Genomic DNA, 72,089 nt, shown 5'->3' with positions numbered 1-72,089 from the left:
TATTATTCATCATTAAAAACCCTGAAGATAAGTCTTCCTATGAACAGTCTAATTTTCTTTAGTGTTCTGCCACAATGTCCTTTAGTTTAGTATTTTGAGTGTACATTACTTCTTTTTTAAAAAACAATTTAAGCAGTTGTATTCCCATACCATACAATCTATCATAAGTATACAGTTAATAAATATTGGCAAAAATCACTTAGTTAAGCTTTCACTGCCCCAGTCAATATGAGAACAATCTCATTTCTTTTGAAAAAAGAAATCACACACCCCTGATAAGCCCCTATTATTAAAATTCCCCTTTGGTATAGAGCCTTTTTTAAAACTACTGAAAGAATAATGCAATGCTGCTGTTAACTGTAGACCTTAGTTTGCATTGTGTTTTTACCCATATACCGTTTTGTATTAACACCTTGTAACAGTAACGTACATTTGTTCTAGTTCATGTAAGAATTTTCTTATATTTGTTCAATTAACTACCATCATCATCCATTCTAGGTTTTGTTAACTTTTGCTGTCCCAGTTTTTACCCTCTACTTTATTTCTGGTGACATACATGACCCTAATCTTCCTCTTTCAAGCATACTCACACTCTGCCTTGTTAATTACACTTACAGTTTTGTGCTACCATCACACAGTATTGTGCTGTCCATTTCTGAACATTTGTAATCAACCTTACTAAACTTTCTGTACTTCTTATGCATCAATTGCCCAATCTCCCCCTTCTTTCTATGTCCTGATAACCTAGTCTCCCACATTTAACTCTCAGAGTTTGCTCATTATAGTTAGTCATATTAGTGAGAGCATACAATATTTGCCCTTTTGTTTCTGGCTTATTTCACTCCATGTAATGTCTTAAAGGTTCACCCATGTTGCTGCATGCATCATGACTTCATTCCATCTTACAAACTGCATAATATTCCATCATATCTGTATGCCAGTTTGTAAATTTACTTATCAGTTGACAGATGTTTGAGTTGTTTCCATGTATTGGCAATCATGAATAATGCTGCTATAAACATCAGTATGCAAATGTCTATTCGTGCCCCTGCTTTTGGTTCTTCCAAGTATTTACCTCTTCCAAGTATTTACCATAGAATGGCAATTCTATACTTAGCTCCCTGAGGAACTGCCAAACTGCATTCCTGAGTGGTTGCACCATTCTACATTCTTACCTACAGAGAATAAGTGTACTTATTTCTCCACATCCTCTCCAGCAATTGCCGGTTTCTCTTTTTTGATAATGGTCATCCTAATAGGTGTGAAATGGTGTCTCATTATGTTTTTTAATGCAATTTTATTAAGATATATTCACATACCATATAATCATCCAAAGTGTACAATCATCCGAAGTGTACAGTCAATGGTTCACAGTATCATTATATAATTGTGCATTCATCACCACAATCAATTTTTGAGCATTTTCATTACTCCAAAAAAAAAAAATAAGAATAAAAGTAAAAATAAAAAAGAATACCCAGTTCATCCCCTACCTTTTATCCCACCTAATATTTATTTATATGTTGTGTTTATTTTCTTACCTATCTGTCCATACACTGGATAAAGGGTATGTATCAGCCTTTTATTTTCTTTGTGGGGGGGGGCATGGTAAATGGCTGGGAACTTGAACCCGGGTCTACGGTATTGGAGACAAGCATTCTACGACTGAAATACCCGCACATCCTTGCATTTGAGTTTTAATTAGAAAGGAGAAGATATGTGATTCGTGGAAAGTGATTGAGTCTTCTGCTAACAAATATCCTCGGACATAATTTTGGTAGTAGGCAGTGACTTGTGCGTTCTTTTCATTACAACCAAATGTCTGAGACAGTGGCCTGTTGCTTCTCTCTCCATTGGTAACTCCTATTATTTTCATCTGAGCATCTCTCTATCACGGTCCTTGTTGGAACCAAATATAACCTTAAAGCTTTGCTTTAAACATTCACTTTACAAATAGAACTACATAGTATTTCTAGGATTTTTTAATGGCATGTTATTGCTGATAAATATAATCAATAGAAGCAAAAGTGCTGCATTTTTATCACCCTCGTATGTTTACTTGTAAGCCATAGTGAATGAAGATATACATTTAAAATCCAATTCAAGTGTTTTTGCACATATGGAGACAAAGTCAAATTATTCTACATTTCAAGAAAAGAGGTAAAATTTTGGTTCTTTGGGAAATGTTATTCCAAGAGTGTAGGTTCAGAAAAGGCAATTCACTTATAGGAGTTGTAGGGTTAATAGCAGGGTGAATAACAGAATATATATATATTTAATTTCTCTATTCTACCTATCTGCATTTTGTTCACTTATATTTAACATTCACTTAAATGTATAAAATATTTTAATATTCAGTCTTTCTTTCCATTATAATTTAAACTCAATGCCAAAGGACCATACAACTGTATCTGCCTTATCCATGGCTGTGCAATCCATTACTTAGCAGAGTGATTCCTGAGAATCTATTATGTACCATGCTGGGAATGCTATGATAAATGAGAGTCTCATCTCTGTCAAGGCTCTCAGAAATATAGAGAATGATAAACCAAAGATTATAATACAGAGTTGAAGTGTACAGAGAACCCTTTATTTTAATGAACCAATAAATTGGCCAGGTTTTTAGTGACTTATCCACTGAATCCTTAGGAAAAACATTAAAATACATAGAAGTTGCAACTGGAGAGCCAGAAGCCTATTTCAGAGAATTATAGTTTATCTTTGCTGACCCTCTACTTCCCTGTTAGGAGAAGATCCTTTGTGTTTTTCTGGAAGGGCAGAAAAATGTTCTAAAGGGCAGGCAAGTAACTGTCTCTGGGCTTACTATTCAGCCTTTGGGACAAAGTGAAAATTGCAATTCTGAGTCATAGGGAGATTTTGCAATTCTGTGGGAGAGAAAACAAAATATAGGCTTCAGTACAGACTTATGTTCTTTTACTTTATATCTGTGGTAGTAATTATATTGAAGACCATGTTAATATTTATATGCAAGTTCTAATATTTCATCATGTGGCAGAAAGGCAGACAGAAATAAGAGCATGAAGAGAAACTAAAGAACTATAAGATATGGGTTCTAGTCCAAATTCTTTCTAAAGCAACTTTAAGGACTTGGGAAAATTCATTACTTCTATGAATCTCTCAGTGTTTTCAGTTATAAACAGAGGATGTTTTCCTACCAAAATCCAAGATACCTTGCATTTTAACATTTCTTTGACTATGTGCTATTCCAAGAAAGAAATTGATGGGATACATTTTTTGCCATATTTCTGGTCACTTTGTTTATTGTTTGCCTGTATTTTAGTAATATTCTTTAAAAGTAATTAGTGGAGGCATCCCTAAACATATGAGACTCTTTAAATATCGTTCTGGTCTCTCTCTCCAGTTTCTTTTCTGCCAACACCACTGTGTTATGTGATCCATTCATGCTGAAATTTTCATGACTGTCTCACATGTGAGAACCTTTTCTCTTCCCTGTAATGGATCTCTGGCCACCTTTACTGCCTGACAAAACTTCCTTCTTTCTTGACCCAACTCAATCTCTCTCTCTTCTATTTATCATCCATGGTCCACCAAAATACAAGGAGCCTTTCTCATCTGTGTATCCACATAGATACATAAAACACTCTATACCAAGTAAGGTTTTGGAGTCATGAAAAAAAGTTACATTTTGCAGTCAGAGAAACCCAATTTCCAAATCTCAGCATTTTCACTTTAACCTATGTCTATACAATCAATTTATTAATCTCTCTAAATCTTAGTTTCTTAACATTTAAAAGAGGATGGAAACTCCTGTTTCAGTTTTGTGGCTATGAAATGATACAGTATATAAAATGGTTCTGACACACAGGAAATGCTCAATAAATGAGAGTTTCCTTCCCCTCATGCCTCTTATTACCATATTCAAAATTCTATAAATGGAAGGGAAAAGTTTATCTTATTCATGACCTGTGATTTAGTTAAAACAAAGCTCTCTTGTGTATCTTCTGTGCCACAGAGGCTACTTTTATGTTTTCATCATTGGAGAATAATTAGGGTTCTAAATGTCATACCCCATTCTGGCAGAAACATTGCAATTGTAATCTCTCAAGAATTTACCATTATCTTATGCAAGTCTCCATCGTGAGCTCAGAGAAAACATCCTTCTATTTCATGTTCTATATAGCAACTCTTGGGCTATGAGAGATCATTTATGCTATTTCTTATCCCACAGTGACATAACAAATGTCATTGGGGCTTCCTTTGTCACTGAAATTGGCTCATTAGGTAAAATTACAATGCATAGTTGAAAAACAAGGAATCTCTACCAATTATCAGGAATAACCTCCAGTTGGTAAGGAATCCGTGATAGTAAATACTTTGCACTGATAAACCACTAACTGAAATATTATGTAGAAGCTTTATTATTGAGTAAAGGAGAAAGGACTTTGATGAGAAGTAAGGGACTAAGATCACAATCCAAACTATTTGAAGAAAAAAAGCCTTTAGATATCAGGCAGTTGCAGTAGAAAATTGTTATTGACAAGATGACTATTTTTAATACCAAGCATGCTGAAATGGCTTTTAAATGGATAAGGGGAAAAATCTGGAGGAGTGTGAGAAGCCTGACAGAGAAGGTCTAGAATGCTTTGAAGAGACTGTTGGTAGAAATGTAGACTCTAAAGATACCTCTGACCAGGCTCCAGAAAGAAACGAGACACGTGCTACTGCAGACTGGAAGGAAGGTGATCCTTGTTCTAAAATAGCAGATAACCTGGCAAAACTGACTAGTGGCTTTGGTTGGAAGATAGAATTCAAAAGCCATGAACTTGGATATTTAGCAGAAGAGATCTCCAAATTAAATGTGGAAAGTGCAGCCTGGTTTCTCCTCACAGCTTATAGTGAAAAGAGACAGGCAAGAGATAAGCTAAGAACTGAACTCTTGGATGCAAAGAAACCAGAAATTGATGTTCTGGAAAATTCTGAGCCTCCAGAAAGGGAGACCCCAGAGAATAGTGCCCTGTGTGAGGATTTAACCAAATATGGAGACTGCCAGCCATTTCAGAGAAAGCCAAGATTGGACATAGAGTTATGCAGGAAGGATTTGTGGAAACTCCTTATGTCCGATGGGCATGATCCAAGGCTACTGCATAGAAAGCCAACAAGAGTGCTGTGGGACTTGTATAAACAGAGCCACTGCCAGTCTGGACTGGGGGGTTCAGAGAAGGGACACATTGGAGGAAAAATAACTTCAGAGGCAAAACCATGGAGGCTGAGGTCTGAAGTCAAGAAGCCTCCGGCCAGGAGATTGGACCCACCCAAGCCCATGGAGAGGGTGAGTTTGCCCCAAAGGCAGAGGATGGGCCTTCCACCTCATTGCAGTGGAAGAGTCATGCCACCTCAGGCCTTGGAGAGGGTGAAGCATATTCCTTGTGGTTTGGGGAGAGTCTGGCTGCCACCACATGGAGGGGTTGAGTGTGTGTCCTGGAGATGGCAGAGAGCCCGGGCGTAGCCCCAATGCTTGGAGAGGGTGGAGTCAAGGAAAAGGTGGTCTCTCCAATGTCCCCCAAGGTTGCATTTGGAGAGAGAGGCAGCCTTTGTGTAGGCCTTTGGAAAGGGTGGAACTGCCACTTTCAGAAGCCCAGAAGGTAAATGACTCTCAGACTTTTAAATCTAATGGACTTTGTCTGGCAGGTTTTCGAAACTGCACCCCTGTGTTCCTTCCTTCTTGTGGAAATGGGTTATCCTATGAATGTTCTTCTTTTTTATGTTCACAGCAAATAATTTGTTTTGAGTTTTTATAGGTCCAGAGCCAGAGGAGAACTTTGCCTTAGAATAGACCGTGACTGTAACTAACTTTAATAGGAGTTTGTACTATTTCTAACTTTGTATTTGTAACATTACTGAAATGATTTAAGGTTCTCTGATATTGTTGTGGAATGAATGCATTTTGTATATGGGGAAAACGTCTTTTTTAGGGTGGAATGTGCTGGTTTGATATAATGTATGTACCCTCGAAAAGCCATGTTTCAATCCTAATCCATTTTGTAAAAGTAGCCATTTCTTCTAATCCCTATTCAGTATTGTATGTTTGAAACTTTAATCAGATCATCTTCCTGGAGATGTGATTTAATCAAGAGTGGTTGTTAAGCTGGATTAGGTAGAGGCATGTCTCCACCCATTTGGGTGGGTCTTGATTAGTTTCTGAAGTACTATAAAAGAGGAAATATTTTGGAGAATGAGAGATTGAAAGAGAGCAGAGAATACTGCAGCACCTCGAAGCATGGAGTTCATCAGCCAGCGCTTTGGAGATGAAGAAGGAAGACACCTTCCGGGGAGCTTCATGAAACAGGAAGCCAGGAGAGAAAGCTAGTCGATGATGCCATGCTCATCATGCACCCTTCCAGATGAGAGAGAAACTGTGACTGTGTTCACCATGTGCCTTCTCACTTGAGAGAGAAACCCTGAACTTCATCAGCCTTCTTGAACCAAGATATCTTTCCCTGGATGCCTTAGATTGGACATTTCTATAGACTTGTTTTCATTGGGACATTTTCTCAGCCTTAGAACTGTAAACTAGCAACTTATTAAATTCCCCTTTTAAAAGCCATTCCATTTCTGGTATATTGCGTTCTGACAGCTAGCAAACTAGAACAAGAAGTTTTATTATTGAATAAAGGAGAAAGGACTTGGATGAGAAGTAAGAGAGACTAAGATCACAAATCCAAACTATTTGAAGGAAAAAAGCCTTTAGATATAGGGCAGTTGCAGGAGAAAATTGTCACTGGCAAGATGACTATTTTCAATCTATGTCTTAAAAGGTTAATGGAAAAATAGAACGCATGTTCTATTAAGTTTTTATTTTGAAGCCAGTAACATTGAATTGACTTCCGATTGTAGGAAAGAATATGAATGTAGAATTAGAAAAGAAGGGTGTCGATTATATAATATGAATTGATCATGCAGTATTGGGAAGCAAACATAGCTTACATTTTATGGACAAAATAGTATAATTCTTTTATCAATACACATTTATTAAATACCTACTCAATTTAATATAACACGTAGTTACTATACGGGCAAGAAACAATGAAAGCAACTGTGATACAGGGCTATTCCTTACACAACATTAAAGTATATATTGCTATAAAAATAAAGGGGTATGCTATTATAACTTTATTGTACATGTATTTTATTAATAGTATTTTTCATAATGAAATCATAGTGCATTCATAAAGCAACAAATGAGGATGCAAAAGTAGATCTTATCGTCAGGGTTGAAATATTCTTGGCTTCTATTGGTAACTCAGATATTTTCAGAGGAACCAATCTAAATTCTTGAAGACAGAATCATATGAACTATAATTTTCTATGTTTTTAATTAGCAATTTTTAATACCTTGTACTGCAGTGATGACTTTTTTATGCTAGAATACCCCCTCCTTTATTTCCTCCTGAGAAGGTACACCACATATCATATGGCTGAGTCTTGGCACTGTGGTTTCACTTTGGCTTTTGAATAGCACCCTGTATGCCTCACAGTTTCTGTTTTGCTATTCCAGCAACAGCTTTTTGTGATATATAGCAGCATCACAATACTGCTTATTTAGATTAGTAACTAATCTAAATATCATGCATTTTAGATTAGAATCCGCTTCGCACGCACTCACACTCTAAATTGTTTAGCTTTGAGGAATTTCATCATTTCTGATAATGGAAAGAAGACATTTAAACATTCGTGCAGTCATTATATTTGTATTCTGATCTATACACTAGCTCTAGTACAAGGGCATTTGGTCATATATACTACAGCACCTTCTTTTCAGTATCCTTTATTATTCATTTAATGAGGGAGAATATTTTTTCATCTAATAGGGTAATAAAATAAAACATTTATATTTGGGGGTTGAATTACCTGGAAGTAGTCACCTCAGAAATAATTTCCATTAGATAGCTATGCTGTTTAGTATCTAGTGATTAACAATGCACTCAGAAAGTACATTTTGCTTTCGAATTGGTCATTTTTTTTACTAGAAATCAACACTAGAAGATTATGAAAGCACCAATTGTCTTGGAAGATATTTCATATTTTGCTAAAAACAGTAGATTCTCACCTATGTAAGTTTTTTTTTTTAACAAAAGGCAATCAAGAAATTCTAATACATTATATTGGTTGTATCAGTAAAAAGTAAGAATTTTTATTATATTTCTAACTCAAAATGATGATAGAGCTCAAAACAATAAATGCTCCTAATAAAATCCTTAACTAAAAATTTCAGTGTAACCATATCCCCTAAGCAATCCCTCTTCTTTCTATTTATTTCTATATATGTATGGATAGATAGAGAGATGTAGATATGCAGAAATATAACAATTAAAAATTACCTTTACCCTTAAGTGGTTGTGGAAGCAGATTTAAAAATACAAGTGTAAAATATTCACTACAGATCTTATCTTTTCATTTGATTAACTGTTGTATTCAATGAAAAGAAAAAAAAAAGCATTTTTCATGGTTTTATTTTTTTTATTTTATTTTTTTGTTAGCGATGTCTAACAAAAATACAACATAGTTTCCAAAAGGATTCACTGCCATCTTCACCTCTTCATGCATTAGCAATATAGATGTTTTTGATGCATTTTATTTTGCAGATTTATTTCATGACAATACAAATTTTTAAAACCCAAAATTTATGACTAGTAGAAATTTTAAATTTGCATAAAATATTATATATATTTTCTTAAACCCAATTGTTTTATTTCCTTACAGGGAATAATGCTAAAACCTGGTATTTATTGGTGATTTAATTGTCTATGAGTTAATATAATCATAAACATGGGGTTGATGGTATGGAACTCATATTTTGGTATACCTTGTACCTGGGGTCAGAGTGGAGGGAGGGGAACAAGAAGAAAAAAGTTGGGGAGGAGAAGCCAGTTTCTTAATCCAAACTGCTGGGATTGGTGTGAATGCATTCAGGTAGGAAAAGACAAGATTGTGGTAAATGTGAAATGATGAGATGGAAAATAGAGGTTCAAATTAGGAACCAAGGCAAAAATAAAGCAACATTTTAAATTTATTTCCAGCAGAGCAGAACCTAGTCTTCAAAGAGTCAGAAGTCAAGTCATTAAATAATATGGTAGTTTTTATTGAGTTGTTATGTAGGATACCCAATATAATTAGATAGTAGGCCCTGGAGGAGTTGCAGGATTTAGGATTTTTGGAAAAGCAAAAAAGCTGAGCAATTCAGCACTACAAGAACTATCCCTAATATGAATAAATCCCACATCTGTAAATTGTTTTGAAATTTTTTTTAACCTTGTGGGCTGTAATCCAACAGTCCTTTCTCTTCCATGGGCTTTATCCGTGCTTTAGCCTTGTACTAGTTAATCTTGTGTTTCTTTACCTTCTTTTTCTGCATTGTATCTCTCAAACTGTTTTTTCTTTTTTTCTTTTTTTGTCATTATTTTCCTTTAGATGGATGTTCTTCTCCAGATAGATCATTTAAGTCAAGAGCTAAAAGGGTTTCAATATCCAACATTTATTTTCAAACTTTTAAGTGATGCATTATAGAGGAATTTTTCATTGTTTTTTTTATTTTGGATTGTTTAAAATGCAAATATATCCTTTAACAAAATTGCACTCAACATAGGTGTAATTTTCTAAAGTATTCACAATAAACTCTTAATTTAGAGAGGGGAAAAAAATAAACCAATGTGACTCAACATGTGATAGGGAATATTAAAAACAGAAAATTCAATAGCTGAGCAAAATATGTTTTGTACTCTGATAGGCAGTCCTAGGCATTGTTTAGTTTTATTATATTTCACTCCATTTCAATCTCGTCTTGTAGCTTTTCTTGTCTCCCATGGGCCCATTTCTCTTGGTTTGCTTTGTCTTCCGTGTCTAAATCTGGAAATCTCCTTTCTTCACTTTTCCCCATTCTTTCCTTATAAAAGGGTTCTGGATGTAAGCACTTTCCAGTCATTTTAATTTAACAAAAAATAAAAGAGAGCTGCACGCATGTATTAATCCATTTCTAATAGCCGCTACTGACAGACAGGGCATTTTCTTGGTATTGTTTTGAATTGCTATTATCTTAAAAGAGTTTTATTTTTATCAGTACCTATTGTGACATCCAGTTAAAATGACAAAGACTCCCATGCTGGGCAAATTGAAGAAATCCTTTAGTTCATCGAATAAAGGACTGAGACTGGCTGCAGAAGATTTTTTTTTTTTTCATTTTCGTTCATATTCTATTGATGCTATAGTTTCTCTTAAATAATTTCCTTGTATATTAAGAGAACATGATATTTAGTATACAGATAACTTTTTCAGGGTCTGTTATAAAGTTACACAAGATCTGGTATGTTGCTGCCATCTATGGATGAATAATGATTTTAACTGTAAACTGCATGTGACTTTTTTTCATGTATAAGTTCTTTACCTTTATAAACCTCTACGGGGGTTCATTTGATTTTTCCTGGATGGCTTTTATGGTTGTTCTAGGGAACAATCATTTTCTTATTTTTGCAACTAAAAAGAATCTATGTATTAACATCTACTAAAACTCTGAAAAGAATTTATCTCAAAGACATGGATCAGTTAAAAATATCTTAGCACTGTATGGTTACAGCTGAGAGTCTCTTACAGTTGACAGGTATTTTCACATGCCCATCTTTTGAGATTATTGGTAGTGGGAGATAAAACTATATTATCAGCCCCGTCTTACAAATGAAGACTCTTTAAGAAATTTGCCAAAGGCAGTGAGCTGGTGAGCAGGAGACTTGCAGTCTGAATACACAACCCCTTATTCCATGCTCTGGGGTGCGTACCCCGTGCTTTGTAGGGTTTGGGTTTTCAGAGTGCTTGTTCATCGGCCTTTGCTCAAGTTGACCATTATGCATCAGAAACTCTTACTTAATCTGAATATTCTTTTTCAGTAAACATTTGAGGGCATACTCTCTGAAATACTCTTCTAGGAATTAGGGAACCTGCTAGGCTCAAGAAGGTCCCTCCACTTCCTGAACGCATACTCTCGTATGGGGAGATAACAAAAAAGCAAGTAAATAAATGGATGGATATGATCAGTTCAGAGCATGGCAAGAGCGATGAAGGAAAGATAATTGAGCAAAGTGATAGTGAAGACTGGACACTGCTAATCATTCTGAAAATGTAAAAGTAAAATATGCAATCAGTGCTTCGATTATTTAGAAATAGTTAAGAAGATAGAACAAATGATGCTAAAAATAATTATACAACATAATGATGCAAATAACAGGGAATAGTTATTAAAAAAAAACACACACCTCACTGTGTTTATAGATCACACTCCATATGATTCAGGAGTACAGAGTTAGTAAAGCTCAGTGCTGGGTCAGTGGGAAAGAATGGCTACATGAAGGAGACCATATTCAATAATGAAGGATTGAATCTTGTGGAATTAAGGTACAAGAGAACCATACGTTTTCTTCTAACCCAAACACCACCTTAGGCTTGATTAGATATTCCACTTCCAAACCCTTGCTTGCTGTTTTGTATTTTGCTTTTGGCCTTGGCTGCACCCAGAACCACATTCTTTAAATAATATTACTTTGATTGCATAAGGCTAATCTCTTATGTAATATTTGCCAATGTCTGTGGTATTATCTGTACAAAGTGAGAATTTTTTTGTTGAAACATTTTCTTCCTTAGAAAAGTACTTCTAATTGAATGAAACCTTTTATGATGTATCCTAAAATGCCATTTTTATTTAACAAATTCAACTTAAATTCTAATAAGAATAATTGCTTACTTAGAAAAATGTGTATATTCATCTAGTATTCTAGGAAGCAGTAAGGTAATGTCAGAAATCAGATGTGTTTTGTAGATAAAGGATACAATTTCCGTTCCTCATTGTTAAGGGCTCCCCATTCAAGTTTAATGTGCACCATCAAGCAATATGACACCTGTCTAAATTCTAGTATCTCAGATTAATACTCATAAGCAAAAATATATTGTAACTTTCTTTCTTTTTGTTATGTTAGTTTTGCAGGTAGGAACCAAGAAGTTTGAGACAGAGCAAGTGTTTTGAAATGGTCTGTAGGTACACAGTTATTTCCAAATTATGTCAACAGAGTAGAGATTTACCTCTGAACTAGTTAATTTGCTCACTGTAAATAATCTGTCCTCAGTCTGAAACTCAGAGTGATTCTTTGGATATGTAATTGAGCCAGTCAATTGTCAAATCATCAGTTCACCTCTCTGTGCTATTTGGTCGCTCTTGACTCTTTATATAAAGGCAATGAGACTAATTGAAAACACAAATACATTTTAGCTATTATTCAGACAAGCCCCCCCCGTAATAAACTGAATTTTCTACTTTTATTCATCTATCGTGAATAATGCGATTATTAATAAATGCATTATGCAAGCTATATTTTATTTTCTTCACAGATTATCTGAAATGAAATCTGAACTGCATAGTTTTACAGCCTATGCTACAATGAACATTTTTGTTTCAAGTTCTTTGAACGTTTTTGCTCTGCTCTTGAAACCTCCTTTTCTTGTGTGTCATTACAAACTTAAAATGATTGACATTGTTAAGAAAAGGACTATAATAAACTACATCTAACCGTTTTATTATATAAATGTTACTGTAAATAATATTGGGTATGCCGCTGAAGAATGGATAAAACCTCCCTCAATCTGTTTCTAATTTATGGACCAAATACCTGGAGACGCTTTGCATTTGTTCCTTCACCTTAACTTTGTATCGATGATTTTTAATATTTATAGATTTCTAATCCTCTTGTCCTTCGGAGTATATATATAGTGCAGAAAGATAGTATTTATGTGCAAATCTACTGTAACATTTGGATATTTTGTGGGTATATATGTCTATTGAAACCCATAGATAGATCCCCTAAGTCAGCTTAAGAGTAGAATATGGCCAGAGCAAGAGTATTTCTGCTCAGTCTTTAGGGATTATTTAGCCTAATGTATTGAGGATAAAGGTGTTAGATGTGGGGTAGGTCAGAGGAAGGGAAAGCATTCCAGGAAGAGCAATGTTAAAATAAATAAAAAGTAATATTAAGGCACATGCACACCTGAAGCATCTGGAGCTTAAGATACATGAAGTAAAGTGAAAAAAATATGGGTCTAAAGAGTGAAGTCAGAGCTGGGTGATGCTGTGGTAAGGTTTGTTGAGTGTGTCATTCTGGAATGGAATGGAGGAGAGAGAGGCTAGTAGAGTGCCTTGAAATACTTTAAACCAAAGAATGATGACACGATCAGATTCTATTTTTAAAAGATCGCTTGACTTTGGAGTGTGGAGGATGAATGGGCTCAGAATTTAGGGAAGTTGGGGAGATTACTTAATAGTCTGGGTTGTTGATAACATAAAGCAATGGTTTAGGTATATAAAAGAGGAGACTTTTTTTTTTTAAATGTGAACCTCACCAATAGCACAATCATCAGGGCCTGTTAGACAAATTAATGAGGAAACAGAATAAGAGAGAAATGTTTAGGCTGACTTCATATTTTATAGCTTAAACAAGTAGATGAATTATGATGCCTTTCATTATAATATAATGAGAAGAACAGAGTTTTAGGAAAAAGGGTGAAATTACTTTTAAGTGTGTTGACTGTCCTGAACAGAGTAGTTAGTTAAATACAGTTTATCACCTAGAAAAAGGATCATTTATATATGTGCAAAAATTCCATTTTGAAATGTTAAATATATAAGTACAAGGAAAGAGAAAGAAAAAAAAATAGTGACATTCAGAGCAAGATTTATACAGAGTCTGGCACATTTTAGGTGTCCATGGATGTCTGTTGAATGAATGAACAAGTTATGTGCCAGGGACTGATGTAATGCTAAGAACACAATGGTGACACACTTACGACCTGCTTGCAGGGAGCTTACCATCAAGTGGTAGAAACAGAAATGCAAACAGAGATTTACAAAACAGGGTGACAAAAAAAGAGACAAAAATAAAATAAAAAGACGGTGACATATGATGTGAATGCCGTTCGTACAGGATGCTCTCAAACGAACGTGGTAAGAGGTGGATCTAGGAAAGATTCTAAGAGATGTGTGGTCTATGGCCTAAAGCAGGTAGAGGAAACTTGATGCAGGGATAGAAATGTAATGGAAGGATTTTTTTTTTATTTTGTTTTTTTAAATGACTTTAGATTTACATTTAATCATAAGAAATAATATACAATTATGTACTCTTTTTTTCCCTTAGTGATGACATCATTCAAAACTATAAAGAAAATATAACCAGGATATTGACATTGATGCAAAACACCAATTGTGTTCAGATTTCCTATTTTACTTGTACTGATTGCATGTGTGTATGTGTATTTAGTTCTGTGAGGTTTTATCACATGCATAGAGTCGTTCATTTGCCACCCACAGTTCCAGCTCTAAAAGGACCCTTAGTGTTGGCCTTTTCTAACCTCACCAATTTCCTGTCCTGCATCTTTCCTCCCCCCCACAAGGTCCTTAATGTTTGGGAATCACAGATCTATTCTCAGTTTACAGGGTGTCATCATTTCAGAAATGTTACATATATGGATTCATACATTATGTAAACTTTTGGAATTGGTATTTCTCCCTCAGCATAATTCTCTGGAGATACATTCTGGCTGCTACTATATCAGTAGGTCATTCTTATTTGTTGGTGAACGGTATTCCACGGTATGGATTTACCATATTTGCTTAACCATTCAAACATTGAAGGACATCTGGATTGGTTCCAGTTTTGCCTATAATGATTAAAGCTGCTATAAACATTCATTCATGTACAGGTATGTTTGTGAATATGTCTTAATTTATCAAGACTAAATATCCAGAAAGTGCAATTGTTGGACTGCGTTGTAGACTCATGTTTAAAATTTTAGTAAACTGACAGATCATTTTTCTGGAGTGTCTGTACCATTTTACATTCCCACCAGCATGCTAGTGATTAAATGATTAAATTTGTTCATTTGGTTGGGTTAAATGTCCATTTTAGCTTGTTAGTAAACTCTAATAGCCTAGATATTTGTTGAACTATGCTGGAAAGCTTATTTGAGGTAGAAAAATAAATGACTGTAAATAAAACATAAAAACAGATAATCTATATAGGAACATTTGAAAATATATTGCACAATGCATTTTCTGCCATCCTTATGGTCAAGGAATAGAGCTTGCCAGCTAATCTTTTGATCAATAGAGACTTTCCATGTTTATTACCTGCATCACTGCATAATCCTTCAAACGCACACACACACACACACACACTCAGAAAAGTTGAACCATATTCTCATGTGGAAAATTGTATAGAAATAGAAAGTATTTCTTTAAATTTTATTTGTGTATTTCAAATAAGAATCGACTTCGGGGCTACGTTGCTAAGGAAATTGCAACCATTCTATGAAACAACTGGAGAAATTAGTGTCTTCTGTACAAGAAAGTAGAAAGCTACAAAAATTTTGCAGTTTGCTGGGTAAAGGATATAGTTTGGGATTGTTGAACAAAAGGAAAGTGTGGTAGTTAATTTCCTGTGTCAATTTGGCTGGGTTATGGAATGCACTCGTTTGATTAATTAAACACTGCCCTGATTGTTACTGTAGGGATAGTTCATGGATTTAAATCATTAGCCATGTGATTGCATCTATTGCTGATTACATCTACAATCAACAAAGAATATTGACTTCAGCAATGAAAGGAGTCTCCTCATCCAATACGTTAGAGGGCTGAAAAGGAAAATTGAGTATTTCATCAGTCAGAAAGAATTCTTACCTCTACTTCAGCCATCCAGCAACTCCTGGGGAATTCAGTATCACTATTGAGTCTCCTGTTTGCTAATTCCTACTTTTGCACCAACCAATTCCTATAATAATGATGGGTTTGCTAAAACAGTGCAAATTTATTGGCTCATGGTTTTGAAACTACAGGTCCAAATTGAGATATTAGCAAGATGATGCTTTCTCCCTGAAGACTGTGACATTCTGGGACTGGCTGCTTATGATCCTGGGGTCCTTGGCTTTTTAATCACATGGCAGTATCCATATTGGAGTTTCTCCTTTCTGTTCTGGGTTCTGGTGACCTCCAGCTTCTGCTCTTCCATGTGAATTTCTTTTTAAAAAATCTTCTAGTAATAGGAATTACACCAAACCTCATTCATTTGAACCGCACCTTAACTAAAAACAGCACTTTCAAAATATTTATTTATGATGTTCGCGCCTACAGGAATGGATTAAGGACATGCTTCTCTGCAGTAAATAATTCAACCTATCACAGAATTAAGTTTTGCAAGTGCAAAGATGATTAGACCGCTAAAGACAAATAAACATTTTCATAGGTGAATATTTCCACCAAACATGCATGATGATAATGGTCAGTTCATATTTACTTGCTGACACTGAGTAAATAATTTGGCTCAGGAGTAGCTAGGTAAGATTTAAACATCAATGGCTGCTTGCAAAAATATATGCACTGTATCCACATAGGCATCAATTTCCTTTATAAAGAATTGTCCCAGAAAGAATAGCAATGCCACCCTCTAAGCCTGGTCCTAGGCTAAGAAAGAGGGTAGTGCTTGGTAAAAAAGATGATCACAACAGATGATTTTTATTGATGTTGCTGAATTTTTATTTTTGGCCTAACATACATTTAACATGAAAAAACTTATAGTACTTTAAAAAATTTGGAAGATTTTTGATCCCCAAACTACCGGTTGAAACTTAGGACAGGATGTGACTAAAAGAAGATACTACAAAGAAAGACAGCTAAGCTTTAAGAACAAATGTATTATCTATAGTAAAGGATAATTTAAATCTGTTTATCATTGTTTAAAATAGTGGCCCCTATTTCTGTGCAAATAATGTGCAAGATTATTGCAATATTTTAAGCAACACAAAAATGTACAAAACAGAAATTGGGAAAGAAAGGAAAGAAAAAGAAAAATCCAAATACTACCATCCGTTAATGATAAACATTGTTAATATTTGTTGAACATTTAATTTTTAAAATGTGCTATGTAAATACTATTCCCATTGACGTACAATTTTCTTGTACATATGTTAAAAGTAAAAAGTCTTGGAAGATTTTACAATTCATAAAACAATTCACAGGAGAGAAATATTTCTACAATTTATGCTGATAGCTATTTTAAGTTTATTTCTATTTCTTTTCAATTGTAGCTCCTTTGATCTGTGGATTTTGGGGGCAATATCCAGCTCATCAGCAGTCCTGTTCTTAGTTTTACAAGCCCACCCTCAACCAAAAGTTCAGCTAATGACTTCAGAAAGGCTATCCTTATTTGCATGAAGATATTGATATGCCAACTATTTCTTGAACGCTGATCTGTCAGTTAAACCCTTTATCTTGAATATAATATCTAACTTCCACAGTGTAGAAAGCTGTCCATTTATCTAAGACCGTCTCAGGCAGGCAGGAATATGCTGTCTTGGACTACATTCTTCCCTTAATATATAACCCATGTCTCTTGAATTGTCAGGTAATTTGAAAGGAAAAGTATCACTGTACATCTTTCTCATTCAAATTACATTGTCCATCTTCCTTCTTCTAGCCTCCAACCTGTCTATATCTTTGGGTACTCTCTTTGCATATAAAATTAACATGGCAAAAATGTGGAAGTTACCTATACCACTTGTGAAATATGGAGCTAAATTCTCAGACCAATTCCTTTTCATAGCCTGGTGTATTATAAAAGTACATACAAATTTAATTATCCATTATTGTACATTTGGGGCATTGGGGATTTATAAGAGAAATGCTCAGATTCCTATCTCTCTGAGGCAAAGGGAAAAGCAGAAGGACAGCTTTTACTTTATTAAACAAAATCTCAATTATGTGGTGGGGAGAAGGGAAAGCTAGTGGGGGGGTAAGTGAGAGAAAGTGTGCTTAAAGCCTAAGGCTTGTGTCTGTGGTTAGGTGGGAGCAGACACTTGTTTACTAATAATTGGGAGAACCAGGTCGTAGCATTCTGATCTATTCTGAAATGGACAACATAAATGCATTGTTAGCAAAGTTCAAAAGAGCATGTGTGTGCACACATGTTTTAAAAATTTTGCTTTAATTGGAAGCAGTTATTGAGAAAATGAAGGAGGGGATGGATGAGTTGGAAATTCATCTTGCAGTTAGCTGTGGAGGTTTTAGATCAGAGGTCTTAGCTTGCTTTGGGTTATGGGGTGGTCTTGGAAGATTCTCAGTAGGGGTTTTCCTTGGGAAGAAAGAGACTCTATAGCTTGATCAGATATTTGGAGGTTTGTGTGACTCATCATAACTGAGAATCACTGAATTAGTGTAAAGAGGAACAAACTTACATTATTTTGGATGCTTTTCATGGGTCTTTTGTCCATGAAAAATGCGTTCTAGACAGTTTCAGAGTGAACAGGAAAGCAACAAGAGTAATGCTGATTTGGCATGTGTGGGGAAGCGAGGATAAAATAGAAAGTGGAAGGTATTTATGATTATTTCTTTGTAAATTGTTTTCTCATGAAGTGCTGAATGTATGTTTCAAAATGCACCGTGAATGTGACAAAGTTTTAATTATAGGTGAAAGTAACTTCTGTTTTTTTCTCATGTAAAATGAGAAGTTAAAAATCTCTTTCAGGGCCCTGGGTTCTAGAAAATGGTTAGATAAAATTAAGATATTCAAATTATATTGACTATTACTGAAAAGATGAGTTAATTAGAAATTACAATAGAAACAAGTTTCAAATCATTCAAACTATGAGTTAGAGAATCCTTTTGTATTTTTCCTTAAACTGATCACACATAGTGATTATTTGCAAATGATCAGTTTAGCATTGTTGATACACATTGTGTACATATTTGATGAAAAGACATTTGTTTTACTAGGCTGATATTGTGAAACTTATTCAATAGGATACTGAATTATCACACAGTCTAAATAGTGTATCATGCTTTTTAAAAAAGATTCTAGGTCTTGGAATATCCTTAAACTTAAGTATCACCTTATTTTTAGAAAGTGATATTTTTCAGAGAAAAGTACAGCCAGCTAGCAGATTGATAAAGAAAGAAGAGAAAAAGAAAAGAAATCGAACCTCGTAATCTTTATGAAAGAGCGACAATGAACTCTAGTGGCAAGATGTTATAATGTCAGGCAGGGGTGAGATTCAGCAATGACAATCTTCCCTTCCTACATTTGTAAAGATTTCTCAGTGCTCACAATGAAGATTAATTCGTGGAAATAAGCATTCCTCTAAATCAGAATCTCATTACCTTCTACAGACTATTAACTACCTGGGTAGGATAGCCATAATTTATATATTGCATACAATTTATCTGTCATTGTTTTTGCAAAACAAACATCAAAAAATATTCTAATAACCATATTTTATGTTTGAAGTGACATAACTTATACTACATCTGATAAAGTCATCTTAAGTTAAACTTGGATTTAAAAAAAAACATTGATTTGTATGCCATGCACTGGGTAATATATGTGTGCCATCTTGTCCCTCTGCTTCACCATCTGCTTCCTTCACAAATGCAGGCATAATTTTAAAACAGGAAGAATGATTCTTTTCTCTAACTCTGACAAAACTATATTTTAATGCTTCAGTTCAGCACAGTGGCAAGTACAAATGTAATTTAATAAACGTGTTCCAGACCTCAGGTCAAAGAAAGCTTTAGGTTTTTCCTGTTCTCACAACTTTGGGCAGAAGGGAGGCTTTATTTTTTTCAGTGCTGTACTTTCGTCTTGAAATTATTTTAATCCCAGGGTTTTAATCTTAATAGCAGCTTAATATTTATACTATAATGCAGAATTTTCAAAATTCTTTATTCACTAAACATTTAATAAGAACCCAAAATATGGCAGGAACTGTGCTATTGTGGGATGAAGTATATTTAAATGTTTTACTGAATTTTCCCTGAACAACCATCATTATATTAACATTGTTATAGCCACTTGGTAAAGAAAATACTAGAGCTTAGAGAGTTTAAGTGAAACACAGAGCTATTGCATTTCACATCTAAGACTGAACTAAGAAACGTGCCTTCAAATCCTATGCGCTTTCTAAGACACCTCACTGCCACAGTCTCATTCTTTTTTTTTTTTTTATTAATTAACGGAAAAAAAGAAATTAACCCAACATTTAGAAATCATACCATTCTACATATGCAATCAGTAATTCTTAACATCATCACATAGATGCATGATCATCGTTTCTTAGTACATTTACATCGGTTTAGAAGAACTAGCATTCCTTTTTTAAAGCAATTAAATACAGTCGATATAAGTACTATTACTACTGCAACTATTAAATACATTTTTTATTGTATCCAACTTTACAGTTTATAAACTACTCTCACATATGTTATTATATTTAACCCTCTCAGAAGAACCCCTGGAGGTAAGGCAGGAATTTTTATTCCACTCATAAACTTTTCATTTTGAAATGCCCACTATTATTAAAGGATTTTAAAACAAAGAATGTTTCATCTCATCTCAAATACTACATAAAGGAAAACCATCACAGCCTTATTCCTAAACTAGAGCCGGGCTGCACATGCTTATCTGAGCTGCAGAAAGGTACTGGGGGGAAAACATACTCAGGTATGATATTTTGTTCCTCTTTCTTTATGACACTCCCAAGCATAAATTAGTCAGGGGTTTTGATCAGATACAAATGGAAGGAATTTTGAGTGTGGGCAGTTATGCCATATGGGATAACAGCATGGGGCGTATGACAACCACTTCCCACTGGACAAGAGTGTAGAGAGCTGTTTAATACCTGCTAAATACATCAATTAAAAAGCCTGACTACTTGTAAAATATGCCATTTAAGAACCACGTTATTTAGCAGCTGCTACATTACTTTCCCTGCAGAATTGTAGAATTATGAATCCCACTTCATTCAATTCTAGAGAGATTACCTGTCATGTATTACACAACAGGCATACTGTAACTCAAAGAACCTTCTGTGCCAAATTTTTACATTGGCCTCAAGTTAGCTTCTAAATCAACATACTTATTAACTTTGCATAATCTAAGTTTTGTACAAAATAAAATAAACACTTACAGAGGGATACTAGTTGAACCTAGAGCTCAGTTAGCCTGGTGGAGTTTGAAACTTTTAATTCTTACAAAAACCCCCTGAAGTTTTCTTTGTAAGCTCTCATTTGAAAGTAAGTGTGCCACTGTATTGACAAAATGCAACTGTGACAAGGTAAAGTTCAGCCAGGGAGGATGATCTATGTAGAATTGATTTCTAGCTATAAGATTTCATTTCCTTGTTCGCTATCAGATGGTTTTGAACAATTAACATGTACCAGGGACTGCACTGAGTGACAGAATCTGCCCAGCGTCCTTTCCCTTCGCCGTACTAGTACCTTCCCAAGAGAAACAGTCTGATTGGGAGAATGGCTAAGGGGAGACATTGGAGTCTTGAATATATAATAATTTTTCCAGTTAAATATTCTAAATAAACTTAGATGAGTTATTCATTTCTTAAAAATTTTAGACATCCATGATTTGCTTAGAGGTACTTTAATTTATTTATGCATTTTCAATCTGAAAATCAGGTAGCTATTATTGCAGTTTATTACCAACACTTTCTTAACCTGACGGTTTTTTAAACTCTAAAATATCACTTGCCTTAATCAATATAAATATTATTAGATTTCAGATCAAGGAAATAATTTGGATGTTGTGCCAGTTTTGGAAGTATTATGTATCCCAGAAAAGCCATTTTTTAATCCAGATTCAATCTTGTGGGGGCAGTTGTGTCTTCTAATCTGAAATCAACTGTAGATTAGAAATTTTTGATTAGATAATCTCCATCGAGATGTGACACACCCAATTGTGAGTGTGACCTTTTGATTAGATGGAGATGTGACTCCACCCATTCCAGGTGGTCTTGCTTAGTTTACAAGAGTCTTTAAAAGGGGAAACATTTTGGAGAGAGTCAGAAATGACACAGCCAACAGAAATTTCGAGCAGCGTTGACACAAATGCTGGCACTTAAGGAGAGTCATGAATGTTTGGAGATGCTTGGAGCCCAGCAGACATTGCCATGAGATGTTAAGCAAGCCAGAACCTGGAGAGAGTCAAGGGAAGCCCAGAGATGAAAGCCATCCCTGGAGAAGTAAAGTGAGGAGCCTCCACAGAAATAGAGCATGAAGGCAACAGATCCAGAAGCAAGGGACAAGCAGATGCCAGCCATGTGACTACCCACCTGACATAGGTGTTCCTGACCCATGACTTTCCTTAAGTTAAGGCATCTTTTTCTGGATATCTTAGCTTGTACATTTTTATAGGCTTGGAACTATAAACTTGTAACTTATTAAATTCCTTTCATAAAAGTCATTCCAATTTTGTTATATTGCATTCTGGTAACTTACAAACTAATACAGTTTTTATTTATTTTTTTTGTAACTTGACAATTTTGAATGACATCTCATTGTGCAAATCTCTTTCTTGTCTGTCTCATTAATTAAATCTTTTTATGTCATATTATCTCTCTCTTATTAGGATATTGGGATATCTATATACTTGCTTATAGTTCATTGTTTTAATGTATCAAATTCAAATTTAAATATTTTTACATTTTAATTATTTCAAAGACAATATTATTAGTCATGGTTGAGAATGACATCCACACTGTGTGACCCTGCAATCTCTATTAGCTTCTACAGTGTTATTTCACCATTTTTATTTTAAACTACTACTGTTGCAGGAGACAGGCAGTAAGCCTCTACAGCTTGTCAAATATCTTTATTCCTGAATTTTTAACCACCAGACTGTTATGCTTATCATGAATACCTCTCAAAAATGCTTCAGCCTGGGTGGGGCACGGTGGCTCAGCAGGTAAGAATGCTTGCCTGCCATGCCGGAGAACCCGGGTTCGCTTCCCGGTACCTGCCCATGTAAAAGAAAAAAAAAAAAAAATGCTTCAGCCTGTCAAATACAGAAACATACTGACACTTTAAGAAGCAAAAATTTATGTAATGCAATTGAATATTTTTAATACATTTAAAATGTGGTACTAAGAATATTTTAAAATGTACATTAGAATACTACTTTTTTGCAGCAGAACTGTTAAAATCATATAAAATGCAATACAATAAATGATTACAAAAAGAAAAAAGAAGAAATGACACACACTTCTATTCAGACAGTAATAGAGTGAAGTAACTAGATATTCAACACACTTTCCTCACTTGGGCTAGTCCTACCATAAATTTCCTACTATAAATTTATTCACCTACTATAGAATCAATGGAAACAAACCACACTTACTCTATGCTGACCACAGGGCTCTTCTTTTCTTGGCTAACACAATGTTTCAATCCATAACCACATAAATCCAATCACTTTGGTACACTGATTTGTTTTGGAATTTCAGAATACATTTCTCCAGCTTTTTTCTGCAGCAAGAAATAAACTGCTACTGTAATTCTGATGAATCCTTCAAGTGTGTGTGGTCACATACCAGATGATTTTAGAACGGGTGCTTCTGGAATTTTTATTCTGATCTGTCCACTCTGGGAGAGATGCTGCTCAGCTGATCACACAGACACACTATAGCGGCTCACTGCCCACTATCTCTAATGCTAAATAAAGAATCAACAGAGGTCTTGTCTAATTCCTAGTCAAAAAGCAGGATATAGCAATAGACACTCAAAATTCTAGCTGCAGGGAAAAATCTTAAGATATTTTCTTTTTTCAATCTGGAAGAAAATAATTGCGGCAAGTCCTAGGGCACTATACTATTAATAATTCAGTAATAATGACTGTTCAAGTAGTGACATATTGAGCAATAAAAATCTAGCAATTCATATTAATTAATATCCTCTAACAAGCTGCTCCAGGGCATCTTCAGTAGTTTGTATGACCTTTCAGCCAGACCACTTGCTTGAAGGCATTAAGATTTAACAGTAAAAATTTGTTTTTTAATCACAAAGAAAATCAATGAAGACTCAGTCTCAGAAAACAATAGATACCATCAGTTTATTTAATACTCATACAAGATGCAGAGTTATAATTGGTTGAAGTTAAATTTTATGTTGGACCAGGAATACATTTTTTTTTAAGAGGTTGTTTCCTAAAATTGAAAGGTCTTTCTTTGGAATTTTTCTACAAACAACATGAATTTCAATGGCAAAGAGGATGCTTTATTGTCAGATTACCCTGAGTAAGGATAATTCTATACAGACATTGCATGATTAATTTAAGACCAAGAGAGAAAGCTTCTTCCCAAAGAGATAATGTGAACAATTCTTGGATATGCATTGAGTATATCAAGATAACAGGAGGCCGCTCACTTCCCTCACCTCTGTCTTTGCAAGAGTACCTGCGTGTCCTCTTACATGTATATTTAGTAAATTTTGTGCCTGTTTACTCTCTGCTGTGTATTCTTGAATTCTTTCTCACAGCACAGCCAAGAAGCTGGAAGCCAAATCTGGCAACATATTTTGGTGAGCCAGCCGGAAGACATTTCTCTCTGACTTTCTGGACTGGTGAGTACTTGGAGGCTTGGCCATGTGCACTTTTCTTCTCACTTGGTTCATTGCTATCCTCTCCTATGCTCTCATTTTTATTGCTCTCTCTAGGAATCTAGGGGCTCAAATACAGCTCTCCAAGGACATAAACTCGGTTAACCCTGAGCCTTATTGGAATGGCAGAGGCCCTGCTCCAACCCATGTAGATCCAAGGAGACTCAGGGTGGCGGGAGATCCCACACATCGGGTTTCTCCCCATGATGAGCAGAAGTCCAAAGGGAACCAAATCAGTCTGTCTCTGTCTCTTTCTCTCTCTCTGTCTCTGTCTGCTGTCTTTCTGTCTGTCTCTGTCTCTGTCTCTGTCTCTCTCTCCCTCTGCTCTCCAAGACTCCCCCACAGGCTCTGTTTTCCTCCCCTCTGACTCTGAGGACTCAGACCCTCCTCTTGATGAATCAGTTCCTCTTTCTACCTCCTCCACAGAGGTCTTCTCCCTGCCTCCATGAGAATCTCCTTTCTCCTCTGGATTTCTATGCCTTTTGAAACATCCCATTTGTTATAACAAATAATTCTGGGCTAAAGACGGCTGTAACAAATAAGATGTCTTTAACAGTCTAGGGAGTCACCTCTCGTTTAGGCCTATAGGAATGGGTACTGTCCAATGAGAGTATCTTCCCCTGAAAGCTAGAACTGAGGTTTGCAGGTAAGTGAAATCTCTGGCTATCTTTCTTTCCAGGTCTTTCCATCTCTTTCTCTGCTACTATGTCTAGAGTGCCAGTTCTGCTTTCAGCTCTCTTGAAGGTGATACCCAGCACAGGAAAAACATTGGTTGGGGTGTACGTTCACTTTCACTTTCTAAGCTCTGTGCTGGAAGGGATAAATGAAGCCTCACTCCTAGCTCTGTTTTATGATATATTCATACCTAGACCTCTCTAATTTCCTAAAGAGCATACTAAGACACATTTTATTGTGTGACTGGCCTTTCCCAGAACATTTCCCTCTAAGGGGAGCCTGGTTTCCTTGCTGCAATGCTTTCCCCCCAGCTTGGCCATGGCAACACCCAGGACTGACACCCAGGAAATCTCCTCCCTAGAGTTTCTTTGTGGCAAATATTCTCTTAGGCAGTACTCCAGATAGTAAGTTAAGAGCATGAAACCTAAAAAAATGAGTGGGTCAGCTCAGCAGCTTCAGGATGGAACCAGGCCATCTACCTCCTGAGTCTTCAAGGGGACTCAGGAGGATAGGCAGTTTAATGCCTATCTGGGGATAGGCAGTTTAATGCCATGGTCCCAAGGGATCAGGGCTCAGAATAGCAGGTTGACAAGCTGGGACACCAGGCATTGGTACATAAATCTTCCTTCTTATCTCTCTTCCTTAAAAATGTGTGGTGCCTCCAGTATTTTCTACAGCATGCTACCTAGCCACAATATTGCCTGGAAGACATGAATATTGGCCCACAAATAGGACAGTCAGCCATAACCCTATCTTATAATTGAACCTCATATACAACTTTTGTGGCCTAATATCTAATATCAGGACAAACTGATAAAGAGCTCTTGCAAATTAAGTTATGTCCAGGAAAACCATTAAAAACTTCTTCCTGATGACTTCTTCATTAGAAGAAGACAGATATGTTAAATAGTCTCTTTTAGATAGCACCCTCCTCCCCAGAATTCTCATTTAGTCTCTATTAAAACCCACTGTGGCTGAATATAAAACTTCTCCTCTAAATTATGCTCTATTTTTAGCCCTCCGGAATCAAGAAACTTATAGGACAAAAGATTTCCTCTTTTCCTTACAGAGAAAAAGGAAAATGCCAACAGTCAATATAAACTAAAAAAGATGGGGAAGTATAGCCTTCCAAAAAGACTCAGAATTACAATACCATCCTTTACTCTGTAAAGGACAGGGAAAGTAGTAAGAAATTCCCTTTGCCTAGATATTTATAGCTTTCTATGATGACAAGATCCTAAAAAAGTCTTGTCATTTGGGTTATGTCCATGTCTCAATTTCCTTTAGAGGAGTGTTTTAGTTGTAAGCTGCAGGAATGCAATATACTAGAAATGGAACTGCTTTTAAAAGGGAATTTATTAAGTTGCAAATTTACAGTTCTAAGGCTGTGGAAAATGTACAAATTAGGGTATCCAGAGAAAGGTACCTTAGCTCCAAAGAAAGGGCCCATGAAGTTTACAGTTTCTTTCTCAGCTGGGAGGGCACACGATGAAATTTGCTAGCTTACTCTTCTCATTTCTTAAGGCTTCCCTGGGGGAACTCTCGTTCTGCATCTCCATTGATCTCTGCTTGTGTGAGATCTGTTGGCACCCTCCAAAATGGTTCCTTTTTAAAGGTTTCCAGTAAGCAACCCCACCTTGAATGGGTGGAGACACATCTCCATGGAAACAATAAAAAAAAGATCCCACCGGGCAATACCGATGAGGGTTAAAGAACATGGCTTTTCTGGGGTACATGACAGTTTCAAATCAGCACAAGGAGAAAATACTTATTTGTTAGAAAGCATGAAAAAATGTACCACCAACCTGGCTAATTGTAATGACCTGAGGGAAATCACTCAGGAGAAAAAGGAAAACCCAACCCAGCCCTGTCCACCACACATGGGGCAGCCCCAGTGTAAGGAAATGAGATGACATGATTAAGGGGACCAAGGGAGACCTGGCCAGTATCCATTGAGGCCCAACCAAAGAACAGTCATAGGCACTCTTCCCATGTTCCAGGGAGATTAGTAGAAGTCCCAAAAATAGTATACTAATGCAAGCCCAGATGCCTGAGAAAGTCCTATTTTTCTGGGCACCCATTTCATCAGCCAGTCTTCCCCTGAAAGTCAAAGATAGCTCTAAAAAAGTGTCCATGGGCCCGAAAACTACCACTGATAATTTATTAGTGACTATCTTTTCTGTCTTTAACAATCAAAACAAGGCTAAGGAGAAGGCAAAGAGAAGTATGCTTAAGAGCAGAGAACAAGCCCAGCTTATTGCAGTCACTATTAACAGTGCCCTGTCCTCTTGAGATCACCTAAGTCATGGCTTCAAGCCTCAAGAGCCTTGCTTCAACTGTGAGTCAGAGGGCCATTGGCATGGAGGATGTCAGAAACCTCAAGGCAGCCCTCAGTCTTGGGATCCACGAGGGCCTTGTCTTGGATGCCACCAACATGGGCTTTAGGCCCAGGGACTGCACTATCTCCTGAAGAGGGGAAGGACAGCCCCTTGAGCTCTGCTCACAGCAAGTGGAGAAGACTGAGGGTGCCTGAGGCTGCATATGGCTCTGGTGACTTCACATCTGACCAATTTAGAAAAGCCCTGGGTGATATTTGATGGGACAGATAAGATTATTAATTTCTAAATTAACAGTGGGCCTAACTCCACTCAGCCTAGTTAAGGAACTGATAGTAAAACCCAAACTAAAATCTTAATTACCCCTTTACTTTGTAGGCCTGAGGACATTCTAGTGTCCTATGAATTTCTCATTGACCCAGAATACCCACCCCTTCTAGGGAGATCTTTTTCACTCCCTGGGTGCCACCTAAAGACTAGTAAACCAAGTTAATGTTTATCTCTTGTTTGCCCCATGGCTCCCACTAGATTGAGACCTCTTAGCATCCCAAAGGCGACCTTTAGGTGAATAAGCTTTGACTGCATGCAAGTTTTCCATCCTAAATCTTAAAAACACTTTTTTGTATCCTTCTTGACGATAACTACCAATACCTATTTGCTGTTAAATGGCAGGTGTTTAAAAATAAGATTCCCACCCTACTCACTTAGTATTGCCCCAAGAGTTTCAAAATAATTCCTATATCTTTAAAGACACTTGGCAGCAATATTTACTGGTCTCCAACTGCTCAAAATACAGGCTATCGATACATTAAAAATTTACATTAACATATTTCTAATATCATTGCTAACTAAATAGATATGGAAAGTCAAAGAAAGGTTTAGGAAACTGTAGTGATGATTGGCCACAAATGCTCAATGGATATAGAAAGTTGCAGAAGGTTTAAGAAAGTGAATTGGCAGTCATTACTGAATACAAGTGATGAATCAATGTGAGAAATCATGGAGAATTTAAGAAAGCAAGTTTTGTTTGTAGTCATTGCTGATTACATGACATTATAGGGGGTTTATAAAAATAATTTCTGTCTATTCTAATCATTGCTGCTCTCTGTTAAGCTGTTCTTGATGAAAAGTTATAAAATTTTTACTTAACCATCTGAGTACTCTCTCTAAAAGATAAAAAATTTACATTAGATCAGAAAAATATCTTTATCAATATTTAACTCTAGCATCCTTTATTTCAGAAGAAAATTCCCCTCCATCCTAAAGGAAAACCATTACAAAAGATTTGTTCTTTCACACTGTGAAAGTAAAGTGCTGCAACAGTTTAATATATAAGCTAAAAAGCATTTAAGAAGTATTACAATAATTAAAAGAAATTTTCTTTCCTTCTGTTAGCTACATTTGCATGGTTGAAAAATTATCCATACATTTAAAAATTATTTAAAATTTCTAAAAACTTAACAATATTCTCACTATCCATGTTCTAACCTAGTACTGATGTTAAACAATCAAATTTACTTGTCAATTACACTGCTTTACTCTAGGTCTTCTCTAAAAGCACAGGTTGTCAGCTATAAGTCAATACTTCATCTTCAACAACAAAAAACTTTAAAGGAGAAACAAGACAAGTATATAAACTATAGTCTACCTGTTAATTAACCTAACCCTAGTAAGTGTGCAAAGATAAAACAAAACTTCTGTTCTAGTTTGTCAAATATTTTTATTTTTAAAAGCAGTTCCACTAAACAAAAAGCATAATAGCAAGGTATATGATATATAACCAAACTGAAGTGAAGCCAAAGCCCTGACTCCAGGGACTTTAGCTCAGAAAGCAAAACTAATTGCCCTCACCTGAGCCCTAAAACAAGACAAGACAAAACAAAACAAAACAGAAAAAAAGGAAAAAAAGTCTAAGTCTCTACACTGATACCATATATTCATTCTTAGTCCTCCATGGTCACACAGCAGTATAAAAAGAGCAAGACTTTTTCACAAAAGGCAGAATCTCAATTAAACACTGACAAAAAATACTCAATGTCTTAAATGCCATGCTCTTATCAACAGAAAAAATAGTGTTAATTCATTACCCTGGGCATTAAAAAATAATACTAACACCTTTTGAGGAAATAACTGGGCCAACACAGCAGCCAGAGGCACATCTTAATCAATCAGCCCCCTTCTAAGCTTTATTTCTGCACCCCTTAACTTGACACATGCAACCTCTTACTACCCAGTTGAGTAAAGTGCCCTTCCCAAATAAAATTTACTCTTGGATGTAAAAACCAGCCATCTCCCTCCCTCCACCCATCTCACTTAGCTAATGCTTCTTCTAGACCCATTCACTTTTATCCTCCTCTTGCTATTAATTGGCTCTTGAATTTTTAAGCTTCTCAACAAGTTTGTTTCTTCCAGATTAGAAATATTTCACCAATGAAGTTCTCTTTACCAGAGGCTACACTGCTGTTCCCCGTGTTCAACCAGCCACCATCAATAGCATAGCCAAGACTTCTATACTCTCATAAGTAAGGCCTATGACCCACCAACAGCTTGAAACAATTACAGAAGATGGACCATTGGCCCAAATTCCCTTAAGAGTAAGGGAAGTTAGAAACCTCTGAGGGGGAAATGATTCAGGGTTAGAATAAGGACAGTGCATGGCTGAGCACAGGGAAAACTCCAAAGAGATTTCAGTCCTCAGAGAAAGATATGTCTGAGAAAAACAGCAACAAACAACACCTGGGGGTCAAATAACCCTCCCTTGAGTGAGTCATCTGAAGAGGAGGGTAGAGCCAACTGACCCACCCAAATGTGCTATCTCCGAACAGGCATTTCCCTAGACAGAAAGGGGGTGTTCCAGTTTGCTAGATGCTGCAATGTGATATATCAGAAATGGAATGGCATTTCAAAAAGGGGAATTTAAAAAATTGGAAGTTTGCAGTTCTAGGGCCATGAAAATGTCCCAGTTAAAGTAAGTCTAGGGTGGACCATGGTGGCTCAGCAGGTAGAGTTCTTGCCTGCCATGCCTGAGACCTGGGTTTGATTCCCGGTGCCTGCCCATGCAAAAAATAAAGTAAAAAATAAAAAGTAAGTCCATAAAAATGTCCAAAATAAGGCACCAACAAGTGGTTACCTTCACTCAAGAAATGCCAGTGATGTTCAGGGTTTCTCTCTCAAATGGAAAGGTACATGGCAATATCCGCTAGCTTTCCTTCTAGGCTTCTTACTTCATGAAGCTACCCCAGGAACGTTTCCTTCTTCATCTTCAAAGATCTCTAGGCTGCATGGGCTCTGTCAGTTCTTGTGGCTCTCATAGTTCTCTCCAAAATGTTTCCTCTTTTAAAGGATTCCAGTAAATTAATCAAAACCCACCTGGAATGGGTGGAGTCACATCTCCATCTGATCAAGGTTAATACCCACAATTGGGTGAGTCACATCTCTGTGGAGATGATCTAATCAAGTTTCCGACCTATAGTGCTGATACACAAAAAATGGCTTTTCTAGGGTACATAATCCTTTCAAACCAGCACAGAAGGAGAAGAGCACGAACCCTGAACAAGGAAGGGGCAGGAAAGCAAGTAAAGCCAATCTATAAAAGCAAATGGCTCCATATTGCCTATTGCCTTTGCCTCCCTCACCTCTGTCTTTGTGTGACTGCCTACATGTCCTCTTACATGTGTTCTCAATAAATTTCTACCTGCTTACTTAAAAATATATAAATACAGCATGAGCTTGTCATCTGAAGGAACAAATATATTTTCACCAGAGCACATAAACTCTATGAGTAGTTTTCTCCTTCAATATTTAAAATAATTCTTACTTCCTCTAGTTTGTTGTATGCCAATGAACAAGTTCACATTCAATTTGACATTTTCTCTTTAGGAAATGGGCAAATATGAAATCACAGTTATCCGTGTTATTGTTATCTGATTGGCCTGAAGTGATGGGTAATAGAAGTCCTCTAACATAACTTCCAGGAAAGCTGACCCAGCTTAGTCTGCGAATGTTAGTAGCAGATGGCGCAGGGAGTCTGCCTGAGATATAGTTCCCCTAGGCTTTGGAACAGGTGTCCAGTCATGGGTGCAGAAAAAAATATAATTTTACATTGCATACATAGCAGAAAAATTAAGGATTTAAGCCTATTCTTAGAAAAGGTTCTCAAACAGAATTATGATCAGTTTCTGCTAAAGGTCTCTATAAGTATTGGCTGCTTTTAATGAAAAAACAAAGATAAGTAGCTCTAGATATTGTTACTATTGATAATATTAAGATTGTCATCATTCAAGCATAACCTTTTCTCCTATTGCTGTCATTGGGCTTTAGTAGAATGCAGTAAATTGATATCTCAGTGTAGCTAGAGAGAACAGTTGAGTAAGACTAAACTTGGACTCAGCAGTGAGGAAATTAATGATCAGCTTTTTATCACTCATTGTCTAAGAGCCATTTACTTAGCCTGTTTATTCTTTCTTAGCTTTATAGTAAAATAACCAAACAACATGCCTCTCTGACAGGTGATGTGAGATATTAAGAAGAAGATATGCAGAAACATTGCAAAGAGTACTTATCACATAACAGGTAATTAGTAAATGTCAGTTAGATTAGCTTCAAAATTAATATTATTATTATTTTATAACTCTAAAAATTTTTTAAATGGCCCTTCAGTGTTAGGAAAAAAGTGTTAAGCTTTTTTTTATTCCATGTAAGATTTAAGGCCATTAAATATATATATATATATAATATTTATAAATATTGTCAGGAAAGTTGGGGTAAATGATAATCAGATGGGGATAATTTAAGACAAATAAGATCAGTATATAGATGCATGTCAGTCAGAAAGAGAGATACCTATTACCACCTCCAAGGGATGGGTCTCCCACATGGGGAGCAGCAAGTGGCATAACAATGCCTGCTACCAGGAACAACAGAGCAAGGGTCCTGACCAACTCCATGGTTTACAGGGGTTAGAGCCACACATGAAAGCGCGGCTCACACAAGCCCCGGATGGAATGGTAACTAGCATTACAGAAGAGACAGAGCAAGATTAGCTTCACCAATGGATGTTGGGCCCCAGGGCCAGCAGGTCTCCCTCAAAGCCAAGACATGATCTATACACACATTTTGTGTCATAGTAGAAGGACACTTATCCCTCTACACCAGGAATAGATATATAAAAAGCTGAGAGTTGGGAGCCCTAAAATGTACATGCTTTTTTGGCCACATTATTTCCAAGGAATGTATATAGATGCTCAGGGCGAGATAGGAAGAAATGTCCTGGCAGAGAGACATCATCAGTTAGGAGATATGTTTACTTCAAGGCACTCCTGAGAAGGGAGTCAGTCCACATTTATCATTCCATCCTAAGAGCTAGGCCAACACGGTTCCAAACAGTGAGCTTATTGTGGGTCCCAGAGTAAGGTGGTAGATTGTAGTGAGACCACACCCCACCAAAATATACGTATACTTCATGATGCAGCACGCCACTGGAGTAATGTCAGATTTTTTTACTTTAAGTCTTCAGCAACCAAAGAAAAGGGAACAATATATTCATAAAAATTATAATGTTCAAAAGCAAACACACACACACACACACCAAACTGTATGTTTCAAAGAAGTGCTAGTTTTCTTGATGCAGAAACATTTTCATAAGGATAAAGCACTAATTAATGAAAACTCCTTTGAAACTTTTCTGTAATAAAAACAATAAATAGTTGTGCATGGCTAGTCCTATAGCATCTTTAATACAAGCACATATCATAGAAAGGAAATCTTTCAGGATAAAAAAGTTGCAATATTTTATAGTCTCTTTCATTCAAAACCTGATTTATTGAAAATCTGTTGTATGACAGACACTGTTCTAATATCTGTGATAATCTTGGTGAATGAAAAACCATTTTTTCAATTCTTATGAGATTTAAAATTTTTGTGGCATGTAAAGGAAAATAAAGCACAAGTAAGTAATAATGCATTTACAGTTTATGACAGTGTATAAAATTTTAAAAGAGCCAGGGGATATAGCAGAACTGGACTTATCTGGTAATAGAAAGAATTTTGTGTTTCCTTTAGCTAGAATGGTTAAAAAGGATATTTGCAATTAAGTGAAATTTAACCTGAGACTGTGTTAGGGTTCTCTAGATAAACAGAACCAACAGGAGAAACCTGTAAATCTGAGATATATAAAGGTGTTTCATGCAATTACGGGAATGGAAGAGTCCAAGATCCATTGGGTAGGTTGTGATGCTGGTAGCTCCTATGAAGGGTCTGGAAGAACTGCACGGGAGAAGCTTGCTGGCTGAAGAAGCAGTGAAAGAGTCTTTTTTCTTCTTTAAAAGCCTTTAGCTGATTGGATTATCTCACTTTTGGGAGTCATGCCTTACCTTAGTTGATCACAGATGTACTCAACTGACTGATGACTTGATACACTAGCCACAAAATATCCTTGCAGCAAAGGTCAGGTTAGTGCTTGCATGAGCAGACAAGTAGGCATAATCACTTGGCCAAGTTGACACTGGAACCTAACCATCACAGACTCAAATGATGAATATAAGTAATCATAGAAAGCCAAAAAAGAGTAGCCTTAGGAATAAAGAATGGCATGTTCAAAAACAAAAAGATATTCTGGTCAACCAAGATGTCCCAAGGTTCTAGCTGGATACAAATTTAGGAACAGACAATTTAAGGAATAAATATTAAATTTAAAATATTAAAATGTACAGTGTGCAACAAAAGATTTTTATAATTTAGAGAAAAATGAAATAATGGCCCATCAAAAGAAGCAAGACGAAATTTCAAAAAAAATCAAAAGAGAGAACCTGACTTTGGACATATAGGACAAAGACTTGTAAAAATGACCATTGATATGCCTAAAGAAATAAAAGAAAACCCAAAGAAAGAATGCAAGGATATAAAGAATGCTATGAATGAACAATAGGATAATCTTAATAAAGAAATTTTTAAAAGAACCAAACAGAAATATTGGAATTGATGAAAATATCTGTCATGGTTAGGGACAGGTGTCAACTTGGCCAAGTTATGGTACCTGTTCATCTGATTGGGCAAGCACTGGCATGTCTGTTGCAATGAGGACATTTCATAGGATTAGGTCATGATCACGTCAGCTACATCCACAGCTGATTCCATTTGTAATCAGCCAAAGGGGAGTGTCTTCTGCAATTAGTGATGCTAAATGCAATCATGGGAAGCCTTTTAAGGAGGACTCAGAGGAGACAGGTTCCATTCCTGCTTTGGCTGGTGAGCCTCTCCTGTGGAGTTCATCCAGGCCATCCATTGGAGTCGTCGGCTTCGCAGCCTGCCCTGTGGATTTTGGACTCTGCGTTCCTACGGTCACATGAGACACTTTCATAAATTTTATATTTGCAAGTGTTCCCTGCTGACTCTGTTTCTCTAGAGAACCCTAACTAATACATCTTGGTACCAGGAGTGGTTCTTAAGGAACAGAATCTTAAAAATGGGTTTTTATGAATGGTTTTCTACTTTGACTGGGTTCAGAGACACTAAGGACTCTGATTCCCATAATGAGAATGACACTCCCAATCCATGGACTGAGTTGGCAAAGGAGATAGTCAAAATATCATCATTCGATTCTCCTAATGCTTCGCTTGTACGAAGCCAGACTCTGGGGGATAATGTTTTTGACACCTTTACAGAGTTTTGTAGAAATAAGAGTTATAGAGATGTTGGTTGGTTGTTGTTAGATACACTGTCTACATTAACGGGTGAAAGGGATGGGCTTAAGGCTTCAAACAAGAAGCTTAAGTGCCGCCTGAAAGATGTAGAGGTTTCTATGAGTATCCTGAAGGAAAATTTTATTTCCTGTAGCTGTAGACTTGAGATCTCTGAAAATCAGACTCAGAATTTTATTGTTAGAGTAGCAACTTTACAACGTAAACTGAAATCTCAGTCTTGCATGGTGTCTGCCGTTAAATTGAGGGCACTGATTGGAAAGGAGTGGGACCCTGAAAAACGGGATGGTGACATATGGATTGATAATGATGTTGGGGGTGAGATTGAAACCCTAGACCATGCTGAGCCTTCTTTAGATAACCCTGTAATAGTCTGCCCTGAGGACATAGCCGCCCCACCTCCAGCCTGCCTTGAGGAATTGGCCACCCAACCTCCTCCTGAAGGGATTAGCCCTAGAGTTGTTAATCCTGTTTCACCAGATGAAACTGCAAATGAAAGCTCTGAAGCAAATGGCTTGGAAGATATTTCTAATTCTTTTCATGACACACGCCCACCACCCCTCATTTCTTCTAGACCTATAACTAGACTAAAGTCCCAACAGGCCCCTAAAGGTGAGGTACAAAGTATCACACATGAGGAGGTACGTTATACTCCAAAAGAACTGTGTGAGTTTTCCAATTTATATAGACAGAAATCAGGGGAATATGTGTGGCAATGGATTTTAAGAGTGTGGGATAATGGTGGGGGGAATATAAGGCTGGATCAGGCTGAATTTATTGATATGGGCCCACTAAGCAGAGATTCTGCATTCAATGTTATAGCTAGAGCAGTTAGAAAAGGTGTTAACAGCTTGTTTGGGTGGTTGGTTGAAACATGGATCAAAAGATGGCCAACATTACCTGAGGTTGAAATGCCCGAACTGCCCTGGTATAATGTAGATGAGGGGATCCAGAGGCTTAGAGAGATTGGGATGTTAGAGTGGATTTATCATGCAAAGCCTGCTCTTACACCCCAGGAATGTCCAGAGGATGCACCTTTTACCAGAATAGTGAGAAATAAGTTTGTGAGACTAGCGCCATCATCCCTCAAGAGCTCTGTGGTTGAACTTCTCTGTAGGTCAGATATTACTGTAGGAACTGCTGTCACTGAGCTGGAATCCTTAAACACAATGGGGATGACAGGATCCCAAGTTGGCAGAAGCCAGGTGGCAGCACTTAATCACCAAAGACAGGGTAGACGCGGGTATTATAATAGACAACAAACTCAAAGGAGGCATCAAAATTATATGACATGCAGAGATTTGTGGCATTGGCTAGTAAATCATGGGGTGCCTAGAAATACAATAGAAGGGCAGTCTACTAAATTTTTGTTGGAGCTGTATAGACAAAAGAGTTCTAGATCAAGGGAACAGAAGTCTAACCTGAATTACAAAAACACAGAGTCACGGCCCCTTAATCAATTTTCAGACTTGAAACAGTTTACAGACCCTGAGCCCCTTGAATGAAGGGGAGGCCAGGTCCCTATGGGGGAGAAACCTGTTACACTGCCACAAATTTATACTGTTAACCTTCCTCTAAGTCTTCTCCAAGGAGACCGACGTCCTTTTACCAGGGTAACTGTGCATTGGGGAAAAGGAAATGATCAGATATTTCGGGGATTATTAGACACTGGTTCAGAAGTGACATTAATTCCAGGGGACCCAAATCGTCACTCTGGACCACCAGTCAGAGTGGGGGCTTATGGAGGCCAGGTGATCAATGGAGTTTTAGCTCAGGTCCATATCACAGTGGGTCCAGTGGGCCCCCGAACCCATCCTGTAGTCATTTTCCCAGTTCCGGAATGTATAATTGGCATAGACATACTGAGCAACTGGCAGAATCCACACGTTGGTTCTCTAACTCGTGCAGTGAGGGCTATTATGTTGGGAAAGGCCAAGTGGAAGCCACTAGAACTGCCCCTACCAAGCAAAATAGTACATCAGAAGCAATACCGTATTCCTGGAGGGATTGCAGAGATTACTGCCACTCTTAAGGACTTGAAAGATGCAGGGGTGGTGACTCCCACCACATCCCCGTTCAACTCTCGTATCTGGCCTGTGCAGAAAACAGATGGGTCTTGGAGAATGACAGTGGATTATCGTAAACTCAACCGGGTGGTAACTCCAATTGCAGCTGCTATTCCAGATGTAGTATCATTGCTTGAGCAAATCAATACATCCCCTGGTACCTGGTATGCAGCTATTGATCTGGCAAATGCTTTTTTCTCAATAGCTATTAGTAAGGACCACCAGAAACAGTTTGCTTTCAGCTGGCAAGGTCAGCAATATACTTTCACTGTCCTACCTCAGGGGTATATCAACTCTCCAGCCCTATGTCATAATCTTGTTCGCAGAGACCTTGATCGTTTCTCCCTCCCACAAGACATCACACTGGTCCATTATATTGATGATATCATGTTGATTGGACCTAGTGGGCAAGAAGTAGCAACTACTCTAGATCTACTGGTAAGGCATTTGCGTGTCAGAAGATGGCAGAAAAATCCAACAAAAATACAGGGGCCTTCCACCTCAGTAAAATTTCTAGGGGTCCAGTAGGGTGGGGCATGTCGAGATATCCCTTCTAAGGTGAAGGATAAATTGCTGCATCTGGCCCCTCCCACAACCAAAAAAGAGGCACAATGCCTAGTTGGTCTTTTTGGATTTTGGTGACAACATATTCCTCATTTGGGTGTACTACTCCGGCCCATTTATCAAGTGACCAGAAAAGCTGCTAATTTTGAGTGGGGACCTGAACAAGAGGAGGCTCTGCAACAGGTCCAGGCTGCTGTGCATGCTGCTCTGCCACTTGGGCCATATGATCCAGCAGATCCAATGGTGCTGGAAGTGTCAGTGGCAAATAGAGATGCTGCCTGGAGCCTTTGGCAGGCCCCTATAGGAGAATCACAACACAGACCCTTAGGATTTTGGAGCAAAGCCTTACCATCTGCTGCAGATAACTACTCTCCATTTGAGAAACAGCTTTTGGCCTGCTACTGGGCCTTAGTAGAGATTGAACGCTTAACCATGGGCCACCAAATTACCATGAGACTTGAGTTGCCTATCATGAGTTGGGTGTTGTCTGACCCACCAAGCCATAAAGTTGGGCGTGCACAGCAGCACTCTATTGTAAAGTGGAAATGGTATATACGAGATAGAGCCAGAGCAGGTCCTGAAGGCACAAGTAAGTTACATGAAGAAGTGGCACAAATGCCCATGGTTTCCACTCCTGCTGCCACATTACCTTCTCTTTCCCAGACCAGAGCTATGGCCTCTTGGGGAGTTCCTTACAGTGAATTTACTGAGGAGGAGAAAACTCGAGCCTGGTTTACAGATGGTTCAGCACGATATGCAGATACCACCCGAAAGTGGACAGCTGCAGCATTACAACCCCTTTCTAGGGTGTCCTTGAAGGACAGTGGTGAGGGGAAATCCTTCCAGTGGGCAGAACTTCGAGCAGTGCACCTGGTTGTTCATTTTGCTTGGAAGGAAAACTGCCCAGAGGTGTGTTTGTATACTGACTCATGGGCTGTTGCTAATGGTTTGGCTGGATGGTCAGGGACTTGGAAAGACCATAATTGGAAAATTGGTGACAAAGAGGTCTGGGGAAGAAGTATGTGGATAGACTTTTCTGAGTGGGCTAAAAACATGAAGATATTTGTGTCCCATGTGAATGCACACCAGAGGGTGACTTCAGCAGAGGAAAATTTTAATAATCAAGTGGATAAGATGCCTCATTCTATGGATACCAGTCAGCCTCTTTCCCAAGCAACTCCTGTTATTGCCCAATGGGCTCGTGAACAAAGTGGTCATGGTGGTAGGGGTGAAGGTTATGCATGGGCTCAGCAACATGGACTTCCACTCACCAAGGCTGACCTGGCTACAGCCACTGCTGAGTGCCCAATCTGCCAGCAGCAGAGACCCACACTCAGCCCCCGATATGGCACCATTCCCCGAGGTGACCAGCCAGCTACATGGTGGCAGGTTGATTACATTGGACCACTCCCTTCATGGAAGGGGCAGCGATTTGTTCTAACTGGAATAGACACAAACTCTGGATATTGGTTTGCTTTCCCTGCACGCAATGCTTCTGCCAAAACTACTATCCGTGGGCTTACAGAATGCCTTATCCATCGTCATGGTATTCCACATAGCATTGCTTCGGATCAAGGAACACACTTCACAGCAAATGAAGTGCGGGAATGGGCACATGCTCATGGAATTCTCTGGTCTTACCATGTTCTCCATCATCCAGAGGCAGCTGGACTGATAGAACGGTGGAATGGCCTTTTGAAAACTCAATTACGGTGCCAACTAGGTGGCAAAAACTTGAAAGGCTGGGGTAATGTTCTCCAGGAAGCTGTGTATGCTCTGAATCAGCGTCCGCTGTATGGTGCTGTTTCTCCCATAGCCAGGATCCATGGGTCCAGGAACCAAGGGGTGGAAATGGGTGTGGTGCCACTCACTATTACTCCTAGTGATCCACTAGGAAAATTTTTGCTTCCTGTCCCTGCTACCCTGAGTTCTGCTGGTCTACAGGTTTTAGTTCCAAAACGGGGTATGCTTTCTCCAGGAGAAACAACAGTGATACCACTGAACTGGAAGTTCAGATTGCCACCTGGCCACTTTGGGCTACTTATGCCTCTGGATCAGCACACCAAGAAGGGGATTACATTATTGTCTGGGGTAATTGACCCTGACTATCAGAAGGAAGTAGAACTGTAACTACATAATGGAGGTAAAGAAGAGTTTCTTGGAATATAGGAGATGCCCTGGGGCGTCTATTTGTACTACCATGCCCTGTGATTAAAATCAATGGAAAACTGCAACAACACAATCCATGCAGGACCACTAATGGCTCTGAAACTTCAGGAATGAAGGTTTGGGTCACCCCACCAGGCAAAGAACCACAGCCAGCTGAAGTGCTTGCTGAGGGGAAAGGGAACATGGAATGGGTAGTGGAAGAAGGTAGTGATAAATGTGAACTTCGACCACGTGATCAGTTACAGAAATGAGGACTGTAATGCTGTTTTGTTCATTTTATACTATTTAAGTTGTAAGATATCAAGTTTAAGAATGAATGTTGCCCAATGATTTGTACCCTATTCTGGAGAGATTTAATGTGTTTCCAGTTATATGCAGGACAGTTGAGTATTGTCAGGTAAAAGAAAAAATGTGTGCGTATTTTGTTTTCATTTGGAAATTAAGTATGGTCTAAGGTATAGGTGCCAAGTTGACAAGGGGTGGACTGTCATGGTTAGGGACAGGTGTCAACTTGGCCAAGTTATGGTACCTGTTCATCTGATTGGGCAAGTGCTGGTCTGTCTGTTGCAATGAGGACATTTCATAGGATTAGGTCATGATCACGTCAGCTACATCCACAGCTGATTCCATTTGTAATCAGCCAAAGGGGAGTGTCGTCTGCAATTAGTGATGCTAAATGCAATCATGGGAAGCCTTTTAAGGAGGACTCAGAAGAGGCAGCTTCCATTCCTGCTTTGGCTGGTGAGCCTCTCCTGTGGAGTTCATCCAGGCCATCCATTGGAGTCGTCGGCTTCGCAGCCTGCCCTGTGGATTTTGGACTCTGCGTTCCTACGGTCACGTGAGACACTTTCATAAATTTTATATTTGCAAGTGTTCCCTGCTGACTCTGTTTCTTTAGAGAACCCTAACTAATACAATATCTATAATGAGAAATTCCCTAGAGTCTGCTGTTTCACCAACCAAATAAAGATGGCAGATAAAAGAATCCATTAACTAATTCAAAGATAAAACTATTGAAATAATTTAGGCTGAGGACCAGAAAGAAAAAAAGAATTTAAAAAAGTGAATAGAGCTGAAGAGACCAATAATACACCATCAAGTATGCCAATATATACATTATAGGAGTCCCAGAAAGAGAAGAAAGAGAGAAAGGAGCAGAAGGAATATTCAAAGAAATGACAGAAAGCTTCCCAAATTTACTGAGAGACATGAAATATATATATATATATATACATATATATTTAAGAAACCCAGTGAATCCCAGACAGGATAAAGTTGAAGAGAACCAAGTCCAGGCAAATTGTAATCAAACTATCACATGCCGAGGACAGGGACAGAGCTCTGAAAGGTGCATGAGAAAAGCAACATGTTATGAATAAGGGAGTTCCAATACAATCAGAAACCATGGCAGAAAGAAGGCCGTGGGACAAAATTCTCAAAATGCTCAAACAAAACAATCGCCAACCAAGAATTTTATATCTGGTGAAACTCATTCTTGAAAATGATGGGAAGATTAATACATTTTCAGATAAATGAAAGCAGAAGGAGTTTATTAACACAAGGCCTTCCCTATAAGCAATGCTAAGAGAAATATTCTAGAATGAAAGGAAAGAGCATTAAACAGTGGCTCAAAGGGGCATAAAAAATAAAGATCACTGGCCATGGTAACCATGGGGGCAATTATAAATGGAAATACTGCTGTATATGTAGGTGCAGTTTAACCATACTTCGTGTTTTTTGGAGGTTCTAAAATAAAATGCACAAAAGTAATGATAAACCTATAGCTTTATACATGCAATATCTAAATATGTAATTTGTACTATGTAAAACCAAAAGGTGCAGGAAGGAAGGGATATAAAAACAGTTGTTTGGATACTTTATTGAAGTTAAGTTGGTATCAAATAAAAAATGATCATTATAGACTTAGGATTCTAACTTTAAGCTCTATGGTAACAGCAAAGAAGATATTTGAAAATACATATACAGAAGAGAATGACAAGGGGCCCCAAATAGTACACTACAAAATCAAATAAACATGGAAGTAAGCACTAATGGAAAAATTGAGGGTTGAAAAGTGTATGAGTTACAGAGACCAAACAGAAAAACGGCAGGGGAAAAAAGTCCTGTATTGACAGCAGTTGCTTTGACTATGCAGGAATAAAACTCTCTAGTCAAAAGTCAGAGATTGGCATAAGGGATAACAAAGCACGACCCCACTATATACTGTTTACAAGAGATTTACCATACATTGAAAGACACTGTAGATTCAATGTGAAACAATTGGGAAAAGATTTTCATGCAAAGAGTTGCCAAAAGAGATCTGGAGTAGCTATACTAACATCAGATAAAGTAGAATTTAAGTTAAAACTGTTTCAAGGGACAAGAAATTACATTACATATTGATTAAGGGATCAATTCAAAAAACAAGACATGCAATTATAAATATATATGCACCTAACAGGAGAGCCCCAACTTATATGAAATGAATATTGATGGATTTGAAGGAAGAAATAGACATTTAAATGTTAATAGCAGGAGTCTGTAATACCTGACTTTCAATAGTGGACAGCACATGTACACAGAATGTCAATAAGTAGATAGAGACTTAAATAATATATACCAATAGGACCGAACAGATATGTGTAGAACAATTCATCCAACAGCAGCAGAAAACCTATTCTTCTCTAGGGAACATGAATCATTCTCTAGGAAAGATCATATGCCACAAAATAAGTCTCAATAAATTTTAAAAAAATACTGGAATCATGCAATGTTTCTTTTCTGACCACAGTGGAATAAACCTAGATATCAGTAACAGAGGGAGACACAGAAAATTCACAAATAACACACTCATAAACAACCAATGGATCAAAAAAGAAATCACAAAAGAAATTAAGAAGTATTTGAGGAAAATGAAAATGAAATTAAAGCACACCAAAACTTATGGGAAGTAGCAAAGGCAATAATGAGAAGGAATTTTATAGCTCCAAATGCTTACTTGATAAAAAAAGAAAGATCTCCAATTAGACCTAACATCACAGCTGATGACCTAGGAAAAGAAGAACAAAATAAAGCCAATCGGAGAGGAAGGAAGAAAATAACAAAGATTAGAGGGGAGATAAAAGACGTATAAAATTTAAAAATAATAGAAAGCAACAGTGAAACCAAGAGTTTCTTCTTAGAAAAGATCAATAAAATCTTAAAAAAACCTCTAGTTGAATGACAAAAAAAAAAAAGAAAGAAGATACAAATAGTAAAATCAGAAATGAAGGGGAAACATTACCACTGACCCCATAGATATAAAAAGTAATAAGAGGATATTCCGGGCAATCACAGCCCAACAATTTAGATAATTTAGCTGAAGTGAACAAATTTCCAGAACCACACAAAAAACCTACACTGGCTCAAGAAGAAATAGAGGATCTTAAACAGGCCAATGGTAAGGTAAGAGTTTAAATCAGTAATCAGAAACCTCCCCACAAGGGAAAGATGAGGACCAGATGGCTTCCCTCGTGAATTTTACCAAACGTTACAAGAATTTTACCAAACATTACGATCCTTCTCAGTATCTTCCAACAACTGAAAATATATAGGCACTTCTTAACTCATTCTATAAGGTCAGAATCACCCTAATTCCAAAGCCAGAAAAAGATATAATAAGAAAAGAAAATTGCAGACCAATATCCTGTATGAATATTGATACAAAAATCCTCAAAAAAATACTAGCAAAACAAATACAACAGCACATTGAAAATTACACAAAATTCAGTCCTCATTCCTCATAAAATCACTCAGAAATTTAGCAAGAAAAAGAAACCTTCTGAGTGTGATGGAAGGCATATATAGAAAACCCACAATTAGCATTATATTCAACGGTGAGTTATACATTAACATTATACTTTAAATGGTAAAAGACTAAAAGCTTTCCCTCTAAGATCAGGAATAAGACAAGGATGTACACTGACACCATTTTTTTCTACAATGTATGGCAATTCCTAGCTAGAACAATTAGGAAGAAAAAAGAAATAAAATGCATCTACATTGGAAAGGATGTAGTAAACTTTCTTGATTTGTACATGATATGATCCTATACATAGACAATCCTGAAATATCTACAACAAAGCTATTAGAGCTTATAAACTAATTTAGCAAAGGGGCAGGGTATAACATAAACCTGGTAAAATCAGTGGTGTTTCTCCACCCTAGTAATGAACACTCTTCAAGAGGAAATCAAGAAGAATATTGCATTAAAATAGCAACTAAAGGAATGAAATATCTAGGAATACATTTAACCAAGGATGTAAAAAGCTTCTATATGGGAAATTACAAGACATTGCTGAAAGAAATCAGAGAAGACCTAAATAAATGGAAGAACTTTCTGAGTTCATACATTAGAAGACTAAATATTGGTAAAATGTCTTTTCTATCCAAAGCAATTTACAGATTCTACACAGTACCAACCAAAACTCCAACAACCTTCTTGGCAGAAAAGGAAAAAACACATCAAATTTATCTCAACAGGTAATGTGCCTCAAAGGCAAAAGCCATTGTAAAAAGAAGAACCAAGTAAGAAAATGCATTTCCCAATTTTAAAATTTATTACAAAGCTACAGTAATCAAAACAGCATGGTACTGGAACAAAACATGTAGTGCAATGGACATATAGAACAGACATATAGAGCTCTCGATTCAACTGAAATTCAACTCAATTGAATTTGAAACCCTCATACCTATGGTCAAGTGATTTTTAATAATGGAATTGAGACGTTCAATGGGAAAAGAATAAGTCTCCAGTAAATGATGCAGGAAAAACTGGATATCCATAAGCAAACTAAGAAAGGAGGAACCATGCCACATACCATATACAAAAATTTAATCAAAATGGATCAAATGCCTTAATATAACAACCACACCTAGACAACTCCCAGAAGAAAACATAGAGAAGCAATGTCAGGACTTTTATTAAGCAATGGTTTCTTAGACTTTACTACGAAGACACAAACAACAAAAGAAAAAAAAATCAGATGGAATGAGTGCATAAAAATTATAAACTTTCATGCATCAAAGTACTTTATATGAAAGTAAAATGACATTGTACAGAATGGGAGAAAAATATTTGGAAACAAAATGCATGGCATGAGGGTTTCAGATTCAGATAGATAAATAAATCCTTTAATTCAATAACAAAAAGACAAGTCAATTTAAAAATGTGCAAAAGACTCTGATAGGCATTTCTCCAAAGCTATATATTAATAAGGGCATGAAAATTTGACCAACATCATTAGCCGTCAGGAAAATACAAATCAAAAGCACATTGAGATGCCATTCCACACCCACAAGAATGGCTACTATTTTTTTAAATTGAAAATAACAGGTGCTGAAGAGGATTTTTAGAAACAGGGACACTCATTCATATTCTACAAGAGTATAAAACAGTTCAGCCTCTGAAGAAAACAGTTTGTCTGCTCCTTAGAAAGTTCATTAGAAATGTACCATATAATTTGGAAATCTCACTTCTAGGCATATATCTATAGAATAGAAAGCAGGGACTTCAGCAGATAATTGCATACCAATGCCCAGAGGCACTATCCACAATTGCCAAAAGACGAATCAACTTTTGGGGTTGTAGAGGGGTGAGTTGCTCTCTGGTGCATCATGAAAACACAGGCTTGGACACAACAGAAATTCTCAACAAATGGCCATTTTATTTCATACAGAGTACAAATGGTCCAAAAGAGTAGAGGAAGAGGCCCCATACTGTTTGGTTCTCTGGGGAGGCCAATTGCTCAGGTCAGGTTTGATGGATGGAGGCTCTGCATGCCTTGCTCAGCTTTAGAGATTAAGTACTGCTTTGGTTGGCTAAAGCTGTCAAAATGCAATATACCAGAAATGGATTGACATATATATATATATATATATATATATTTTTATCATGAGCAGGCATCAGGAATTAAACCCAGATCTCTGGCATGGCAGGCAAGAACTCTGCCTGCTTAGTCACCTGAGCTCACCCTGGATTGGCTTTTACAAAGGGGATTTATTAAGTTATAAATTACAATTCTAAGGCTGTGAAAATGTTCAAATTAAGCACAATGAGAGGATGCCTTCTTGGAGGAAAGGCAGCTGGCATGTGAGATTCCTTTCCTATGTTATGTGGAAAGGCACATGGCCACATCTGCTGTCCTTCTCTCCTGGCTTCTGGTTTCAAAATGGCTCTCTTAGCTCCTGTGGGTACTTCTTGTTTCTACCTGGGGTGCTTTCTTTCTTAACTTTTCCAAACACTCTCAGTTCTTTAAAAGGACTCCAAAAACAGATTAAGACCCACCTTGAATTGGCAAGGTCACATCTCCATGGGAACACCTTATAAAATGTTCCCTCCCAATTATAAGTCTGCCCCCAAAGATTGGATCAAAAGAACATTGGCTTTTCTGGGGTGCATAACAAATTCAAACCTGCACAGGTACTATGTACTCTCCAAGAGCTGGGTTTTTATATACTCTCAGGAAGAGGGGGCCCTGCCACTGAGCAAAAAATAATGCATCAAGCAATCTTTGTGTAGAGTTAGCAACTTTGTAAACAGCTGGGGATGCTTATCCAGGGTTTTGGTCTCAAGACATGGTAAGGCTTTTCTATTATTCTTGTCTCCCCCTGGTTGTGAAATGCAAACATATTGAGTTGAAACATCCACACACAAGCAAGCAAGAGAGGGAAAGCAGGGATATGGTGAGGGCTGGGAGATTGCTTAGACACACTCAAATCTGTGAGTTCCCAGTAGTCCAACAATAGATGGGTGGATAAACAAAATGTAGCATATACATACATAGGAATATTGTTCAGCTGTTAAAGCAGTGTAATGTTCTGATAAGTGCTATAATATGGATTCAGGAGCTGGAATGTAGTCTACCAGGGGCAAGAAAAGTGGTAGGGTGCTACTGTTGGTGAAAATTTTTTGCTAAAAGATAGTGGTGAATGTAATTAACATTGTGTATGTAATTAACACCACTGAATTGTATATTGGAATGTTGTTAAAATGGGAAATTTTAGGTTGTAGATATGTTACTAGAATAGTTTAAAAAAAGCATAGAACTCTAAAATGCAAAGAGTGAATTCTAATATAAACTATGAGACTGCAGTTAATAGTACAATTATAATATTTCTTCATCAATTGTAACAAGGTACTATACTAATGCTAAGCGTTAATAGGGAAAGATAGTCATTTGAGTAGTATATGGGAACTCTAGACTTTCTGCATAACTTCTATGTAAGCCTACATCTCCTCTCATTTAAAAAAATGAGGAGAATAAAAGAAACTGCAAAAAACATATGCACAAAAGAACACATGAGTAGTATTTCTGTTTTCAAGGAGTAAGAAGACCAGTGTAATGGCAAAACTGTAGTAGATGAGGGAGGTGGAGAGATGCAGTGTGAGGTGAGTTAAAAGAAGTGGATGAAATCAGGCTATGCAATGTCAATAAAATTGACAAACCTTTAGCTGGATTGATGAATAAAAAGAGAGGAAAGACACAAGTATCTAAAATCAGAAATGAAAGGGAGACACTACTATTGACCCAACTGAAATAAAAAGGACTATAAAAGGATACTGTGAACATCACCCTTATACCAAAGCCAGATAAAGACATTAGAAGAAAAGAAAATTACAAAGCAATATCTTTTATGAATATAGGTGCAAAAATCCTCAACAGAATACTAGCAAACTGAATCCAACAGCACATTGAATAATTATGCACTGAGATCAAGTGGGATTTATTCATACTGTGCAAAGGTGGTGCAACATAAGAAAAATCAATTAATGCAATGCACCACATTAACAAAATGAAGGAAAATACGAGCACATGACCATCTCAACTGATGCAAAAAAGGCATCTGACAAAATCTATCACCTTGTTGATAAAAATACTTCCAAAACCAAGAATAGAAGGAATCTTCTTCAAACTGATAAAGGAATATGAATATCCACAGCTAATATCCTACTTAGTGGTCAAAAACTGAAAGCTTTCCCTCTAAGATCAAGAATAAGACAAGGACACCCACTGTCCTCACTGTCATTCAGCACTGTACAAAGACCTGTTTTTCTGAGATCATTATAGAAGTTATGCTTGTTGGTAATCAGAAATCATATGTCTACTTGCGTTCATTTGACATGATATTCAACTGTCCCTTTTTTTAGATTGACTAAACAAAATGCATTCTGGATTCATTAATTTTTCCTGTTGACTATAATTTATTAATTACAACTTAAACATCACTGTCACAGAGTCGGGTGCACTTGGACAGAAATACATGAATTTAAGGCATCTGTGAGCTCCCTTGAGGTCACAGAGAAATTCCATCTTTTTGTTTTTATATCATTTATGTGAGAAAAGTGCACCAGATTATTATGTTCTCTCAATTTTTAAAAACAAAAATATGTAAAAAGAACAAATGAACTATGTTTTATTAAGATATTTTATACTATTCATCACTTATATAAGGAGTCAACTTTACAAACATTTGATCATTGCAGTTTTAGGTATTCTTGCATTTTCATGCACTGGAATACTTTTCTCAGCTGTTTGTTTATCTTTTATTTTTTGTGATTCTTTATTATTTATTTACTTATTTTAAATATGTATGTAAATAGAGTTAAATTAAATGTGTTTCTTAAATTATATAAAATGCAGTCTAGGAATGAATTTCTGACACATGCAATGACATGGATGAACCTGAAGGCACCATGTTGACTGAAATAAGCTGGACACAAAAGGATGAAGATTGCATTATCTCAATGATATGAAATAATTAGAATAAGCAAACTCATAGAGTCAGGATATAAAATATAGGTTACCAGAGGACTGGGTGGGGATAGGGAAAAGGTAGTTAAGACTTAATATATTCAAGCTTTCTAATAGAATGAGAGAAATGTCTTGGTAATGGATAATGGAGTGGTGATGACAGCATGACATTGTGAACATAATATACAGCACCAAAATGTTTATCTGACCTCGGTGAAAAGAGGAAATGTTAGGTTGTATATAGGAAAATAGAATAAAAATTAAAAAGTAAATCCATGGAACTGTACTACACAAACAGTGAACCCTAATTTGAACCATAGACTACAATTAATAGTACAATTATAAATGTGTGCTTTCATCAAGTATAACAAACATACCACATCCATGCAAGATGGTATATTGGAATCCTGTATTTTATGCAGGATTGTTTTTTAAATCCACAACTTCTCTAATTAAAAACAAACAAACAAACAAAAAACCTTTGCTGACAACATCCTTCTTGTCCTTTTACTGTGTATCACAGCATCTTGCCTTACTTACTATATAATGCCACTCAATCTTATTCATATATTGTTTTTTGAATCTATTGTTTGTCTCCTTCTCCCCTCCCCACACTCATCTGCAAATATACAAGCACATGAGATCACAGAAGAGCCTGTACCACTAAGTCCTGGGACTGTGTCTGGCTCTTGGTAGACACTCAATAAATTCTGCTGGATGAAAGATACCGTACATAGAAACAGGCTTTCAATAATCCATATTCATTATTCTTCAAATGTTCTTCTCTTAGATAATGCAAAATCCCTGAATGAATTTACCAAAGTATATTTTATGGCCTATAGACTAATGGAAGTTTAGTAATTTAATGCAGAATGAAAATTGTTTGACTTCTGAAGTCACCAAGCAAAATGGTAAATGTCCAGATCGCTAACAGATTCCAATGTGGCCATTTCAAACCCTGTTTGCTCAATTAGTAGATTAGCAATCATACCATTTGATTCTGCTCAAAACTATATTGAAGAAGGTTATTCATCTTGTTCATCATTGAATGAATAGAATTACACTGCTTACATTCTTTTTTTAACACCTCTACACCCTTCTTGACAGCAGATATTCCTTCACTCTTTCGGAAAGAGTGAAGGAATACAGGATGATTGTGCCTTCATCAAACAGCCTTTGATAAACACAATCTTTCACAATATTTAATGCAGCATGGTTTAATTACATGAGTATATTTCAGGATCATCTTGATTGTTGCAAGCAATTTCATTCACAAATCAAACTTCATGGAAAGGCATGTGTGTGAATCAGTACTTGGATATGAATCCTAGTTTTGATATTTACTAGTCCATAATGACGGACAAAGCATTTAAACTCCCTAAGCCACATATTCTCATTTGTGAACTGAGTGTAATGTCATTTTTGCCCAAAGGTCATTGCGAGGATTAACAAAGATTATGAATGCAATCTGCCTGGTACATTGTTTGACACATAATATGTGCTCAAGAAGCAGTAGCTACTTTTTGTCATTTTCATCAACATCCTGTTCATGATCATAGTCCTATATTATAGGACTGCTGACAATTCTGACAATTTAGCTTTGAAGATGAATCACTCTGATAGAACATAGAAAAAATAGAGATAGAAACATTCATTGTAATAAGTAATACCTTATTCTCTAGGGATAAATTACCCTCAGAAGCAAGAAATCCCATTTCTATTATTGTAAGAATAGGGGACTAAATTGAAGAACAGTACTTTAGAATAATTCCGCACTTCTGCATATGCCATTGGCATCAAAGGTCTTGCTATTGTATGAAAATCTTAAGCAAAACAAAATTCATCTCTAATGATAAACTGGTCACCAAATATCGCCTCATAATCCCTACTATAAACACAACTTGAATGCTTTTATATTGATATTTATTGATTTAATAACATATCACAGGATGAACACTTTCAACATAATTTTTGGAGATAAGAATATGACAAAGAATATAAAATTTAATATTTAAAAAAGTATATTTAAAAAGTAATATCCATTAGGATATCTATTCTAGTTTGCAAGCTGCTAGGGAATGTGATATACCAGAAACAGAATGGCTTTTAAAAAGGGGGAATTTATTAAGCTGCAAGTTTATAGTTCTAAGGCCATGAGAGTGTCCAAATTAAAGTAAAGCTATAGAAATGTCCAATCGAAGGCATCCAGGGAATGATACCTTGGTTCAAGAAGGTTGATGACATTCAGAATTCTCTCTCAACTGGAAAGGCACATGGTGTACATGGTGACAACTGCTAGCTTTCTCTCCAGACTTCTTGTTTTATGAAGCTACCCTGGGGGCATTTTTCTTCTTCATCTCCAAAATTCTCTGGCTGTCAGCACTCTCCTGGCTCTAGTGGCTCTGAAGCTTTATCCAAAATGTTTCTGCTTTTAAAGGATCCCATAAACTAATCAAGACTCACCTGGAATGGGTAGGAGTCACATCTCCCTCTAATCAAAGGTTAATACCCACAATTGGGAATACCACATCTCTATGGAGATAATGCAATCAAGTTTCCTACCTACAATACCGAAGAGGGATTAAAAGAAATGGATGCCTCCCAAGGTGGATCAGGATTAAAACATGGCTTTTCTAGGGCTCCTAATCCTTTCAAATTGGCACTATGTCTAAAATAGTTCTAGTCAGTCATTTTATTTTCATAAGAAAAATGGAGAAATAACCTACAGTCCAAAATCTTTGAATTTTAGCACCTAGTTAATTATATTTTAATTTTTTCATTTTCCCTAAGTATCTTTTTAACATAGGAAATATACAGCATACAAGTGAGTACAAACACTAAAGAAGTAAAAATTTAATGATTAACATTTTTCTCTCTCCATATATATGCATATAATAATGCAGTCAATAAAAGTTAATACCATTCCATTGTAGTGCAGTCAATTCGGTATTTTCTCTTTAATGCTGTTTTTTACATTTCAAAGGTCATCATGTTTTCATTGCTTTTTAAGAAATGCAATGATTCTATTAAAATATTGCAACTCAAGTATTTGGATATTCAGGCATAGCTACGTTTTCACCTTTAGTTTGAATCCCTAATACTTGAATGAGCAGGTGGGAACCTGAAAATATTACTGCTTAAATCTTGCATAAATGGTAACAAAACTGACATTGCATTTGGAATACCCTTCCTTGTGATGTTAAAAATCTTCACACTGATCCTTACAATTAACTTAATTGACAAAGTCTCTGGAAGCAAACATGTGATGCCACTTTATTATGGTGGGTAAATATAATTGTAGACTGGGCAGTAGCTTATTTGTGCATGCTTTTGACTCACAGAAGCAGTACACTGCCTTTTCTTTTGCTCAGCTGATTAATTTTAAACTAAGTGAGTCTTCAGGGCTTTCATCTCTGTACATAACAGTAAGTATTAAACAATTGGCTCTGCTGTTGACTCCATCAAAACAGAGAACAGCATCATCTAGTTTCAGGAACTACTCTTAAACTCCAGCTACCAACACTTTGTCATTTTTATACTGATCATCTTAGCAGAAAAATAAAATATAGCTCTCTAGGCAGAAATCCTCTTACAAAGTGCATAGACCTTATGTACCCAGTGACAACATAGATGATAAATATAGTACAGTCCCAGGAGAAAACTCCCCCAGCTTCCTCACTCCAGTGTATCCATTATGCTGGCATATAAAAAAGGCCATGTGCTCTTGGAAATGAAATCTAAATGATCCATTCTTCATCTCATACTCCATCCTTCATAGTTCATATGAATATTATTCTACCAAGCAAATGGAAATTTCTAAATGTACATTTTAAAACTTCAGTTTGACAGGCATTTATTGAGCATACACTATATGAAAGGGGCTATACAAGGCACTCAAGAGCTGCAGAGATAGACTATATAGACTTTAGAGACCTGTATTTAAAAAAAATTCTCAAAGTATCAATATGATGAAAGTTAATCAGAAAAGATACGACAGCTAAGGCTTAATTAGGGGCCAAAATTCTTGAAATTTGAAGACCACTAGCATTGCTAGTTTGCAATCCTTTCATAGTAAAGATGAATAAGTATATATATACACACACACATATATAATTACATTTCCAATGTAAATATTTCCATTTCAAATAATATTTCCATTATCAAAACTTTTAATATTTCAATGCATTTGATCAATTTATTGAAGGATATATGGAAAGAATTTTGGGAAATAAAATCAATCCTTTACTTGTTAATTGGTGTGCTAGCAATGACACTGCAGAATTTGAAATACAATTTCTTGATAACTCACTCATTCTATTGTCAATTTTTACTTTAAATAAAACTAGATATTTTTTATTTAGAAAAATATTATCTTATATTATTTTCCTCTCATATTTTCAGCTGGTCCAAATAGAGGAAGGCACTGTGTTTTTACAGAAAGCTGTAATTGATTGATAATATGCAATAGTTTGGGCAAAAATAAACTTTTTTTTTTTTGCAGCATGACCTATTCTGCTATACCACAAACATGTGGCTTAGAAATGCATTGTACATATGGTGTGACATTCTATTGAGAAGAAATTATGCAGTGTTTTCAACTTTGAGTTGTATCATATTTTCTTCAGGTTGTTACCTCAAATCTGTTATGAATTTGTGATTCTTGAAAATTTCAAGACTAGATAATTTAAGATTTCAATCAAAGATTTGCTTGAGAGAAGTTGGAAAATTTTTAGAAAGAATCAATGTTTTAGCAAATTTTATTTTACAAGATTGAATTAGGAAGGAAATATTATAAGAGGGAGAATTCTGGGCTTACTTAGAGTACATGAATTTTAGTTTTATCTTTAATCTTGTCTATGTACTTAGGCAAACCTTTAATCTTTGATATATTCAGTTTTCTTATTTTAATTTGAATGTTACTAGATGCATATAAAAGTTCTGAAATACAGTTTTTAAAATTAAATATATTAGGGACGAGTCAATCTATTTAAATCTTGTACTAAGGAAACAATATACCAAGAGTGCATGAAAAAACTCAAGGGTTCCCATGACACTTTCAGGGTACACTTGTTTTAAAAAAATCTTTTTATGATAATACTGAAACATTATTGGCCTTTTCTACTTGGTTGACATTTGCACTGATGGCGAAAGAGCAGTGAGGGGTAAAACTGTTATTGTCTTAGCAGAAATCAAGGTAATGATATCAAACTTAACTAGCAGTCATTGTACTCTTCAATAACATACACTAACAATAACTTTTTAAAAGAAAGCAAATTTCACTTAAAATGACCTGACAAACCCATAAAAAATAATTCTTTTGTTAGAAATCTCAACCTTAGAATACAAGACTTTTAAGTATTCCATATGATGAATTGGGAAGTGCAAATAAAATACTTCTGCTACATAACCAACTACAAATTATTGTCCCCATGGGAAAAAAAAAAAGCATTTGTGTGACTGCTTAAGTTTAGAACTGAACTAGCCATTTTCTTCATTAAAAGTCATTTTACCTGAAAGAATAACTGATAAGCAATAGTCACTCATAACTGGGCATTTGGCAGATATTTTCTCAAAGAATTAATGAAGTGATTCTGCCACTTCAAGGAAATAAAGGTACAGCAATTTTCCAATTTTAAAATGCAAACTTGCAAATGAAAATTAGAAGTTTAGAAAATTAGCATTCTCCTATGTAAACTTGACATCTTCCTAACCCTTAAGATTTCTCTCATAAGATCAATGATGCTATTAACAAATGTAATTTTAAAAAATATTGTATATTGAAATGTGTCAATACTGGTAGATATATATAACTCAGTCAACCACAATTTTTCAAAAGCAGTGCATAATACTATAAAACCATGCACTAGTAAATTACACATCCAAAGGGCAATGAAGAAAATTGGATTAATGTAGCAAAATACTAAAAGTTTGTGGATGTGGCTTCAGATTGAGTATTGCAGCTACCACTTCTCAAGTTTGGTGCTATTTCAAAAAAAAATTCATAATTATCTGAAAAGGCTTTTACAATTTTACTCTCATTTTCAAAAGCTATTTGCATGAGGCAAGATTTTCATTGCATCATTTAAACAAAACCGATATCACAACAAATTTAATCCAGAAGCATATATAAAAATTCAGCTGCTTTTTAATAAGACAACTAGTAAGGAAATTTCAAAAAATGGAAAAATGATGCTTCTCCTCTTGATAATTTTTTGTTACAAAATGCAGCTATTTTTCATAAAATATTATTTATGTAACATGCAATAGCCTTATTAATTTTGTTTATAAATGAATGAATAAATATATACGTAAATTTATACTTTACTCTCTAATCCAGTAAATACTAATAGAGAAAAAAGTTTTTTAGGGTCCTCAATGATGTATTTCTAAGAGTGTAAAAAATTTCTACAACCAAAATTTTGAGATCTGCTTCTTCTAAGGAATAAAAATTTCCCCTTAAACTTGATTTTTTTCTCAAGTGATAACCATTGTCTTACTGTTATTATTATTATTATGGTAATGTCTCTGGCAAAAAGACTATATAGTCTACTTTACTGGGAAAAAAATAGGGTTGATGGGCTGGGATAGCTAGAGACTTGTTTGTTGTTTACGTAGTAAATTACAGTGGAGAGCTATCCAGATTTTGAAAATTAGGTTATACTTTGGAAAGTAAAGGCATCAAATTAAAATTTAATCAATGAGATTTTGACTGGCATAGGTCATCTATCAAAGAGTAAAGAAAAGAATCTGAAAATTTAACCAAAGTATATCTGAATGAAAGAAGTTGAGTAGCTTATGCTATTAACACACTTGCAAACAAAGAAGATAAAGAATTCATTAAAAAGAAAATAAGTTATTGTCTTAAGTCCATAAAGCCATTTTTTAAACATGCTATTACTATTATGAACAATAATATCAATAATAATAATAGCTATTATTATTTTATCCTAGGTGATGTAATAAGTATCTTGCATAGGTTATGTCAACCAATCCTCCCTCCAAAACATGGGGTGGGAATTATAATTTCTCTCTTTACAAAGCAAATTGAAGCACAGAGAGATTAAGCAGTTTTCCCTGGGTCATACTACAAGTAAATGAGGAAGTCAGGACTTATTTCTCATCTGTTTGCCTCTAGAGACCGTGCTATTATGCACCATATTCTAAACACAATAGAATACTTTGTCTTAGGACTTCATAATGATCCAGTTAGAATTGCTTCTACAATAAACTATGCCTCTTTCTTTAGATAATCAATTAATAATATTTTTTTAATTTTTAATTTTCTATGGATGAACTTAATATATACATCTTGAAGATCTTTTCAGTTAAGTTGTGGTTCAACTTAATGGAGTTGGGTCTTAATTGGGGTTACTAGAAGACTTATAAAGAGAAAGAAACTGAAAAGACAGAGTTGAGAGTAAGGCATGGGGAAGGGCAAGAAGCTAAAAGGCAATGGAGCCTGGAAGAGAAATGTACTAGGTGACACAATGCAGGGATACAAGCCAAGGAACACCAGAGATTGTCAACAGCCAACACCAGAATATTACAGACTTCAGGAGCAGGATAAACCTTGCTGATATCTCAATTTTGGGCTTTTCCTATCTTCAAAGCCATAAGCCAATACATTCCCATTGTTTAAATAAAGCCATTGTGTAGGACTCATAGTATCACATTGGAAATTAAAATACTGATAGAGAGTTATCTTCATGATGTTGATGCTTCAGGCTCTTCCTAGTGTAGTACTCTGTGCTGATTTAAAGCTGCTATTAACCCCAGAAAAGCCATGCTCTTTATCCTAATCCAGTCTTGTGGCAGAAGACCTATTATATGGGAGGCATCTTTTTGATTATGTTGTTTCCATAAAGATGTGACCCGCCTAGTTGTGGATGGGAACTTTCAATTAAGTGGTTTCCATGGAAATGGATCTCCACCCATTCAAGGTGGGTTTTAATCCTCTTACTGGAGTCCTTTAAACAGGAACCATTTTTGGAAAAGCTCAGAGCTGACCAAGTCAGAGATGTTTGGAGATGCTTAATGAAAAGGCCCCAGGGGAAGCTGTTGGAAACCAGAAGCCATGCACCTTCCCAGATTGGCCTTTACTTGAGTCAAGGTATCTCTCTCTGGATGCCTTAGTTTGGACTTTTTTATGGCCTTAGAACTGTAAACTTGTAACTTAATAAATTCCTTTTATAAAAGCCAACCCATTTATGGTATATTTCATTTCTAGCAGCATTAACAAAATAAAACATACTCCTTATACTTTTAGGAAATTTTGAAGTCAGCTATTTGTATCTTCGTCAATTAAGAGCAACACACTAGAGACTTCTGGGAACATGGTGGAGCAGAGTGGATTGAATTCATTCCTGCTCCATGGAACAAGTTAGGGTATGGGGAGAAAACAATCATTGTTTGGCTGGAAAATACTGACAAACCAAGTGCGAAAGTGAACCTTCAAATACAAAACTTTAGAAGAGTGAAGGAAAACCAATTTGCAAAACAACATTATTAAGATAATCAAATGCCCCAAGCACAACAGAAAATCACAAAGCACATGGAAATCCAAGAAGAAATGGCCCAGCCAAACAAAGCAAATCTAAATTCCTGAGAGGGCACAGAATACGGAATATTCGAGGATATTTATAAAGAAATAAAGGATAACAGGAAGACACTAGAAGAACAGAAAGAAGAATTCAGAAGATTAAATAGAAAAATGGCAGCTCACAGAAATGAAAGATACAGCAGACTAAATCAGAAATATACTAGAGACACATGATAGCAGATTCAAAGAAGCAGAAGGAAGAATAAGTGAGCTAGAAAACAGAACAAATGAACTAAAGTGCACAAAAGAACAAATGGCAAGGCAGATGGAAAAAAATGCAACTTTACCTTAAGGAAATGACAGACAATAAGAGACACACAAATATAAGAATCAATGGTGTCCTAGAAGGATAAGAGAAGAGTAAGGGCTGGGAAAGTTAGTTGAAGATATAAGCAGAGAAAAATTTCCAAATTGCCCAGTGAACTGCAAATAAGATAAATCCAAATAGGCCTTCTCCAAGATGCATACTAACTAAACAGTCAAATGTTGAAGAGAAACAAAGTCCTGAAAGCAGCCTGAGAAAAGCAATCTACTATATACAAGGGAAAACACATAAGACTGACTTCAGACTATACAAGAGGCACCATGGAAAGTAAGAAGTCAGTGGTATGATATATTTAAGATCCTGAATGAGAAAGGCTTTTAGTCAAGAATTCTTTATCCAACTAAGTTATCCTTCAAAATTGAAGGAGAGGTTAAAATTCAAAAATGGAGAAACTACTCAACAAGAGACCTGCCTTACAAGAAATACTAAAGAGAGTCCTATAAGCTCACAAACAAGTACAGCAGAGGGAGATCTGGAGGAGAACATAGAATTTAAGCATGCGAGTGACAGTAATTTAAAGGATAGAAAAGAAAGAAGGAAAAGAAAATATAGATCTGATAAATAAAAAGTAAAGGATAAGATGGTAGAGTCAAGAATTGCTTTTACAGTAACTACTTTGAAGGTTAATGGACCAAACTATATACTGTTTACGAGACATATTTTAGATTCAAGAACACAATTAGATTGAAAGTGAAAGAATGGAAAAAGAACTATGCAGGTTGTAAACAAAAGAAAACAAATAAACTAATATCAGACAAAATAGACTTTAAATGTCAAGACGTCATAAGAGACAAAGAAGGACACTACATATTAATGAAATGGACAATTCACCAGGAGAAAATAACAATAATAAATGTATATGCTCCCAACCAAGGAGCACCAAATTACATGAGGCAAACACTAGTAAAACTAAAGGGAGTTAAAGACATTTCAACCGTAATCATGAACGACTTCAATACACTACCCTCCATTATAGATAGAACAACCAGACAGAGGATCAATGAGAAAATAGAGTACCTAAACAATGGGATAAATGAATTAGACCTGGTAGATATATACAGATCATTACACCCCAAAACGGCAGGATATAATTTCTTCTCTAGTGCACATGAAACATTCTCCAGGACAAATCATATGCTGGGACACAAACTGAATCTCTATGAATTTAATAAGATTTAAATGATCCAAAACACTTTCTCTGATCACAACAGAATTAAGCTGGAAATTAATAATCACCAAAGAACCAGAGCTTTCATAAATATATGGAGATAAAACAACACACTTTTAAATAAGTGGGTCAAGGAAGACATTATTAGAAAAGTCGGCAAATGTCTGGAGACAAATGATAATGAGAACACAATATATCAAAACTTATGGGATGTGGCAAAGGCAGTGCTGAGAGGGAATTTTATTGCACTAAATGCCAATATTTAAAAAAAAGAATGAACAAAATTTGAAGATTTAGCTGCTTAAGGGGGCAATTTAGAGAAAGAACAAAGCAAATAAAAGAAGAGAAATGATAAAGATTAAACCAGAAATAAACAACTGGCGAACAGTAAAACAATACGAAAAATTAACGAAACCGAAAGTTGGCTTGCAGAAAATTAGTAAAATTGATGGACCCTTGGCTAGACTAATAAAGAGAAAAAGAGAGAGGACACAAATGAACAAAATCAGAAATGAGAGGGGGATCGTTACCACAGATCATGAAGAAATTTTAAAAGTTATAAGGAAATATAATGACAACCATATACCAACAAACTAGACAACTGAGCTGAAATGGACAAATTCCTAGAAGCACGTGAATTACCTGTACTGACTCAAGAAGGAAGAGAAGATCTCAGCAAACCAATTACAAATAGATTCAATCAGTCAACAAAAATCTTCTCAAAAAGAAAAGCCCAGGCCCATATGGCTTCACAAGAGAGTTTTATTAAACATTCAAAAAAGAACTAACACCAATCCTGCTCAAACTCTTCCAAAAAATTGAGGGAAAATGGCTGCTATCTTATTCATTTTATAAAGCTAACATCACTCTAATATCAAAACTGGATAAAGATGCTGGAAAAAGGAAAACTACAGACCAATCTCCCTAATGAACACCGATGCAAAAATTCTTAACAAAATACTAGCAGATTGAATGCAACAACACATTAAAAGAATTATACATCATGACAAAGTGGAATTTATACCAGGAATGCGGGGGTGCGTCAACATAAGAACATCAATCAGCATAGTACAGCACATTAAAAAATCAAAAGGGAAAAATCACATGATCATATTGATTGATGCTGAAAATCATTTGACAAAATACAGCATCCTTTCCCAGTAAAGACACTTCAAAATTAGGATCAAAAGAGGCTTTCTCAATATCATATGAAAAACCCATAGCCAGCATCCTATTTAATGGTGAGAAACTGAAAGCATTCTCCCTAAGATCAGGAATGATACATGGATGCCCACTGTCACCACTATTATTCAACATTGCATTAGAAGTCCTAGCTGGAGCAATTAAATGGGAGAAGGAAATAAAAGGCATCCAAATAGGAAAGGAAGAAGTAAAACTTTCATTACTTGTAGATGACATGATTCTAAACTTAGAAACTCTGAGAAGTTCATGGCAACATTACTTGAGATAATAGAGAGATTCAGCAAAGGAGTGGGATACAATATTAATGTACAAAAATCAGTAATGTTTCTATACACAAGCAATGACCTATCTGAGGTGATAGATAATAAAAAATGCTGGTCATCTGGTAGTCAGCGTCGCTGTGGCAGACTTGCTGAAGAAGACCACTGGCCTTGTTGGATTGGATTAAGGGATAGTCTGCACAAGAGGTTAAGAATATTGATGTTGAACAAGTCCCTAAAAATACAGCCTATGGAAAGTATGCAGAACAGATTACAAATGAAAAGCTTGGGATTATTAAAGCAGAACCAGATCTTAAAAATTAGAAGACCAGCTTGAGAGTGGTCAGTTAGAACAGGTGATTCTTCAGGCTGAAAATGAACTAAGTATGGTGAGAAGAATGCAGTGGAAACCATGGGAGCCTTTGATGGAAGAACTGCCCACCAATCAATGGAAATAGCCAATATAATCACCATTAAATGACTTTGGTGTGTTAATGGGAAAACAGTGTAATTAAATGTTCTGGTATATCATTAAAGATGTTTCCATATTATTGGGGAAAAAAAGAGCAATTAACTACAAAAATATATCAGAAATTATTCTGGAGAACACGCGCATAAGTTCAATTACTGGTGAATTTAATTTTGAAAGTAGAACATCATTTTATTAGTATCAAATATAGTAGAACCTTAAGTTTAAGACTAGGAAGTTTTCTTTAATATTTTTTGAAAAATATAGATTAAAATCAGGAAACATTGAAGCAGGATTATCACAGACAATGAATTCATATTTATTTCCCAAAGGGCATTATCTGTGGAAAAGAAAAAAAACTCTTAATGGAGACAAGGCACTTTGGTAGGAAGATCAGATCTATCTGTTTTGTTTCTTTGCTAGTACAGCATATAAAAACATTTGAGTTTTGAAGATGATAAATTAGGAACAGTAAAATGTGTTAACACTAACATTTACACAGGTACAGTACATGATGCTGTGTAGGGCAGAATTTTAATTAACACTTCATGAACTTAATAGAGATTATAATTTATGTTGGTATCAATATTCACTCAGAGGAATGCTATTAGTTTTGATTTGTTTCTTTCCCTGCCTCTACCAATGGGTTCTTGCACTGTCACTTTGAATTAGACTAATTTATCGTGTTTATTTTCTCTATGCATTCAATTTAAATTTTTAAACACTCTGGAAGAGCTGAAGATGGGTGAAAATGGTATTATGGGCTCAATTAATTAACTCCTTTTAACATCCCCATACTTCTTCTTACAGGTTTCTATCACTTCTCTGAATATTTAGTTTTGTCCTAGTGGTAAGGATTTATTTTCCTCAAAGAAAACAAGATCTAGGAGTTACTCTGCGATTTTTCTGTCCACATTTATACACTTCAGACTGTCATCATAAATAGATTATGCGCTTTCTGAAGGCACTAACCATGACTTATAGTTCATGTGTATTCCACCCAGATACTGGCATCAAGCTGTTTATTCACATATTGCTTTCTCTGTGGGGTGCTCTGACAGGCTTTATGCTAAGTACTGAGCAAACACAGATAAAAGACAAAAATCCTTGCCTTAAGAAACTCACAGTCTAGTGGGCAGTAGAAAAATCATCATGCAATTAAAGTCAAGTGTGAGCCATGCTCTGATACATGTATAATAGAGTGATATAAGGGGAACAGATAATACTACCCATAAATAAAATTGATTTTTTCTTCCAAAGGGTTAAAAACTGTTTCCAGGTAGGAAACATACTGAAAAGGAGCTTTGGAGTCTCAAAGGTTCTGATTAAGGCTGGTGACAGAAACACAGGAGTCTGTCCTGTGAAAATGATGTGGAGCTATGAGTTGGGATGGTAGGTAATAAATTTGAAATTGGGAGGATAGTATAGGAACATTAACAAGTTCAAGATTCAGTAATGATTTATGCAGTGCTGGGATTTCCAGGGAATGTCCTAAGAACAGCAATGGCCAAGAGACTGAGTAAATTAAGAGGGGGATCCAGCAGCTTTCTTAGGGCAATCAAGTTCAAATTTGAGGCAGAAAATACAGTTCCTTGATTTTATTTGATACATTTTTACTGAACCTTTACTATACTTTGTGCATGGGGCAACATTAGGCCCTGAAGATTGGGGAAGTGCAGAAGAAAAAATTCACCAAAGGGAATAATAAATAATTCTTGACTTCTAGTATAGATCAAAGACAAATGCATCAGCAAGGATCATTTAAGTCAATACGATAAATACTATAAAATTAGGAGAAACAAGCTATAGAAATAGAAAGAAACTATACATCACTATGCATTGCTTTTGTCTAAATGGTCAGAAAATTCTTGTAACTGGGGGGGCAGAACTTGTGGAATAGGCAGCTGTGATGGAATGAGCTTCACAGTAGGTTACCTGATATCAGAGCTTGGAAACCCAGAGAGGCTTTCTAATCCAATCTCCTTGATTGACAGATGAGGAAATTGAGACTCACAGAAATAAAGTGACTTACCTAAGGAAATACAGTCAATAAATAGGCATTTTAGGACTATCACTCACATTTCCCAATTACCAATCAGAAGCTTTCCCCACTACTTTCCTCTTTTATTTCCTTTGCTGATGAATCCACAAATATACAATTCTTTTATGAAAAACCATTCAATATTATGCACCTCTAAGGCCTTTTCATAGGTTATGGAAACTCATAACTAACAACTTATAAAACAAAATATCCATAAAATATTAAGACTGCAGGCTTAATGTTGAAAAATATACTGTACTCTGGAGTCACATAATACAGACATAATGATTGTGAACTACACTACGTGGTGACCACTATTAGCTCCAATTTATAATAAGGATTTTATTCCTCCCAAGGCAATGAGGGTAAATCCTCACACAATTTATTAGTCTAACTTGTTCTAAGCAATTTGAAGTTGTGGCTTATTAAATGAAATACGACATTATTTTGTGGCATTGTGTGAGTTGAATGGAAATGAATGAAGGGAAATGGACTTAATTTGCCATGGAACACAAGCTGTTCAGTGGTTGAGAGTTTGGGTATTACCTCAGAAAGGGAATGTAGAGAAAACAAGCACTTAGGACAAATAATTTAAGCAGCATGGGGTATTTTTTGTTATCTTTCTGAGTCCTCTTAGGTATAGTAGTTTTCAGGTAGGATGCCAAGGCTCCCTATGTGAACTGATAAAAGTAATGTAGACAAGCTTTATAAAAGAAGTATTGAGCTTTTATATTATTTTTATGTATGTACGTGTTTGGTCAGGTTATTACATCCTTATCCTAAAATGGCAACAATTGTCTTCACAGAACACTGGATTTATTCAAATTACATTCCTGCATACAAAGACAAACAGTTATTCAAGTAATGACTCACAGTTAAAAGGCTCTTCTTAAGTAATAAAGCTCAGTGCCTTAAGTTATTTAAAGTTATATGTTGGTTTTCAACTCATGAAAGGACATCATGTGACACAGTACTGTACTACTTTCATTATCTGAGGCTAATGAGAAAAGAACCAAGGAAAATATATTGTTTCAATGGGTGGGGGGACTGGAAAAGATTCAGAATAATACTGAATTATTAAAACAATAGAAGCACATGGGAGTAAAGCAGTGCTGAAGTCTTAAGGAATTCTGGCAATAGTTCTCATAATCATGCTGAAAGCAACTATGATGTCTCAATAAAATAACATGGTCCATCACACAAAACTGATGGCAATATCTACATTTAATTTAATTGAATTTTATGTGTGTGAGAGTCACAAAAATGACAAATTTATAAGTTTTTTGTATGTTAAAATAATATAATGAAATAATTTAATTCTAAACTGAATGTCAGTAAGAATATTCTATCAGATTTATACAATCAGCACATTTTCAGAGGCAAATATATTTATCTTGAAATACATTGAAACATATTTTAGTGATCTAATGATGCTATTATTTTTCAAACTATAATGGAAACGCCTTTAGTGTTATAAATGATGTGTCAGATACTCTTTTATCATACTGAGTACTTTTTGTTTCTAAAACAGTTTGGTAGGAATAAAAGTTGAATTTGCTTTGATCTACTTATTTTTCACCTATCAAGATGAATTTTATTCATTATTTATATTAATTCTTGCTGTAATTGAGAATAATAATTGGCTTTTGTAACTATCCTAAAACTAACTTTATTTGGTTATGTTCATCTATTATTTGAGTATAATGTTGTTTTATATTTGTAAGTGCTTTGATCTAATATTATTTGCCTGAGTGATCAAAAATGAGATGAATCTATAATATGACTTACTGTGTTATATTATCAGGCTTTGATATTTGGGATGTATGATCATTACAAAATTAATTGCAGAACGTTTCACCTTTTTATTTATGTTGGAATAGATTACTTGGTATACAAATGACCAGCACCTTGAAGGTTTAGAAGAATTTGGCCAATGACATTTTTGAATGTGGTACTTTAACAGAATTAACATAACAATTAAATATTTATTTCATGTATACTCTTTGAGTGTTCTATTTCTTCTTGAATTAATTTGGTAATTTCTCAGAAAAATAAACTTTTCAAGTTTTCAGTCATAGCCATTGTTTTAAATAAAAACATGTTGCTAAATCTGCTTTATTATTCATAATTTTCTCTTATCATTTTTGATTGAGCCCCATTAGACTTATTATCTGTTTTATAATTTTTTAATTTATCAATCCATTTTTAATGCAAAAATTTATTTTGAATTATTCACCTTTTCTTGCTTTTATTAAAATAGCTTTATTAGATTTTTTCATTGAATTCTTGAGTTGAAGTTATTTTAATTCTTTTGTTAAAACACTATAGCTATAGACTGTTTCAAAAATCAGCAAAAAACATATTGCATAATTCTACATATATTTAATTTTTAATTTTATTTTCAATTTCATTGAAAGTTGGTTTGGGCAAGAGTTTTATTTTTTGTTGTCATGATTCTTCTTCCATCCTTCCTTGCTTCCTTCCCTTTTTCCCTTCTTTTCACTTCCTTCACTACTATCTAAATTTACTGTTTTATTCACAGAAAACACAGTCTGAACAATTTCCAATTTGAAATTTTTTAATTGTACTAATTTTTAAATTGTATTATTTTTAAATTGTAACTAATTTTTAATTGTACAGAAAATAAAGTAATTATCTGCTTATAATATAGATTGGAAGAGACCAAGCTATTAGATTTCTATTATTAATTTGAGTTTTAAAATCATGTGCAGTCTTGTTTTGTCTATCTGACCCTTTAAATTTAAGTGTTAACTTTCCATTGTGCTGGTTTGAAAGGATGCATGTACCCTAGAACAGCCATGTTTTAATCTTAATTCCATTCTGTAAAAGCAGTCATTTCTTCTAATCCCTTTTCAGTACTGTATGTTCGAAACTATAATTAGGTCATTTCCCTGGAGATGAAATTCAATCAAGAGTGGTTTTTAAGCTAGATTAGGTGGAGATGTGTCTCCACCCATTCGGGTGGGTCTTGATTAGTTTACTAGAATCCTACAAAAGAAGAAAAATTTTAGGGAATGAGAGAGATTCTAAGAGAGCAGAATGATATAGACACAAGAGGCAGAGAGTCCACCAGCCAGCGACCTGTGAAGATGAAAAAGGAAAATGCTTCCTGGGGAGCTTCAGGAAACAGGAAGCCAGCAGAGAAAGCTAGCAGATGATGCTGTGTTCACCACGTGCCTTTCCAGATGAGAGAGAAACCCTGACCATGTTTGCCATGCCTTCTCACTTGAGAGAGAAACTTTGAACTTCATTGGCCTTCCTGAACCAAGGTATCATTCCCTGGATGCCTTAGACTGGATATTTCTATAGATTTGGTTTAACTGAGACATTTTCTCCACCTTAGAACTGTAAACTAGTAACTTATTAAATCCCCCTTTGTAAAAGCCATTCCATTTCTGGTATATTACATTCCAGCAGCTAGCAAACTAGAACACCATTATTCCTTGAATTTACTTATATTGGTCTTGTGATGTTACTATGGTGCTATATTATTCAGCATTGATTTTGGAGTAAGTGATCTTCCTAAAATAAATTGGAAAAATTGAGAATCTTTAATTCATTTTGGAAGATATTACATAAGTATTTGGTGATGCTACATATTTATTGCAAATTTGGTCTTCTCAATATATACGATTTTTATCACTACTAAGTTTTGCTTTGAACTGAAATTGAAATACAATTTGTTTTATGTGTTTTTAAAAATAAATGATCAATAAAATGAAATAAAATCAGACATAGGAAAAAAGGAATATTATTTACCTACTTATACTTGATTTTTCCTGGATGATGGCTTATGGAAATGCTTGATATGATGACATAGTTTTAGGTATAAGCAGAAAGACTGATAAATATAGAATATAGGTTAAAGTGGAGTAAAAGATGACCTGCATTTGCTATAATAGCCTATACATCATTGTATATGAGCTATCGGTTTGGTTCTGTGATTTCTAAAAACTAGTAGAGAGAAACACATTTTCTGGTACTCAAATAATTGCATGGATAAAGTAAAATATGCACTGAAGCAAACAATAAAAGTTACTTGCTCAGAAAAAGTGAAGCTGTTCTTTGTATTTATACAACAGTGGAATTAATCTCAAGATGACATAATTGGGGGAAAAAAAGCAAAAACAAAGGAAGAAAAACACACACTATGACATTGAATGAGAAACATTCTCACCATTTTTACCATGAATTTTATAGCACTGTTTTTTAGAGGTGCCTTCAGTATAACTGAATGAACTCAAATCAAAGTGCAATTCAGCAAACACAGTTTACTGGTGTACAATACAATATAATCAATCTGGGTGTGGGGGTCCACCTGAGTTTTTTTGGTCAAAAAAAGCAGTCTGATTTATAAAAACTAACCAGCTGGGATCAGTCTATCAAACGAAGAGGACTTGATTTCCTAAGGGTCATTCAGAAATTAGGATTCCAAAATCACTTTCCCATGCCTCTTTCTTCAATGACATTGGTATACAACCTGTCACGTTGACAGATGTAAAAGTCAAATTCAGGTCCTTCCAGAAAAGTCTAACCAATCCTCAGTCAAAGGCGACATTGGTGCAGGTGAGCTGGACTAACCATTTACAGAGGACTTATACTTGATGAGACACCAAAGAGGGAATATACTGGAATAAGACAGGCTAGGGAGAGATGCACATTACCCTGACCAGACTGTGATGAGTTCTAACTAGATATATGATTGTGATTGCTACAATGTTTTGCTTCTTCTCTAAAGTGGAATTTACTCCTAAAAGTTTTAAGTTGGACTGATTTTCAAGTGGGTCACATTTCCAAAAATGAATAAAGCTCCTCCTTAGGAAACCCCTACCAAGGAACCATAAAATGTGATCTGGGGAAAGAGAATAAATATCAATGAACAGTGTTTTCAAAAGCCCCAAGTGGTGGGATGTCAACTGTTTGGGGTTCAATAGAACATTGTTATTGGACTTAAGTGGCCCAAATAGAGGTCAGATACCAGGCAGATATTTTTATTAGAGTTCAAAATAAGGAGCGGAATCTGGCACAGGGATTTTATGGTTTATTGGATTTATTCTTTATTACATCGTTTAAAATTATCAAACAAAATTATCTGATAATCCTACAAAAACTTGAGAAGTATTAAGTTTCTGTATCTACTCTTTCATTAATCTTGAAATCTTTATAAACTTTGATAGATTCTTTCCAATGTTCATTTGAATTTTCTATAATTCCTATACATTCTCAAAATCTTTAAAATTCATAGATTGGAATTTGAGGTGCAAGATTTCATGGACTCTGAAGCTTGCTATGGCTGCTGTTATTAGATTTGCTTAAAATATGAATAAAGCTATGCCACATATTATGAGCATTAATTCAAAAGTGCAAAGTAGGAATCTGTAAAGAAAAAAATAGAAATAATCAATTTTCCCAATTAGGCAAATATTTTATTAATTTAATAAATTACTTAATATATAAATAAATAAATTATAACTAAAAGTTTAGCCAATGCACATAGAAATACGAAAAATAAATCAGAAACTTTGGAAATTTCTTACTCATTTTCAACATTGTGGTATTTTCTTTTCATTCTTTCAGATAAGATACTACCTCTTCACAAAATATAACACGCGTGTAGAAAAATGCACAATTGAGTATCTCAATACATTACATCACAGAATGAACTGCAATTTTACCTTATTAGCACTCCCCAGAATTCCCTCCAAGTTCTCCTTCAATTATTACTCAGTTCTTTTCCCAAATAATGGACTTTCATGTTCACTTCTTTCTTGCCTTTTTAAAAAAATATTTAGCACCTAAGCATTCATTCCTAAATTTTGTCTAGTCATATAACTTATTTTTTAATTAATTGAGTAATTTATATATTTCTACAAATAGTCACATACATGGTAATGAATGTATAATATAACATTCATTATATTATATTATACATTATATATTACTTATATTGCTATAATATAAGTAATAAAATATACATAACATGGTATGTGCATTATCTGCCGTATTTTTCTTGGTGCACATACATACCTGTTTCTGCATGATCATCCCTAAGAGGGGAATCGCTGGTTCATGTGGTGCACAAATAGTGGTGCACCTTGAATACATGGTGCCTAGCTAACTGCATAAAAAGATATCAATCAGCCATAGATTGTGCATTTTGGGTAGTGATTGGTATGCATTAAAAAACACAGTTTGGGGCGGGCCGCGGTGGCTCAGCGGGCAAAGTGCTTGCCTGCTATGCCGGAGGACCTCGGTTCGATTCCCGGCCCCAGCCCATGTAATAAACAAACAAAATACAATAAAACAAGAAAATGTTTAAAGATGTTTCCCTTTCTTCCTTCCTTCTCTCTGTCTTTCCTTCCCTTCCTCCCTCTTTAAAAAAAAAAAAAAAAAAAAAAAAAAAACACAGTTGAGTAATTTAACTGGAAAAATATATAGATTTTTTTCAAATATGGTTAGAATCTTCGCATGATTTTTTTTTTTTAAATGTATGTTTGATAGACATTTTAATATAGAATGCTGGCACTTTAACATGATCATATTTAGTTTTCCATAATATAGCACTTCAGTTCAAACACTTCTGTTTATAGTTATTAATTAACATTAATTGAGAGAAAAAACTAAATATTAAATGATTTTCATAAAGTTTGTAATAAGAGAGCAGTTTGCATTTCAGTCAGTAGCTCTAAAACTTTTGGAATGTACTTCAGGCCACCACTTCTTTTTCAGAAGCCAGTTTCAATGTACAACACTAATCCCAATTGTTTCTTGCCAAATAATTTTCCCAAAGATATGATTTTTCTAGTACTGAACAAATCAAATCATACATTTGTGTGTGTACTTGTCAAAGCCTTTTCAAAGAAATATGCAAAGTGTTTAGATGGCTTTCAATGTTAACAAAAAAGAGGTTTTACCTTGGCGGAGACAGAGATAGTCAATGTATTTCAACAGCTTGAGAAATGAATTTAGTATCATGCCATGCCCAAGTCACCCAAACTTTGTACAACATAGAAGACTTCTAAATAATGCATGAAATCAAGCAAACAGAGCATTAAAGTTTCTTTATTTGGTGTGTTAAACAACAACACCACCACTACCAACAAAGAAATAACAACAGGCAAAAGCGAACAAAACAACGAAAAAAGTACTTGCACAGATATTTAAACCTTTTAATTCTAGTATCTCTCCATCCAATAGCCCTTGAATGAAAAGAGTTATCTTAACCAATATTATGCCTACTTCCTGAGGCTGTCCTGCATCCAATGACTGGTTGATGTGGTGCATAACTGTCCAGGTACTTCCTCTAACTTGGAGAATCCCAGGTCATTCCAGCTGCAGAGTTCCCTGTGGGATTGACTGAGACCTTTATTAGGACTTCAGTAAGGCTCAATTTTTCCCTTTCCAAACCTGCTTCCTCTTCCTGCACAGGTGTTCATCCTGAGAAATTTTCCTAGTAAGCTTCATGCGTGAGTTTCCTTTTCAGAATCTGCTTCTCCCAGAGACATTCCAAGAGAGCAGATTTGAAACTAAAATTTTGGAGCTAGGTCAACTGCCAATTCACTGGCCATGGGCACCCCGTCACTGGTTCTTGGTGGAACACTGAGAATCCCTGAAGTGGTGGCAGTGCAATGGTTATGACTTTCACAAAATTGAGCTGGAATGTTAGCAGAAAGTAGTACATGGCTGTGGCAATGTATAAGGCATTCGGGATGCATTGTTGAAGTCATAAGCTTCAAGAAAATTGGAATTGGATAGCTGTTGCTGGGGAAAGTAAACACTTTTGGAGAAAACAACTGAGATACTAAAGCCAGAGGCCTCCTTGGTAGCTATAAAGAGACTCTCATATCCTTTATACAAAGACAGAAACAGCTAAAGATAATGTCTAAGATTAATTCTAAATATTAGCAGGAATCCAGAGAAGGTTGAATTCTCAGTCCTGGCAGTTCAATTATGCCAAGATTAGGGTCCTAGTTGAGGATTAGGTAAGACATGGGATGGGGACATCAAGGTTGATTCAACTGAAAATCTTGAATTTTCAGAATTCCCTGGCAATCAAATTTCTTTGCACATTTGATCTACATCTCTGCAGAGGCCCCTTCCTTGCAAGATAAGAAATATTTCCAACCCCCAGGAATTATCCTTAATAGTAAGCAAGGTTAAGTCAAACATACCAGCTACTCAGTGCTAGGCTTCCAAAGGGAAGAACAATACTGTTTTCCAAAGAATCCAAAAGTTGTAGCCAATACGTACTTGCAGGAGCCAAAAATAAACGTGAGACTGGATTTTGAAGGAGGTAGATCAAAGGAAGAGGTGTGGAAGACGAAGTTGACTAAGGGAGGATTTATCAACATGAAAACAGTTTCTTATTATATTGGATTTAACACCTGACAAGGACATACAGATTGTGCTAATCATGCTCTTAGGATTGCTGTTAAAATCATAAAGACAGAGATGGACACATTAAGTAAAGTAAAAATGCCAGAACTGCTATGGCAAATGGTGGAAGAAGGAATCAAGAGGCTCAGAGAGTTGGATATGCTTGAATAGATACAATATGTAAATTTGGAAAACTCATCAGATGAAAACATTCTGTGGGAAAGCCTTAAAAAGGCTATCAAATCAACAAAGAATTTTCCACTGAGAGGGGCACTGTCATGACTGAAAAAATCAGAAGTTGCTGTGCTCTCTAAATCAAGGTTGATGGTAAGAGATGAAGTTTCAGAACAAAGCTCTCTGGTAGCAAAGAAGATAATAGGAATTGGAAAAAATAGAGGCTTTTTCATCTAGATTCTGTGTCATTTAGACAAGGCCCAATCATTCTTTGTTTACTACCTTTTTCTCTGGTGCAAGTTTCCAGGCCTGTCTTGAACTTTCTTTGCCCTAGTCTGAAAATTTGTCATTTCTCTGAGAAGCCCAGCTTCCCTTTAGTGTGCAGAATGGAATTTCAAAACCGATACCTCAATGCTATGTTCTTGTTATTTGGGGGACTGCTCAAATCACTGTTCCTTGACCCTCTTGGTGAACAGAGTTTGGAATATATATATTCACAAATACTTATGTACACATGTGAACACACATATTTATGTCTGTATTTATTTCTATATTGATTCATGTATATTGTGCAACATCAGATCACACCAATATATCTAATTCCAATGCAACCCATCCAATTCCCACGCATCTTACAAAGTTGGTCCCTGTTTTCTCC

The 72,089-nt window shown here is 35.8% G+C and overlaps 1 pseudogene; it reads left to right on the top strand.

Moving 5' to 3' along the window:
• The first annotated feature begins 27,537 nt into the window (after positions 1-27,537).
• On the top strand, positions 27,538-60,817 carry LOC143680504 (NADH dehydrogenase [ubiquinone] 1 alpha subcomplex subunit 5 pseudogene; annotated as a pseudogene).
• Positions 60,818-72,089: the final 11,272 nt, after the last annotated feature.

This window comes from Tamandua tetradactyla, chromosome 4 (genome assembly GCF_023851605.1).
Source record: "Tamandua tetradactyla isolate mTamTet1 chromosome 4, mTamTet1.pri, whole genome shotgun sequence".
Lineage (NCBI taxonomy): Eukaryota > Metazoa > Chordata > Mammalia > Pilosa > Myrmecophagidae > Tamandua > Tamandua tetradactyla.
The sequence above is the reverse complement of the archived record's forward strand: the minus strand, read 5'-3'. Positions and strand labels throughout refer to the sequence as shown.